At 39.0% G+C, this 72089-nt stretch overlaps 3 protein-coding genes across 6 annotated transcripts; 2 read left to right on the top strand and 1 right to left on the bottom strand.

Moving 5' to 3' along the window:
- Positions 1-22700: 22700 nt before the first annotated feature.
- Positions 22701-50013, bottom strand: nnt (nicotinamide nucleotide transhydrogenase). The gene is made up of 22 exons (XM_026297404.1): positions 49940-50013; positions 48740-48957; positions 46841-47070; positions 46189-46406; positions 45926-46013; positions 45699-45787; positions 45100-45287; positions 44569-44702; positions 44287-44478; positions 42700-42853; positions 41599-41760; positions 38706-38816; positions 36624-36769; positions 36159-36354; positions 35328-35561; positions 34553-34713; positions 33124-33303; positions 32620-32779; positions 29620-29701; positions 27963-28081; positions 26370-26485; positions 22701-25379 (listed from the first exon to the last, which is right to left on the bottom strand). The coding sequence occupies exons 2-22, from the start codon at positions 48891-48893 to the stop codon at positions 25230-25232; spliced, it is 3264 nt and encodes a 1087-aa protein (XP_026153189.1). The 5' UTR covers positions 48894-48957; positions 49940-50013; the 3' UTR covers positions 22701-25229.
- Positions 50014-52420: 2407 nt separating this feature from the next.
- Positions 52421-58284, top strand: ccdc80l2 (coiled-coil domain containing 80 like 2). The gene is made up of 12 exons (XM_026297937.1): positions 52421-53019; positions 53090-53178; positions 53295-53468; positions 53597-53748; positions 54065-54394; positions 54579-54819; positions 55005-55161; positions 56109-56245; positions 56536-56681; positions 56921-57024; positions 57427-57507; positions 57743-58284. The coding sequence occupies exons 1-12, from the start codon at positions 52740-52742 to the stop codon at positions 58069-58071; spliced, it is 2220 nt and encodes a 739-aa protein (XP_026153722.1). The 5' UTR covers positions 52421-52739; the 3' UTR covers positions 58072-58284.
- Positions 58285-59486: 1202 nt separating this feature from the next.
- Positions 59487-71798, top strand: fyb1b (FYN binding protein 1 b). 4 transcript variants are annotated; one of them, XM_026297500.2, is made up of 19 exons: positions 59487-59731; positions 62482-63487; positions 65377-65506; positions 65621-65694; positions 66050-66072; positions 66410-66462; positions 67402-67534; positions 67806-67965; positions 68272-68392; positions 69168-69187; positions 69319-69391; positions 69545-69631; positions 70108-70148; positions 70286-70367; positions 70468-70567; positions 70680-70842; positions 71015-71048; positions 71157-71188; positions 71321-71798. In XM_026297500.2, exons 1-19 carry the CDS (start codon positions 59729-59731, stop codon positions 71341-71343), a joined length of 2358 nt encoding a protein of 785 aa, XP_026153285.1. In that variant the 5' UTR covers positions 59487-59728; the 3' UTR covers positions 71344-71798. The 4 variants fall into 4 exon arrangements, 3 of the variants coding, with proteins under 3 accessions (XP_026153285.1, XP_026153284.1, XP_026153286.1); XM_026297499.2 differs by having other exon boundaries at positions 65377-65512; XM_026297501.2 differs by lacking the exon at positions 69545-69631 and having other exon boundaries at positions 59488-59731; positions 65377-65512.
- Positions 71799-72089: the final 291 nt, after the last annotated feature.

Genomic DNA, 72089 nt, shown 5'->3' with positions numbered 1-72089 from the left:
AAATTTAGAATGTCTGTCCAGAAATATCTGCTGTCTTTTTCCTGATCCGAGAGAGCAGTGCCAATATTAATACACCTCCTAGAACACAGAGGCAGTGTTATTTCATCTGGATATTGGGTATCTGTATGTGTGAGTGTTTGCGTGTGTGTGTGAAATTATATCTAGGAATAGCCAAAATGACCCCAAAAAACCAAGTTTTAAAAAGTGCGCACACAATGGAATCTGTGCTGCGTTTGTTTTACTTAATTCCAGACCCCCAGTACGAGGGCTGACAGAACAGTCAAACAGGAGCTGAACACGGGCCAGACACAGCCAGGAATCAGACCAGAAAGTACTCACTCACACCTTCCTAAGCCTCCGCCAAGGTGCACTTCATCTGTCATATTTACAACGATCTTGAAACCATCTCTCAACAGAACATTGAACGGGGGCTGGGTCTACACCAAAGAAGGGTTCACTTTAGGGTCCACTGCTGCTGCTTTGTACAGTAGAGGTGATAATGTTTACGTAAGACTAAGACTGGACTGTAAAATAAAAAAAGAAAAAAGAAATTACCACAATAATGATGACAATCTGATAATATATTTGTTTCGCATCCGAGTTAATCCTCAGCACATATCATGCCGCTAGGCCACAGCAACAGGGTCATGTAGTTGACACACGTGAGGGTAAAACAATAAAAACAGGTTAGAAAGGTAAAAACAAGAATTTGGACTAAAGTCGACACAAGATGAGAGAGATTACACCAGAGAGGTCCCACTACAGTGATGATTCTGAAATGGTTTGTTCAACTATTATTGATCTGAATTAAACGATTGCCTCGAACCATAACAAACCTTGTGCTTCATGTTGGATTCAATCAGAAACTAAATATACCACTTGAAATTCAAATTAAAAAGATCCTTTTGAGTTTTCCTGTAAACATTCAATATTTATTAATATCAATCGATATGAAAAATATATTGTGATTAAACATTATTTACCACATCACCATGCCTTACATGCCTTTGTCTCAACTAGTAGCCATTGCAGTGTAGTACCTATAGTATCATTTGCATTGTTTTAATAAATGTATTAAAACGTAATTGCTCAAATGCCAGAACCTCAAAAGAAATCAGCTAAGGAGTAAAGAGCATTATGTCTAATGCAATTATTTAATAACAGCTGAGCTTTTGGTAATCTAACCTTCTTTATTCCTTTAAATATTCACACTTGACATAATGTGAATAGATCACAATATTGTCTAGAAAAAAACCCTCAAAACTAAAATATATTTTCTTCAATTTTCTATTTTTCCTTAAGATGTAATTTGGGGGGGACTAGGTTAATAGACCTTTTTCACAGCAGACATTTTGGCAGTATGAAAGCACAGGTGTAGTTGATAATCAAAAAGGAACTGCATTCAATTTCTGTAAGCTAGTTCCAGTGTCCTAGCACTGCACGTACTGGCCCACCGTCATGGATTACTAGGACATTTAACTCATCGGAGCTAAGCCATCATTGATTTGTTTCATCTGTGCTTCTCTTGCTATGACAAATCAAAATGTCTGCCGTGAAAAGGGTCTGATAACCGTTAGCTTGTGGTCATAGTAATAGTAATGAGCAGAGCCGTATCATGGGTTTGGTGTGGGTGTGGGTGTGGGTGTGGGTGCGTGCGTGTGCGTGCGTGCGTGTGTGTGCGTGTGAGTGTGTAGGCAGCAAAATACTTTATTTCAATTACCAAAACGGCACTGCTCCATTTTGACTTCTAGCAGCATGCATGCCGATAAACGATGACTCAGTTCAGTTAAAGGATCTCAGTAAGGCACAGCATGTGATGATGAGTCAGCATGTGCAACCCCAAGGTCTATTGTGACGTGTCAAAACGTCTCACACCGCACATCACTGATTTTATGAAACAGTAACCTTTCCAGCATACTAAAAATGTCAGTCCTTATAGCCCTTAAGTTTCCTCACCGGGCCTCCATTTTGGTCGAGTTAATGCAAAACGACTGATGTAATTTCAGGAAACAACCCCAGGAAAGGCCTTGTGTACAGAGCTATACAAACAATGCTGATTTTAAGTTTATTTAAACAACAACAACCATGGTCACTGATGGGAGAGCAGAAATCATCTGTGCTTCTCCACATCCAAACAGACAGACAGGTAATTTTAGACCCCGGGAGAACAAATTGGCCTGCTTCACCCACTCAAGTCAATCAAAAGAGTGAGGGGGAAGGGAGAGAGAGAGAGAGAGAGAGATGGAGGGTACAACTGTGAATAAGTCATAAAGAAGAGGATGACACAGACAGAAAAGATGACTGTTAAAGAGAAAATTATAGAAAATGGGTAATCACAGGCAAAAAAAAAAAAAAGCAGGGGATGAAAAATGTAAAAAGATATAATCTCTCCAACCTCCCACTGGTGGCCCATGTTCCCACCGTTGCCTCTCTTGATTTACTTCCATAGGTAGGAGTGAGATCAGAGCGGCAGTTCATCACTAGGCTTCTCTCTGACTTGACAAACAATAACAAATAAGAAATCAAACAAATGAGAGAGGAAGAAAAAACAAGACGATAAAAGAAAAAGCATGAAACCAGTGAAGTATGACGGCACATAAAAGCATCAATTTAGAGCACAGGGAGAAAAACTGAACGCCAAGATGTGAGCACAAGAAAGGGAGAGACGAAGGAGAAGCAGAAACAAGCTGGTGGTCCATTTCCTTGTTTTCAGCGATATTTAATTGCCCAAGTAGGAGTAAGTTCAGTAGATCAGTAGATCACTAGTAGGAGTAGCAGGCCTTCATCAAAGCAGCAGTCACTGCTTATTAGAATATTATTACAGAACAGCAGCAGCCAGCCAGTGGGCTGATTACTGACTGGGTCCAATGGGAGGCCTCATTTGACTGGAATGTATGGAGGCTGAAATGGAGAACAGGGATAAACACAGAAATACCATTTATAGACTAGACATTTTGATATGCTTTTATAAAACTTGTGTCCTCTGGAGAGAGACTAAAACAGCAGGCATACTTTTTCATTGTGCAATGACTTTACTGGTCTCTGAGCTCCTTGAAGCTTTTAAAATATCTTGTGAAAAAAAAAACAAAAAAAAACAAAACAAAAAAAAAAAATCACATATTATAAAAACTACCAATATTATCAGTTACTGTCAGCAACAGCCTGAGTTCTCTACAGCTAATAAATTAACCGAATAAAAAAAATTCCTCGAGGCGATTTCGCAGATACTTAAAAGAATAGAAAGAATAGTGTGAATTGTTAAGACACACTTATCGCAACATTTTCAAATGGATCAAATCCAGAAATACATTAAAAAGAAAAAACTGCAACTATGCTTGCAGCATTACCACAGCTTTGTAATTCATTCACTATGGAAGTTGTAGAAGTTATGATGACTATATGGCAGTTTATATAGAGGAACATTTAACCATATGAGCAGTATGGTCCAAGATGCCCATACAGTCTGTACAGACAGTAATGGGCTGTATTTACTCAGCCATCATCTAAACCAACAGCTAAAAGCTCAAAGTCATGGACAAGTCAAATATTTTCAACTTTAGTCAGACAGTGGAGAATAAACACAAAAGAAGTGAACATAATACAGACCCGATCTAGGATTAGCAATTCTAGGAGCACATGCAGAACAGCATGGTGGGTAATTAGCATTACCTACAGGAATAAAGATCACATCTCCTCCACCAATCAGGACAGACACTGAACCCAGGTTGACTGGTTGGTTGGTTGGGTGAAATTAAGCAAAGCATTGCCTGATATTTATCCTCAGATTTGAGATGGCTGGTTGATGTGGTCCTCTACCTCACATCACACGCACACAAACACACAAGTAACCACGCAGACCGTATGCTTCTATGAGACCAACACATTACATCTCCCCAAACTCACGCGCACACACACACACAAATGTACACATATCTAGTGTGGTCCGACCGACGACCACCGTGACTGAACGAGACACAAACACACTAACCACAAGCATTCAGTCATTCCAGACTGAGAAAATATTCATGTAAAAGTTTGATTTGGTAGAAAGTTTAATGTGTGTGAGTAGACATTTGAAAAAGTGAATGTACTTCGGCATAGTAACACTTTGCTCTAGCGTTAATCATTTTTAATTTTTGGAAAACCTGTAACAAGAAGGTAGGTAACAAAGGTTATGTCTGTAAATTGTTACGTTCACCTTAAGGCTGACATTATCTTTTAAATTAATTTTAAAAAAAAATAAAAAATAGCTAGGAGATGAGTCAAAATATTCTAAATTACATGACAAACTGATGATGCAAGAAAAAAAAAAAAAAAACCCTAAATAAAACAACAGCAGCTCTTTCACTTTTCATTTGTTTCCCTTCCAGACATTTTGGAAATACAAGGTCTCTTTGGTCAGTCGAACAAACAACTGCCTTGCCGAGTTGGATATTCACTATTTGGCATTTTGCGCTAATATGACTTGGATCACAAGTTTAAGTTCCATCCCTGCCAAAAACCACAATGGTGTCAGCCGGGGTGGTGTGGAGGATTTCTAGAAAATTATGTCTGGGATCTCAGTTTGGGCAGTATCACTTCTGAGGTCCTGGGTTTAATCTTTGTCAAATAACAATGAAGCACAGATTTAAACATGGATTAAATTTAGGGCTCACAATGAACTGAATCAAAGGTCTCTTTACTCCTCGCCTACGTATTCCTTCTTTTTCCCTCTCTCACAGTGACATGAGTTGACTGTACCAAATATGAGGTGGCAGTGTGTGTGTGTGTGTGTGTAAAACGTACAGATGTAGAGCGAGTCAAGGTTGGCCTAATTGGAGGTTGTTTGTATGTCTGGGAGAATGTGTAAATGATGGAGGTAAGAACAAAATGAAGAAAAGGGAGGGAGCAGGTGGCCTCCTTCATCTGCACCACAGCTGTACACAGCATGACTCACATACTCCTACCTTGACCAAAAGATACACACACACACACATACGCACACACGCGCACACACGCACACACAAGCACACACACGCACACACACGCACGCACACACAAGCACACACACGCACACACAAGCACACACAAGCACACACAAGCGCTAAAAACCCTGGAGACATTTTGACTCAGACTACAAGGCCCGACAGTCACTGACTGACGCATGCTTTGATGTTGCGCACAACATGTTAATTTAATCCTTTCAGTTCAAATACAAATATTACGATGTCAGTTTTTACTTTTGTTGCATCATTGCTCATTATTCTAAAGAAAAGCTTTTGGTCCTGATCCGTGAGCTCTGGATTTTTGGAAGACTATCACAAATGATCTCCAGCTAAAGACTATAAGACAGCGCAACCTTCCTGAAGAAATTTACAATTTCACTGCAACTGACCTTTAATCTTATAATCTTATCACTAAATGGGAAAACAGAGAAAAACACCACAGCACATAAAACATTCAGTTGAGGCCTAATGGCCTTCATTTCTGTATAGGTTACCTTTACAGGTACAGTAGCTGGCAGCTCTGTTCTCTTTCAGGAGTTCACCTAACGCTTTTTGTTGTGTGTGTGTGTGTGTGTGTGTGTGTGTGTGTGTGTGTGTGTGTGTGTGTGTGAGAGAACATATGTGTGGAGGTGATACGGTGGTGTTGGCCTTCAGGGCATAGTTAAGGTCCTTTGGAGCGCGAGTTTTTTTCCCTCTCATTTCACTTTGATTCCTGGAACACTTAACATAGCACATGCACGAGCACGTGCACACAGACAAACACACACACACTTAAGACATGGACGTTTTAGTGACAGATCTGGGCAACAGCTCAAACCCTGTATTCAATTAAACTTATAAGTGACACACTGACTCACTCCCATCTCCATCTGAATCACTGTGAAAAACTTGAGTGTTCCTTTGATTTTAATCAAATTTGGAGCATGATAAAATCTAGACGACATATGAAATTCCTAATTTTATGGTGAAATAAATTATGCAACTAAGATTTCTTTGACAGGAACTTGGGCTGATGATTTGGAAGCCATGCCAAGAGTGTTTGCTTAAGAAACCATTAAGCTTCATTAATAAAAATCTAAATTGATCTAATTAAATACAATAAATGTTTCTTTTCTCTGATGCATGTATTATGTGGTACAAAACAGACATGAGAAATATTGAAAGGGACAAGCACAGACGTGTTCTAAAAAGCATAGTCTATAGATGCAATTAAGGTATTTTAAAACTCCTAATGTAAAAAATCAGCTTATTTAGTCAAATCTCCATATAATGTGGCTATTTCTGTATTTACTGCAGCCTACAATGGAATGCATTGCAAATAAAACATGTATAAATGAACCTAGAAATCACAGGAAAAAAAGAACACCCCTGAAAGGTCTGGCACTTGCATCAGAACCCTGTTTTTATGTTTTCAGACAAATTTTTCTTAAGATGTTTTCTGTACATCTACAGCACGGGAACATCTACAGTTTCCAAATATGCAACAATTACTGAGCAGTTGCCTTGTAGGCCTCGGTTGCCTAGATTTCCTCTAACGATGGACCACAGGGTCAGCTTAAAAACCGCTGCACACTAGTTGAGGTAAACATCAGGGTATTTCCCTAAAGTTTTCAAATATTACATAAGTCAGTGCAATTAATTCAAAAGTTTGCTAAACCAACGTGTGTTGAATTTTGTGTGTAAATAAAATTCCTTTGCTTCTGCTTGTAGACTTTTTGTCCACTTTTTTTGAACAGTCCTCTTACTTTTCTACATTCTTCATGGCATTTTGAAATTCCATGTCTTGGACTGTGGTTTCCCCTTTGTCATGATGGTTACTTAACTGAACCTCAGCATTGTTCATACTCTGAATTCCTAACATGCCCTTTTCATGGTTGGAGCATTGGAGAATAATTGCATTTTCCATTGTCACAGGGAGCCAATAAATGTTTGCTTTGAGCTTTGTCTGCCACTAAATCTGACCTAATATATTGTGTATTCTCCATTTTTTGGGGGTAAGGACAGGGTTTTGATCTAATTTTTAAAAAGTTCAGCTAATCAGTTGCATTTTAGACAATTTAGTTATTTACCGAATAATGTAACAGGCCAAGCTTGACGACCTTTGAATGTCACAATTGGCCTGATCGACATACGAAAATCAGGGATGCATCTTATTACTGATTAGCCATAAGATTTAAAGGAAGACAAGTTAACTTGTTGAACAAGATACAAATCATATGTATACACAAGGGTTTAAAGTGTAAAGTGCAAGAAAAAGTTAGAGATAAGAACAGCAAGGATTTGTATATAACAGTATAACATTGGCTTGACAGTTACTCTGTCCAGGCCTAGGTATAGTCAAGTTATGCTACAGTAGGATAATAAGGAACACAAAAAGACCAGAAGGGAAATGGCACCGTTAAGAATGGAAAGATGCAAAGTTTTCTGTTTGAAAACAACAAGGACAGTGTGATAAGTGCTGGGGGTCTGAAAAATAAATGACCAAGTACAAGATGACGGTATTATCTGGCTAAGTGACAGGGCGTATGGGGTTCAATGTGGAGTGTGTGCAACAGAAACAGATAAGCCTGTAAGATGCACTGTTGAGGAACTCACCCTGAAACCTGATTCTTGTACTAACTAATACGTTTCTTTTAACAAAGGCTGGTTCCATGAAAACACTGATGAAACCAACGTTGTGCAAAGGAACCAAAACAGACTTAGCTTAAAAGTACTGAAGAAATGATTTGTTTGAGTTTTACTTCATCTCGAGACAAACTTCTGATCTGACCTTTCTTTTGTTGATAGAAGTCATTGTAATCATTATCATTAAAAGTGTAAACACTGCCACATCTCTAACATACTAATCAATACAAAAAAAGACTACTGCTGTCCAAGAGACGGGCCTTATTCAGACTCAAATTGTGTATTAGATCGCAGCAGTGTTGTAATTTGCTTCTTAGAATAGGAAAGGTAATCTGCTGGAAATCAGTGTTACAGACAGTTTTATCAATATTGATATAATCTCAACCTAAACACCAGTGCTGGAATGGAAAGTTTTCCCCTTCCAGCCTCCTCCTACCTTTTCTCTTCTTCCTTTCTACTCATCAAAATAAAACTGTTGCGCACAATCAAAAGGCAAAACAAAGGCAGGAAAATGCAACAGAATAGACTGAACAAATTCTGTTTTATTCTACGTATAATATTTATGATTTTCTATAATGGACAGCTCCTTAATGCTATACTGCAGGGTATCATTTATCTGCCTGCCTACCTGTCTATGCCCTATCATCCCTTTTTTTTTTTTTTTTTTTTTTTAAATATTAAACAGTTTTTCTCCCTGGGTCATGTACTTATGGCACTCCTATCCCCTATCCCAACCCCTAACCCCCCTTTATTTCTGTACTCTTTGCCTTTACCACATTTCTGTCCTGCCCTTTATTCGCCTCATCTTCCTTCCAGTTTCTCTTCCACCCATCGTTTTCTCTGTCACTCCCACAAACCCATCAGTGCTTTTCTGAGCCCAGGCTTGTATATCCATTAGTCAATGTTATCTTCATGTCAACAGTCCCTCTCAAATATTTACAATAGTTCCTGGTGGAAAGACATCCAGCCAGGGGTGGGATGATTCAGCCTTTGTTAACACAATCACCCCAAATGCAACTCTGTACCACTCAGAAAACACATGCACATGAATAATGGGCCAAACGTGTCCCCAAACATGTTTGAAGCACTTGACCTTTATGGACAGGTTTTACAGTTTAAATCAAAGGAGAGCAGAAGCTGGGAACGGATGTGCACCTGTATCTATAATTAAACCAGCAGCAAATGCTTTTTTTTTCCTCCAGTCAACATCAAAATGTTAGAAGAAATTCACAAACCCACATGTTGATTTGTACCTCATGATTTACATCATCACCACTGTAAAAATCTTTATAATACCTATTGGTAAAAATCACTGGACTGTAGCTGAGTTGAACTAGTCAGAATTGGTATATTTGGGATCATCTGACCCAGATTAGATGATTAGGGATGTAAATTGCTATAACAACAGAGGTCACAAAATAAATCTGATGAGGTTCATAAGATGACTACAAATAGTAGAAGAAGTAGTGAAACTACTTTTATTCCAAGCTTTTCTTTTCTATCTCTTTATGTAATTATAGTATAGTATTTAAATAACAATAGGGGGAGAATATATTACTCTGGCTGAATTGACAGAGGTACAGACAGTGCTTTAGGTTTTACAAGTCAAAATTTGGCATAACAGACAAACCTAGTCTGAAAAATGGAATAACCTGACATTTAATAACATCTAGCAAATTCAGGAAGACATCTGCCATTCTGACCTAATTTAAACCTTGGTATTCTCCTTAGGCCATGGTCGGTAACTGTATTTACCCACAATCCATCAGTAACCCATTCTTTTTTTTTTTTTTTTAAACTACACATCAGGCAGCAACAGTAGCTGAAAGAACAAAACTAAACATACACTTTGAAATGTATGCCAGCAGTGGCAGATAGGCCACCCCAGGTTAACCACAGATATGTCGCATGTGTACACACTAACACTTCCATTTGGGGACACCCACTGACAACATACACAAAGGCATGAAAATAACCAAATACTGAAAATGTACATACAGATGTACACGTGTCGCAGAAGCAAATGTGAATTTGTGCTTATACAAACACAAACACATACCGACACTCTCGCAAGCAACGAAAAAAAATTCAGAGTGAGTCACAAGTAAACTGATAGATAAACAAGATGTTGGAGGCAGCGAGTTTATTTGACATTTCTCTTGCTGTCTCTCTCTCTCTCTCTCCCTGTGGCCTCCCTATTGGCTCATCTTTAACTGTAACCGCCTGTTGTACTCGTTTTAGAGTTGGGACTGTGTAGGGTTGTTCAGTGAAACATACGCAGATGAACACACTCCTATGTATTGACACATACACAGAATGTACTAATACAGGCTGATGTTTGTAAAACATAATTTTAAGAGTTTATTTCTTTGTATCATAAGATTCTAGGTATTAAATCAGCTGATGATTGAACTAGCAGGGCTTGCTGAAACTGTTAATTCAGTCAATATTGTTTGAATTTGTTGGATCCGAGTCTAAAGATTACAGAGATGGATCAGAAGCCAACCTTCAGCCAACTTTAGTTAAGAAAAAAAAAAAAAAAGGTAAAACGTAAAATTATTTAACTAAAATCTATCACAGATTACAGACAAATACCCTGATTCTATTTTAAACTGCTGTACTCTCTGTGTACTACTCCATGACCCTGGTTAGGAATAAGGCGGTATAGATAATGGATGGATGGATCACATTAGGAATGTGCTGCGATTCACCTACAAACAATTTACTTACATATGTCAGAAATTACAACGCTGCAAGTAGAATGTTATTATACTCCATATTGCAAGGAGGTCAGTGATACTATGAAAAAAATGACAGGATAGGGTAGGACACTACTTCAACTTGTTTAAGTGCCAAAAGCAACCACTAGACAATTTACATTACCATTAAAAAAAAGTGACAAGCAGAAACAGGAGAATAAAAGGAATGGGGATATATTACCAGTTCAAGATAGCTTTTCTAAAATGTAATTGGCAGACAAGAGTGTTCATTTAAAAAAGGACGGTGGTGGTGGTGTACCTTCAAGGTTAGTCCTTCCACAATGCTGCACTAGTAGTTAACCATATAAGTCCATAGCCAACAGGGTGATCAAGGAACACCCTCAGATCCATGTCTACATTCACCTGCCCACACACACAAAACACCCTCCCAGTCTGGGGATGAGCTGGCATGTGGAGCAATCCCTGTGCAACCCTGGGGTAACATTCCAAACCACCAGAAAGAAAGATGGCATTATCTTTCCAGCCTAGACACACATACATGTACACACAGTACTGTATGCTCACATGCCTCTATGCAAGAAGAAAAAATAAAAATATTCCAGGTGTGTGGAGAATTTGGAATAAATATCCTGAACTAAAATGAGTAAATGATGGGAAAAGTATTTGGCAGAAAATAATAAACATCAGTCTTTCCAATCAAATATTAGAGTTTATTGATAGCCCTAATAGTTACAAACAGTTGAACGCATCTGTTCAATGAGGACACTTTTGGAGAGCATGTTGGAGCATACATGTGAGCCAGTGTATAGTATGACAAAGAGCTTGTCTTCTATTTCACTCTTAATTTAGATTAAGAATTGTGTTTTTCAAAGGCTTGGAATTTGTACAATCTCCATGTTGCTTTGGCTCTGTCAGTCTACATACTGTACATCAGTTCTATGATCAGATACAATATCATATTCCTGTTTGTTAGGCAAGCTCAAAAATGTCTCTTAAAAATATTCCCAACAGTGTCATGCCTATCAAGTTTCTAGCTTTTGGAGAGACTTGCTCATTTTGACATATCTAGGCTGATCTGTCCAATTTCATAGCAATAACATGTTGATTCAGTTTGGAGGTAGATTTTCCTGCTAACAGACTCAGAACCTTCTTCTTGATCCATCACCTGTATTGTCAATTTGAGATCTGACAGTGACTTGAGTTTAGATTGCTATGCATTTATAGTTTGCCATAAAATGGCTGCATGTTTCATGTTTTCCTCATTGTGTCTTTGTATTGTTTGCTATGTGCATTGTGGGTGCTTTACATGCAGACTGTGTTGAACGCAAGTTTGACCACTGTCGTATCTGGTTTTAAAGATTCAATAGCTGTTTTTGCTAAATCTGATTTCCATGACTCCGAAAAAAATCATATTAAAAAGACAAGTGTAACTGTAGCTTTGGTCTTAGGAATTATCTCAAAACCAAAAAGAATTGATTGTGGTCTCTGGGTTCGGTCTATCACAGAAAAGACACTGCAGTGAATTCCATGATTCAGTGCATATTTTATTAGGCACTGGGACAAACCACACTCAAAATCAAACTCAAATGCACACCCATTGTACTAGAACAGTATTTCTCCTCTCAATAATCACAGGCTGGAAAATACTGAACAGACATTTCAGGCTTCTGGGTATAGTTAGGTGCAGGTTCTCAAGCGTTACTGTGTCAGGTTTCCTCAGCAATGACCAAAACACAGACGTTAAGGTTGCAATTTGATTAGGAAGCACCTATTCTAAGGGGCTTTCTCTAGAGTCAAAGCAAAGCTAAATTGTTTGAGCTTGACAAATTCAGGCAACTCCTGAGTGGCCATTGTAACTAACCCGTAAAGATGAAGACCATGAAGACAGACTTACTGTACAAAACGTGATGTGAAGGACACTCAATAGTACTCTGCCTCAAGCCTTCTGAAAGATCAAGCTATCACACTAACCAAAACACAGCTTCTAAACAGAACACTTCAAAATGAACAGACCTGTCTGTTTGTGTTTTGAACCTGCTGGATGAAGCACTTGCAATTAAACCAGACACATGGTTAAACGAGAAGGAGTTACCTGAAGAGTAGAAAGTCGGGTCCATACAGTAAGTAGGAAACTACTCTAGAATAAGCATAATTAAGCAAAATAGTATAAACAATCTCCCTTATGTCTTTGTACAGCTTAGTTCTCCACAGCTCATCTTGATTTTAACCTTTATGGTCCCACTGCAACAGCTGAGGAACATCTCACACTGATGCTGTAACATATCCGAACGCGACACACTTTCAAACAAGTCATATGCACAAACACACACAGGCAGTTCATGACCTTATATTAATATTTTCTATTCTGGAGTGTTCTCTTGGCAGACTGTGCTGTTGCTGCTGCTGTGTGTGGCCTGGCTGCACAAACACATGAGAGTTTCACAAAAACCTCTGTAAATTAAATTTTATTACCACTCCAAGAGTTGACTCATCCAACTGTCACACTACAGAGGGATTCCCATACTTCCACCCCATTTTCTCCCTCCCAGTATTTCTGTGTGTTGGACTTTGAGCCTCCCTTTCTCTTGGTCATCATTTTACTTTTTCAGACACATACAACAAAAAATTGAGGCGTTTCTAAAGCACAGGGTAATTCTGTCAGACTATCTTCATCAAAAGTGAAATACCATGGTAGCAAAGACAGATGTAGCGTGACGTTATACTGCTGCAAAACCTCTCAGAGGAGAGACTGGTGAAGCTACTGGAGCTCCCAAAATGCATTATGTTGCTCAAATTTGTGTAAGCACACACTCTTGGTAGACTATAATAAGATTATAATCATTTAAAATGGAGGATGAAATGATTTTGCCATGATAACCAGCATTCAAACACCAAAATATTGGTCAGACTGCATCGTATTTCTCTCATCGTAATTTTCTGTCAGATGTGTTGGTTTTGCATCAGTCTATTAGACTACTGAGTTTTATAGCTGGATAAACAACCAAGCATTATATCCTGTGAATATCCAGTGACCTGGTGGGAAACAAGCTTTTTAAGTATTTAAAAAAGTAATGCTGCTTTACCACTGTTTTGAAACAGTAATATATTGTGTTTAAAGTTTTGCCCTAACACATTCTGATACATTGGTTCAAACACAAAACAGTTGTGATGTATAGAAACAGAAACGATAACAACAAAAAAGGTTTTATCTTAATGTTTTGGGATTGATTAACCAACAGCTGTTCAAGAGAGAGTCTGACTTGTATTTGCTGCTGGGCCCATTTGAAAAGCAGTTCTGAAAACATCTGCAAGGCACAGCATGTCTCTTATCCGAGTGACTGATTTAAAATCAGTTTCTTCTTTAGTATCATGTGACCACAGCTATTTTTCTCTGACTGCAATTTGTTCATTGTTTCCAAGGCTGTCATATATTATTCATGTCTGCTTAGTTGGCAGGGCATTGATTGTTTTCTGATATTACTGTCTGTTTGCAGTCAGTCTAAACTGCCAAAGAAAATTTATTTATATGCAAATAAAAGAATCATCTGTTACCACCATGTACTGACGTAATTACAGTAACGGGGGCAACGTCACATCAAATGAAGTCTGGAAACCTAGCTCAAGCACTGTGCTTCAGAGAAGCCGATGTGCCAGCTGAACTTCTGTGTGGCATTCACCATCAAGGCTGCACCTCATTCTTTGTTGTCGCTGTGAACGCAGCTCTCCCCTTTGTGTAGCTTGCAACGACATGCTGCATCTTCATGGTTTCCATATGGAGGGTACAACTGCCTGTTTTGTACAGCATCACTCCCTGCAAAGTTTTATTTACATCCTGCAAGTGGACAACGTAAAGAGAGGCCATAATGCCAAAATAAAATCTCCTCAGCCTGTATGGAGTTCATCTCACAGTGGCATACTTCAGCACTTCCTAATATTCTCACTTAACAATAAATCCCAGATGGTTATTAAGTTTTTGCTGATTTAAATGTGTACTATTAAAATGGAAACAAGAGACTTAGACAAATTGAAGCACTTACCAACACAGTGACCAATGTTTTGTTAAAGCTATTATCTTCATGTGACTACTTTATAAATATAGAAATTAGTACAGTGTGTGTGTGTTGGTGTATTTAGTGTCCACCGGTCACACATGTACATGAAACACCCATAACCACAAGGATTTCTTTTGTGTGCTTTTAAAAAAAAACAAAAAAAACACCTGAGTGATACGGGTTCAATTTGCCACCGCTGCTGTCGTCAACATCAGCCACCCACACTAGAATACCACAGACATTACAGACACTCCCTCAACTTCTCCTTCAATGATATCATGCTGCTCCTTACACCTACTGCCAAAGTGCTTAATATAGTTTCTTTATAGAGGGGCAGATTAGCTGTCTAGAGTAGCAATGTACTGGGAGTGATCTATCTGTGATTGAAGACATGTTTATCTGGCAACACCAAAGGTATTGCTTGATTTCGCAGTACACTGGCTGATTGTGTCTGGGCGTGTGTACTGGTGTTATATCTTTATCACATTTCATGGGTCTTTTTCTCTTTATCTCCCAGCCAAGTTTACTCTGGAGCATCCCTAACAAATTATCATTATGCTGCCTTCAGGACCCAGATGAAAATACCAACATTACAACTTGTTCATGCATAAATACAAAAAGCTGTAGCTAATTAACTTTAATTCTCAGAGTCGAACAAACAAAGCTATTGTCTGATTAATATGTTTTCTACATGCTCGTGTCTACCATTTACTCTGTGAGCTGGTGCAAATAGAGCAGTGATCATACACATGTGCAGCTGGCTCTCTTCAGAGACTAGAAATTGATGACCATGTTTAGGAAAAAGATAGAACCTCATATTTTTCAGTAAAGAAGAGCAGCAGATCAGCTCTGGTGTTTCTAAACAGTTTCTGTACAACAACAGAGGTCTACAGCACAGACAACTGAGCTAAACCAGGGTCTGAACACACCATTTTACGCTGAGCATACAAACTTGTTGGTTTTAGTATCTGTATGGGACTGAGGGTGGTGAACAGCAACACACAGTAAATACAGCACTACACCACATCTACACATCTTTACTGCCACAACAGGCCTGGAATTGAAGGTCAATGTAAATGAAATGTTTTGATTATTAAGTCAAACTTATGATTTTTTTTTTTAAATAAGTATAATACTGATCAGGAAATTTACTGGTAAAACAGATGTTTAGATTTAGCCATTTAAAATGTTTTATTCTAAATGTGTTCATATCTGGATCAAACAAAAGATTTCAAAGGCTTCAAAAGCAAGCGTGACATAAACCTGATACAACCCATATACATACATTCTGCAGGTCTCATCAAGGGTGAGGGACATTATACAGTAGTAAAATTAAATATGTGACAGTTGCACGTTAGTGGCTGCCCTGTATCACTTTGTAAGTAAAACACCAATATTCTTTCCTGGCTAACATACAGGTTTCATCAGATACCCATTCAGACTGTGATCAAACACTTCATGCAAGCTGCTATTCTCTGAATGGGCCACCATACAGCTGGGCAGCGTTCAAAGGCTCCCAGGTAGGTAGACAAGTGAGGTATGCTGGCTGCTGCTGCTGCCCTCCCATCCAAATACCCAGACATGCAGATACACCTGAAAAACACGCACAACCTCATAAAAATGGCACATTTCTACTATGACACAGTGCTGCCCAAATAAGGGGCTCAGGTGTTTCTGCCTTTGTAGTTGTGCAAACACTAAGAGGCACAAAGTGAGTGAGACAGAAAGAGAAAGGGAGGGGAAAGATACGGTGTTTCTTTTTTCTGCCTCAGCTGTGAAACCCCATCTCTCTTTCACTGTCACCTGCTCTTTTGTGTGCGATTCTGATGAGGCCCCCCGGCCACTGAAGTGGTCAGCCAGTTGATACCCGATTCTCATTGAAGACACTTTCTCTCAAACACACTTACATGCATTCACTATGCTACTGAATTTTCATTCAGGCACTAACACACAAGCCTCTGTCTCTCAATTTCTTCCTTTCTTCTTTGTTCCCTCAGTTTTTTTTTGTCATCTTAACGCACCACAAAAAGACACCAAAGAAGTAGTGTCAGAAAACGCTTACATCATTGTGAGAAAAGAAAGGGAGGGGAAGGAAGAGTGGGAGTCTGGAGAGAGAGACATCCTCTCTCTTCTCCCATCTGCACATCCTTTCACCCTTCACTACCTTTTTTTGCACCATTCATTCCTTCACCCTTGAGTGATACTGTGGTATTGGGGGGGGGGGGGGGGGGGGGGAAGACGACTGAAGACAAACTGGTACAAACAACTCTAGTCCACGTTCATATAGAATTAGTAGTAATTAACAGTGCAACAGAAGCAGGCTGTGGTTGTAATAGTAGTGACTGTAGTTTCCAGAAAAAGGTCTGAGGTTATCAGTTTCATTTTAACAAAGCCCTAAAGGAGTTTCCAGGAATCTTTTCATTTTTAGGGTGCACTGTTCTGAACTGCCCTGCAGCAAATGTAAAAACAGTCTGTTGCCAAGTCCATATACTAAACCTGTAGGATTAGACTTAATCCACATCCAGCAAGAAAGGCCATAAAAGGCCTGGAAGTAAACAGTAAGTGAACCTTCTCAAAGGTTTGAGGTCATTTCTGGCTGAGTCCGTAAGACACTCATATCTGAATTGAAAATACTGCCTCTGACTGCTGGAACAGTGTATACATAGGTCTGTATAAGCAGGTATATAATAAATCTTACAGCTATGATACAGTATGTGAATGCAGTGACTTGGTCTCAGATCACCCAGGATCAACAAACATTCAAACCACAGAGAAAGATTGTTTAAAAGTATAGATGATCCATTTTAAGAGCGGCCCAGAGGATGGCAAAATAAGGTTCGACCCCAAATTCAGACTAAGCTGTGGGCATCTGTGTGTTGCCTTGTGGGTAACCTAACTATAAAAGCCTTATACCATGAATATAAACGAAGAGACAAAACATGGGAAGCAGTCTGACAAATATGCAGTAAGCACATTTGATATTGTTTTACTTCTTGGTTACATAATACAAGTAATTACCTTTAATTTGTCAGCATATACTGTAGGATCTACCAACTCCACATACACAGTACAGCAGCTAGTACAACAAACAGCTACTTCTCACTGCACAGACCCATGTAGTCCACACTAACTGTGTCTATCAAGACATTTTCTTCAAAAGTCAGTGCATGAAGTCAGTGCTTCATGTTTGACGAGACAAAGGCCACACCAAATAGTACAGACTATTAAAGAATAAAAATAATACTAAAAGACCATGACCATTACCCTGTCAATTAATATACATTAGGTAAAGTCCTGAAGCATAAAGAAATATACAATATAAAATATAAAACAGTGACAACCTATGAGCAACAAACAAATATAATAGAAGTCACCACAGTGGCATTGCAGACATGTTTAAGGATTTCCTTACCAGTGTTTGGTACTGACAGCCGCAGGGAGATGACAGTTTCAAAGCCTTGTCACATGAATCCCCCCTCTTAATTTGCATAGGCTGGGTTTCCTAACCATTCAGTGTAAATACAATGTGTTTCTTTTCAACTACAACTCTCACCTAGCCACAAGACAATAACAAGCTGATTCTAAGTGGTCTCAGAAGATGGCTCAATAAACATTTTGTTTCTCTGCTATAATGACACATATGTGAAAATGCAGACATACACATAGAAATCAATCTAAATGACTCCCTGCCTTACTTCAGAGAAAATCCCGCCCCTCACTTCTAATGACTACATTAACCACCCCCGCCTTATTCCTCTCTTCCCCCTCCATCCCAACAATTTACATCCAGAGATTGAGAAGCAGCTGGACAATAAAAGCAGCTTAAAAGGACACACTCCCACAATGTTTACATTAGCCAGCCATGAGCAGCAATGAAATTGAACAGTAAAGAGGCCAGTTGTGTTGCTCCCTGGCCAGGTTAGTGTGTCTACATTTATCTCTGCTGTCACAGTCAAAACAACTTAAGGACAGTCTGAGGCAGACACTGTGTACGTTTGTGTGAGACCACGGGACCATGTATCCTAAGGCCTGGGCCTGGAGGCTTTTAAGACACCACTCTATAGAACAGTTTCTCCAAACAAGCTGTTAGGCTGATCAGATTAGACGTTAAGGGAGGGAACATGCCCAAGATTAAGGATGAAAGAGATTCCTCTCTTGAAGAGGTCTACCACTTCTACCACTCCTCTGATGATGCACCATCACTCCACCTGTAGATACAAGACCAGCGCTGCAATCTACATTTACAATTGACTAGGATCTTACATTAAAATCTAGGATCTAGAAAGCAAAACAATATTTCAAAAGCCAGCACTTTTGGGTCATACCACTGCCACATTTAAGTTAATGATAGCATGTGATATTTAATAAATTAATAAAATGAAGGGTATTACTGAACATGATGCTTTTTTAAAAACAAAAAAAAACAACCCACTGCCAGGAGGTAATGAGAACAGATTGTTGTGCACATCTGCATAGAAGAGTACAAGGTACAGCATGTAGCTCATGTTTAGCGCAACAGCTGGTTGAAGAGCTGCGGGAGACATCTCTCCAGATCTCTCTCACAGAAACACACACCACAGATTTACAGCTGTGGTGGAAGGGCCATCTACAAATCTCTCCAATTACACACAGTTTCATCTGCATGCCTTTCAACAAGGATTACTTCATGTACAACAGACCATGCACAATATTCTCTTTCTCTCATACACACACACACACTTACACTGACCTAACTACAGTCTGTGAGGTCGTTGCAAAGAAAGTTGAAAGTACATGGCCCAAACTCAACCCTGTCAATGTAGCACTGTTAAAATGCCCCTGCTGAACTAACAGTGCAGAAAAAACAGTGGTTCCTATAGTGGTGAGTGAGGGAGAAGAGGAAATGATGCTATGACATCAAAACATTGTTTGCCGTTGTTTTGGGACATTAATAATACATTCTGACAGCCAAGTCTGAAAGAATTTATTTAATGTGAACTCATGTACAGAGTTGATATGTGGGGTCTAGGCACTGACCTCACCAACCCCCACAAACATGTGCCAAGCTGAGCTCAACAAAAAAACCTGGGGAGTGACAACAGTAAAATATACCCCTGCTCTCAGCCCGTTCCCCAAAAAAAAAAGCACCTCAAACACTTGCGGGGAATATAGTCCAGTGATTTGAGATGGAAACCTTTTAAAACCAACAATCCCCACTGTCCATGTGCCAGATTCTTTCCCTAAATAATTATTAAAACGTAAGCATGATAAAGTCTCAAAAACCGTCGCTTAGAGCAGACAACCACTACATTATATGTAGCAAATCAAGCAACAGATTGCCCACAGATCACCGTGGATAAAGGTTAGAAATGTGTGCACTTGATGTTGGCAGTAGCAGAAACCACAAACAAGATGGCAGCGCATTATGAAGAACAAACAGTATGCTCAGGGAAACATTATTATTCGTATCCTTCATACAAAAACATCAGGGAGGTTCCTCAATAGTGTCAAATTGATTATGCTACATGACAACAACCCCAAACATGCAGTCAGGGTCATAAAGAACTACTTTCAAAGACTTGGAGAACAAAGAGTCGTGCAACAGATGGTAGGCCATGGGCCCCACAGAGCCCTAATCTCAACATCCTGGTGTCAGTCTGGGATTACATGAAGGAAGAGAAAGGCAGTGATACATCTTAAATCCACTGTGAACTGTGACAAGTTCTGCAAGATGTTTGGAACAACTCCTGGCCAAGTACCTTGAAAACTGTACATAAGTCTATGTAGAAAAATTTAGGGTAGCCACACCTGATTTTTTGCATTATTACTGAAACCCACACTATTTCAAAATGAGCACTCGTTCATGGATTTCAGACATCATAATAGACACCTCAAGCACAACAACAGCATTGGCACATAAAGCAAACAATGGGAGAAGCGGTGCTTACCTTGGCGACGTGAAGCAGGCACATCTCAAGCTCACCGGGCAAACAAATCCCTGAGGAAGAACAGCAGCAGCCCCACACTGGGAAAAAACAATTAACTCCATTCGGGCTTGAAGTTTCGTCTGAGGCCCGATCCTGAAGAAACACGTTACTCCACGAAACTATGACACTGCGACAAAAATTAATGACAAACCCCGAAATCGCCTTTTAGATTGGTCATGAAACACTAGGTTACATATTACACAAACAACGCGTCCACAGGTTTAGTTCATTTAGGACGCAATTAACAACACCTGGCGCAGATAAGAATGGGCGGGGCGAGGAGGGTTTATATCGCATCCAGGTTAGGGTGCGTTCAATAGCTGCACCCTGGAGCACACAGTGTGTCACAGTGTGTCTTTTAATGACATCACATAGGTTTGTTTGTTTGTTTGTTTGTTTTGGTGGGAAAACACTTCACTTTAGCAGAGGGGAAGAAAAACTAAGCAGTTTGAAAAATATATTGAACAACATTAGAAACTCTGTGTGTTGCATCAAAAGCTACAGTTGATCTAATGTTAAAATTATAGACAGGCCCATCCCTCACTGTGACCCTGAGGTGGACTATGGTATAGAGAATGAATGGATGTATAGACCTTCACCATGAGTATATTTACTGATACTTTAGTGCTTCGATATTAACACGTCTGTACGTTCACTTCATTCAACTCTTGAAGATTTTTATATTTAGATATTTCTACTTTTAATGAAATATGTTATCCACAACTGTATGTTTCCCTCTCTCACATGCACATGCATGCTCACTGACCTTATCAAACATGGGATCCACATAGTATGTCTCACCATCAAACAGACTCAAAAGTATTTTCTTACCAAAACATACTCTCATCACAAATAATTAAACACCATCCTCGAATCGCATGCAAGGACAGGCAAAACAAACTGTGTGTATGTGTGTGTGTGTTTTCTTTTTAAGGGAGGACAGTGTATCCCTGTAGGGAGGAAGGATGGAGGCTTATTGTGGCTGGAACATGCTGGCTATCCTTCATTGCTGGATAAATACTGGCAGTGTGACAATAGACCAGCTTGAGCTGAGGAGGCTGTCACCTCAGCCTTTATCAGATCATGGATCTTCATGCTCTCTCTCTCTCTCTCTCTCACACACACACACATACACACACCATAACACACATGGCCTTTGTCGGGACCTTAGACCATCCAGATGCATTTTCCACTATCAAATATTTGCAGGAGGTAAATTAGATGAAGATAAACTGGGACATCACTTTGACTCACTTTTATGAAGATAAGGATTTTGAATGGATCACACACACACACGCCCAATCCCTGACAATAATTTCTCAGCCCATTCTTTTATCACTATCGTTGCATCTCGCCTCAGCTGTGGGAGTGACAGGCCTCTTCTGATCTTCTCCAGCCTGAGAGCAGATAACAGTCTGTCTGAGTGCTACTTGTTACAGGATGAAACTACCCTCATCACACACACATGCAATCCCCATTTCCATAAATCTATCTATGGCCTAATCTACTCTCACTCTGTAGGCACCACTCCCCTTCTAAGTACCTCCAGTTCACTCTCCGCTGATGAAAAGCAATCAAGTGCTGCTTGTAGGTGAAAATGTCACACAAACTGATATTTACATTTCGTTCATTATCCCAGCCCTCATGACAGACTCATGCGATCTCTTTCTGTTGCACAGGGACACTTTGAGGTTACAGAGGTGGCTAAAGAGCATGTGTATACTCCCCACTACCCCTCATCAAGGCAGAGCTATTGTAATCATTTTGTATCGTCATTATTTTGTTTAGCGGAGATGCTCGTTGCATGACACTTGCTTGAATTGAAGAAAAAAAAAAGAACCACCTTCATTCAGCTGCATTCAGTTTCCATTTTATTGGGACACCAATTTGGAAACATCCACATTACTAGATTTACATGCCCTTTTATTTTTATTTTCTTACATAATTCAAACTATTTTGTAGCTTTTCAGGCCAATGAACGTCCAGTTTTGGTGGTGAGTTGCTTAATTTTTGGAAACTCAACTATCAAAGAGCTGATTTAGAGTATAGCTAAAATTCTCTGGCCCAAAATACCAACATTATTTGATCTACACTTTGCTGATATACAGCACAGGGCATGAAGTATGTGTGTGAGTGTGGATACAACTTTTTCCACCTCATGATCCTTCACCCAGGTAATTGCAGTAAATATTTGACTTTTCAACCCCACCGTACAAAATTGCCCAGGTAAAATTACTATCAAAGTTGTGGTTGACCTCAGGGAAAACTTTGCAGATCAACTTGTTTACTATTAAAGAGCTCAGCTGCGCCTTTAAGAGTGCATCAGGGAAAAAATGAAACCTTCAAGCAACATCTAGTGTAAATACAGATTTATTAAGGATGAAAATGTTCCATGATAAACAAAAGAGGGGAAAAACACATTCACAGTACATTTCATTTCCCTAACCTGGTACACTGAAACACTGTACAACTTCAAAACCCTGTTGTTGCTCTGCACAAATATGATGGTGCTATACAAAAATGCTCTGTTGGATATAACAGGGGGTACGTTGGTAAAATTATCATGGTTTTCCATTTTCCTTAGTTTTATTTATACCTCAACAATGGCAACAAGCTACAAATATTAAGCAAACATCTCAATCTAATAGTCCATTAAGCCTGGATTTGCTTGTGTAAATTGAAATGTAAGAACAATAAACTCCCACCTTACATTAAATGACATCTGTAGATCTATACTTGCACAACAACCAGTAAACTTGCCAGCAGCAAACTGAGGTCTGATGGTTAAAAATGCAATGCGAACACAAAACAGAAGGCAGTTGGTCGGGTTTTGGATATATGAGAGCTGAATTAGTTGAATTTAAGGAGTGTGTGTGGATGGAAATGATTTAAGGAGTGTGTGGATGGAAAATCCCTGGTGCATTTGAGATCCTGGTGGATTTATTCAAAGATGACTGGTCAGATAAAGCTCCTATGAAAAGCTATTGGTCATTTTTTAATGGAGAGGTAGGACAGTTGTCATGGTCAACATGTCAGGTCCCAGGATGAATCTATGACAACTAACTTCTAACAGTACTTGCACAGATTTAAAGTGACTGAGACTGCTGACCTGTTCTGAGCTATTGTATGTCGAACCATGTATCAAGATAAAAATCAAACTATTTCATCTACTGTACTTATTGACCATAAAAACCTAGAGAACAACCTGAGCCAGAAAATAGAATGGACTAAGTTTCTGGTGATGTTAGTTCAGTTGGCTCAGCTGTGCAAGGACAGGCACAGAGCAACAGCTACTGTCATTTTGTCACTGATCTTTCTTGGGTTAGTCACATGGATATAGAGCAGCCAAATCATCTACACTTGTGCCACAGAATCTATTGAAATTAAGTGTAAAAAGGCAAAGGCTTGGCACAATCTTGTCTATGAATAATTCTGGACTTTAACAAAACAAAGGGGAGAAAAAAGACAAAGTTTTCAATTTAGAAATTCTCAATAATAAACCATTCATGAATTCAGAAATGTAGCATCGAATTAAATAAGTGCATATGTTTTAGACTTTAAAATCAGGCCTTAACTGGTTAAAATCTGACCTCTGCAAACAGCGATCCTTCATTTCCCTCTAAAGTAATAATGAGGAAACATGTATCGGAGTGAGTGAGCAACAGTCCCTTAAAAACAAACAAACCTTTACCTCAACAGGTTAGCATGTCACATGTACTGTAATATGTAAAACACTCAGGGTGATGGAGCAGACTTCAGAACAATTCAGAAACATCATAAAACCCATTAAGCTATCACAAGAGAATTTGTTTGTAGGAGTGTTTTGTTTGCTGTCCAGTATCACTACTGTGGTGTCACACTTCAAGGTCAGCTCTTTTATTGCAATAGATGCTCGACAGATGAGGTTTGAATGGATTTTTAACCGTTTCTGGATCCATGTGTTATTGCTGCATTGGAGGCATTGGTGAAGTTCACAAGACACACTCAAGTGAAAAGAAGAAAAGCCAACAGCATGACGAGATTTCAATAACTGGCTATGGCTTCTAAAACCTGACCCCACAGACATGTTTATTTCTAGGTTTCTGATAATTACTGGAATACAAAAATCTCTCAATACAGTATAAAACTTGAACTGAAAGAATCATAGAAAAATGTTGTTGCTATTCTGCTTTTTTCTTTTCACTTGTTCAGAAAAAGAAGGTCGTGAGAGGACAATACACTGTGACATCTGAATTTGAGCAAATAAATCAATGGGATCATCAAATGATCTTGCTATAACAAAACCAAACTGGAGAAAAGAGAAGCAAACTCCTTACAGTGTGGAAAGTCTTAGTGCTCAAATCTGTAGTACGTCTCTCCCTGGTGGTTCACCCTTATAGCTCCACTTCTGTTCTTTGTTCATTCCAACTCATCTAAAATGTTCTACTGTCTATTTCCTAAACATCTTAAGAGTAAAATTTAACATATCTAACATTTTAATTCATCTACATCTCTGATTGTATTTTTTTACATTAATATTTGCATCTAAAATTAAGATGACACTGCCAGGTATTCATTGTTGATGTACCCTTCCTTTCTTATCTAGAAATAAAAGAAAAATCAAAGAGAAACAAATCTGTATAACTGCTTTACAGCAGTGGGAGCAATCCTACTGCACAAACACATTTACAACTGACTTTCTTTTATTTGTAGATCACAGGAAGGGTTTGCCAAAGACACTTTTTCTAAATGATCATCTTTGCTCAATTGATTGTTTCCCAGTTGGACACAACAATGGTCTGAATGCTGAAATACTTTTGTACAAACTGGACTTCATCAACATCTTCCTCCTTTACTTCATGTGTGCTCTAAGTGGTGATGTCTGTCTGAGGCAGAGCACCCTTACAGGGCCAGGGACTCGCGGACCTTGGCTTGCAGGGCATCACAAGTCTTCTTGGCGTCGCCTAGTAACATTGCAGTGTTGGGCTTGTAGAAGATGGGGTTATCGACAGCTGCATATCCCACACCCAGGGAACGTTTCATCACAACAACCTAGACGGAGGGGAAGAGATGGAGTCACACATGATTAGCTCCTATTAGGATGACAAACAAAATTTGGTACAAACTATCCCAACTTTTCTAAATAAAGCCAGAAATTTTCTGTCTCCTTAATGAACTCTGTCTAGCCCCTTGAATACAGAAATTAAGTGAACAGATTTTTTTCCCTTACAGCTGGGATGTTTGAAATTTAAAAAGTCACTCTTGTAAGAGGGCCTGATTTCCATCTTGGCTCAAACTGTTAAGCCAAGTTGCTGTATTAACATATTTACCAAACCTGCTTTCACTAAAACTACTGTGTGTAAGGCTAAAATAGACATATCTGAATTATAACCTAAAATGCTTCATAGTTTGCTTTGGACAGTAGGAATGCCTATTGTTTAGCATGAACAAAAGTCTAAAAAAGTGCTGTATTTCAAAACTGTTTATTGTTGGTGTATTTACTCACATGCATCACTGGCACTTAGTAATATCTATTGTATTTAAAAATGATTGTGTGAATTTTTGTGTGACCGTATTTCTGTGCTTAAATCTGTGCACCTGTATGCATGTCTCAGTTTGCATGTGTAGGAGTGTGTGTGGTTAGCTAGAACGTCCTCTTTGATTTCCCCAGGGGAAAGTGTGTGGAAAGTAGTGGGAGCGCTATATAGATCCCAGATCTCGGAGTGGTGCCAGTGTGATGCTCTGAATGTCGTCATTCCACGACGAAACAGTCACCGCTAATGGGATCAGGATGGGACTGCACCTGGCACTGTAACTATCCGTGTACATGTGTGTGAGTGAGTGTATGTGTATGTGAATCCACATTTCTTCAGGTTTGTGTTTGTCTTTAACTGGGGGCCCCTCTACGGGTGTGGACCAGCATTCAGTTGTGGCAATAAAAAGCAGTCAGGTTGTAAAATCCTCCATTCCTCTTTATCTTTTTGGGGCTTCAGGACAATCTGAAAACCTCATTATCACACATGCATGTGCCAGATGTCTCACCTGCTTAGACTTCCAGACCTCCAGCACAGGCATACCAGCAATGATAGAGTTGGGGTCTTCCTGGGCGGCTGAGTTCACTGTGTCATTGGCACCGATCACCATAACCAGGTCAGTCTCTGTTTGGACACATCAAATCCAAAATTTAAAAATTACATTACTACCCCTTTATCTGGAGTTTTTTGTTGTTTTCTTTTCTTTATCGGGTGCAACATTCAAAATCCCAGTGTGTTTTTAATCAGGCAATATCCTTTCCATCTCATCAAGGTTTTTTGCTGCATTACTATACTTGCAAGTTTTGATTTAACTTTTGAAATAGACTTTAGTCACTTTAGTTTTCTAGACATGACACAAAACAGCACACTATTAGGCATTTGGATACATAGCCCATCTGGACAATTTAAAAACTACTTAAATGAGTTCATCTTTAAATGCAATAATGTCAAGGCTTCGTGAACAATGACACATTTTGTCAAATATGTCATGTGTACAAATACCAGTGCCAATAATGATTTGAGCACTGTTATGGCAGAGTGTCCACCCATCCATTATCTGTACTGCTTACTCCTATCAAGGGTCATGGTGAGGCTGGCCTCATCACAGCAAGAGACAAACACTCACATTCACAGCTACAGACAATTTCGATTCAATAATTATCCTAACCCACATGTGTTTGAACTATGGGGGGTACCTGGAGTACTCGGGGGGGGGGGGGGGGGGGGGGGGGGGACGACACACGAGGAAAATATGCCAACTCTACACAGAAAGGCCCCAGGGTCAAACAGCACTTAAACACAGCACCTTCTTGCTGTGAGGTGTCAGGGCTAACCACACCAGCACTTGTGCCAAAGTCCTGAGCTTTGTCTAATGGAAGACTGTGTATCCTGTTTTGGATTTTGAATTGCTGATATGGCTTTTAAGAAATGGCTCATTTACTCAGAGACCGTGCCTGAAACACTTAAAGATGATGGGATCAACACTGAGGATAAAACTGGTTTCTTGAGAAGAATGTGAATGTCAGAAAATCCAATATGATGGAAATGAATGTGACCATGAATGTGCAAGAGATTTGGCTTTCACCAGGAAATCAATGGAAATATTAATCACTATGTTGCTGCAACAAATTGTTTCCATGATACTGGCTACAACAAAAGGTATCTCTTCGGCTCATTGATTTTTATTAATAGCGGGTGAGATTAAAAACCTACAGTATCTGACAAATATGGCTACTAGTGGTCCTATGTCATGGCGGGGGAGGTCAAGAAAAGTTTGTTGTAATGCTGACAAGAGGTCTGTCAGCAAGTACGTCACATATTTTATTCTTTAACCTGAAACTAATCTTCATTTTGACATTTTGAGAAAAAAATTTTTTTCTGTCTTGCCCAGAATTACATGAGAACATCAACAGCAGCCAAAGCAAGTGAGTCAATCTCCAACAATGTCAAACTTAACTCCATGTTTTCAAATGCCAGCTGCCTTTGTTGCAAACTATTTAAAAAGGCCCAACACAAACATATCGGGTCAAAGTAATTTGAATCAGTTAGCAGAATTATGGCAGGTGCTTAGGCACTAAAAAAAAAAAAAGAGAGATCTTACCTGCAAAGTCCTCGTTAATCTCATCCATTTCCAAGACAATGTCATATGGGACACCAGCTTCAGCCAACAGCACGTTGAGCTGACCGGGCATACGGCCAGCCACCGGATGAATACCAAACCTGTGGGAACAAAAGACTGGCTTTAATGACTACTTGAACGCTGTCACTCTTTTATAAACTTGGTTATTAACAATTAATACCTTAATTAATCTTAACGTTAATAAATTAATCAATCTCTCTTGAATCTGAGAAGAATACATGAGAAAGGAAGAGGAGATGTCAAAGGTGGTTAAATTAAACCCAAAATGTTGGACAAGCCTTGAACTTCTCTCAAGCTGAGAGAAGTTCAAGGTGATAGTCCAGGCACACATACAAGCCTGTTTCCATTCCTCGTGGGGACTTACTCTGATGTATATTCATTTCCTACAGACTTACCCCAACCTTAACCATAGCCACTACCTGCCTAATCCTAATCTATACCCTAACCTTAACCTAATCCTAACTTTAAACCAAGTCGTCTCTTTTAAATGCAGTGATTTAAATGTTGGGGACCTGGATTTTATCCCCACGAGGAACCCAGGTCACCACATGTCACTGCATGAAGAGGTTTTAGTCCCCACAAAGTTGCAAAAACATGGTGTACACACACACACACACACACACACCTCCATGTATTATTTGTTGAGCACGTATAACAAGGTATACATAGCTCTCAAACTCAATTAGCCATGTCATGTAATCAGAGGGTAGGAAATTAACACCAGCCACTGAATTCTGGTAGCTGTCTCTCTCTCTCCCTCCCTCCCAGCTGCATCACCATGTTACTGACCGTCATTTGGAGATTTATTTTATTTATTGGGCGAGGTTAGGTGGATACAAAGTGCAGATGGCCTGTCAGTTCTGGGATCTATTAAGAACTGAGGCTACTGACTGAAAAAGTCAGTTTCTGCACTCCATGTGATTCCATACAATCAGACTTCAAACTGTTAATGTACTGTAGTGTCTGAGGAAGACATCCAAAAACAGCATGTAGTTCATTAAGACTGAAAAAGGTTATGGTAGGATTACAAAGACAAATATGAAGAACGCAAGTGACAAATCAAGAGAGTGCATCAGAAAACAGAACAAAGAAAACAGAAGGGAAACATCAAGAGATTTGGGTGAAGGAGGTTTTTCCTTTTGCTCTGACCACCCACTTTCCTCTAATCAAGTACAAATGCTCTAAGTAGCAGCAGCTGCAACAGCCAGGATCAAACGAATGAGGCAGTACAATTACACAAGCTTCCGCTGTACCTTGTCCTTCCTCTCCTCTCTTTTGCATTTCCTTTTTCTTAGTCTTTCTTTGCACACAGGTCTCTTACTATCGGTTCTATCAATGTTGCATTCATGTCCAGGCCAAAACCTCAGCATTTCTCTTCTCTCCTTCATGGTACACTTTACAGCTTGTATTGGATAAATATGTAATTTCATTTCCCTTCCTCCTTAAACTGAATGTGCATCCATCTATAATGTCTATATCTGGCATTCATCCATCCATCTATACCTTGAAACTGTTTCTGAGATGTTTTCCTGAGAGACATTAACTATTGTAGTTTCTTTTGATGAATTAAATTCATTTACATTTATTTTAAATGGATCAGCTTTATCACCCCTTTTACCTGACTTTCTTGCCAGCAGTTGTAAGTAGCTTCACCAGCTCGGCAATGGGGTACTGGGCCTTAGCAGCGCAGAGCCCATAACCTGAAAGACAAAACAACAGGTAGAAATGAGCTAATATTGTTTTCTGTGACAAACACACTGTGTTGACATGCAGCCTGCAGTGATTGACAGGTGATGTGGGTAGAAGTCAACCTTCAGCTGCAAAACAGAAGACATCAAGCACTGGGAGACCCCCCCTCGCGTTCTTTCACTTCCCAACACAGCTTTAAAACGGTATAATGATTATGCTCATTGCTACTGTGAGAGTGGAGAAGGATAGCATGTGTATGTTTGAGCACTTAAATATTAAACACATGACACAGCTGGCTTCAAAAGGATTCCATAACAGTGACCACAAGTTAGGAAATAAGCAATGAATGTCTGTTTCCTTGATGTTGACTCTGTGCTGAGGTCTGTGTTTAACTAATCAGATTCAACACATATAGGTCAGATATAAAGGTGAGTGGTTATCTAAAAGGCTCACGAGCTTTTAATAGAAAGTTACAGATGTTTGACAAAAAGTCTTCTAAACTATGTGATTATGTCACTTTATCATTTTCTCTTTGTAACCCTGCTTATAAGAGGCTATCTTCATGCTTTAAATATCTAATTTTTAATATAACACTTATACACAACACATATAAAATCAATTTATCTGTATTTTAAGTCGGTGAGTTACATCAAATTCTGTTTCTCTTTCATTTTTTTCATGTTTAATAACACCGATTAGTGGGTACTTGATTTTTATCACACCACGACACATACACAAATGTCAGTAGTGTTTACTAGCTTTGTCAAAACAACTAGTCAAAAACTGTCTTGTTACAACACAGCAATCAAATTGACACGCTTTCAAACCCAGCATAGGAGAAGAATGAAAACTCTAAGGAACAAGCAACTCAACAATTTAATGGTTTTCACTTGTTCCCTCCCCATCACAATTCTTTCATTCCTTGTGCTTCCAATATTCTTCTTGGTGTTTCTCCTGTAAGAAAAACAAGTGGACCCAGACCATGCAGAGATGGGCCAGACGAAGCCAGGAAAACACTTATGTTTATCAGACAGAGTCTTAACCGTTTCCACAGATGTCAATCAGGCAAAATGACTGTGACGGTTCCAATTAGGGAGAATGGTCAGAATGGAAACGAGGGCCTGATGGGAGGCAGTGCTCAGTCTGCCTACTGACTACTAGAGTAGAGAAAAGAATTAAGTGTTTGGATGGTATGTGTACTAACACTGATGTCATTAGCAAAACACTGCCTACAAACCCTGGCTGGTCTGAGGTTTGAATATTTAATGCATATGCTTTAGTGTAATTTTATTGCTATCTGTACAAAAGCATAAAAACGTTCCAGCTTCAGAGCATAGAAACAACATCCTAATTAAGTTATGCTTTAAATCTAAAGGTTTAAGATCATATGTGGTTGAAGCTTGTCTATGTCCATGTTTAGAGGCTTTTGTTACATCCTGACTGGTCATCCCAACCAGTTTCTATTATGATTTGATTTTTCCAATCCTCATATTTCTATGGGTATATGATTTTCAATTATCAACTGGTACTTTTATATTTTTCTCATCTTTGTCTCATCTCATTCATTCATCTGTGTTACGTAAGTAACAAATGTGCCAATGTTAGGGAGAAGGTGAAGCGGCGTGTCTGCCTCCTCTCTTGGGTTGCCCGAATGCCGACACTCGCTCCAAACTGCATACTTTACAGCTGCACACTTGAAGTTTGCAGTATAGCTATTTCTTTTATATTCAGTATTTTCACTTGTGTTACCCTAGGAGTTAGAGTTCAGCGTAACCATGAGCGTTTTTACTTTTTTGTCGGTACAATAATATTTTCAATTGAATCAAGAGTGTATTCTAATGTTGGTGACTACTTGACAAAATGAAAGTAAATTAACAACAAAATCGCTTCTCTATATAAGTAACACTACAAACCAGAGTAGTGATAAAAGTAAAAGTAAAAAGTAAAATAAAAATACAGTAAATAACTAAATAAAATTTAAATAAGCCACCATAAATAATAATAAATGAACTTTTTCAAAGTTTCTTTAGTTTGTTTTTGGCTGCAGGCGTTAAGATGCTTTCCTCTGTCTTCTATTAGTCTCACAAAAGTAAAACTAAATATTTTCATCTACATCCTCCTCCATGAATCAATTCTATTTCGCTTACATTCCCTTCTCGACCATGTGACTACTTTAATTTTACAATTCTTGTAAATTGCAGTGGTTTCCTCTGAAGAGTTAGTTTTGTATATAAAGCACTAGGTGCTGTGGCTGGAATTACCAGTTTGCAGGCTGGATGCCTTTGGTCTGTGTTTACATGTGCCCACGTGAGTAAAACAACTCCTTCGAACAGTGACTCGTTCACAACTGTCTGGTGAGAGGAGTGAGATGTCAGGAGGCCACACAATGATGATTTTTAGGACACTAGTTCCAAGGAGCATAATCCAGTGGGAGGTTCAGACACATATTTGGAGTCTATTATTGAAAACATGTGAGATGAAGAAAACCTGTGGGGCTGGAACAAAGGCTGGATCGCATGTTCTAACCACAAAAAAGAAACTAGAGGCCAATTTTGGACGTAGCATTTGAATTGTCTACAAAAACCCAACGTACCCTCATTCCATCTAATTTTCCCTTCACCTTGAATGTATATGCTGCACTGTAGAATATTTACCATGGACTGACGACCACACAGAAACCGGAGTGTGTGTGCATGTGTGGCCAGTCTACCATAACCTGTCAATTAGCCTAGCTAAATGGTGATGTAAGCGGGGTCATGAAAAGGTTGAATAAACAGAACACACACTTTGCTAATGCTGGAAAAAAAAAAAAGTGACTGGCAAAATCAAAAAGTACCATGTTTTTCCACTAGACACAGAAGATCTCCAAAGTGTGTAGGGGGATGTGTGTGTTCTTGTTTTTGTGTATGTGTGCTTGTGTGTTTCTTACCTGGAGTGATGATTATTGTCTGGGCCTCTTTAATCATGTCGACAGTCTGATCCACATTAACCTCTGTGTGTGTCCCAGTGATCTCCATGGGCTTTCCTCTACCGGTGGAAGATGTACCGTAACCTCCCAGGATCACATTAGCAAGTGAACGATTCATGGCCTGGAAAGGGAGCAAACATTTTCTATTTCAATTTTTATGATTATCCCTAACATTTGCTTCAGTGATTGTTTAATGTGGCAACAGAAGAAATCCAAAAGGGAAATTGTCTCAGAAAACGCACATTTGTGACTTGACATTTTATTCAGAACAGGGACTCTCCTGTGCTGTTACAATGGTAAAGTTAGAGTCCCTCCTGGTGGACAGGAGTGGAACAACCACCCAAAACAGTTGGGGCAGATTTAAAAATGCAGTGTTATGCTATAGAAATTCAAACAGAAGTGCTGAGACTCATAGCAGTAACATTTCTGTGAATGTTCTTGAAACTATGACTGTGCGCCACTCACCACACACATAATATATGAGAGAATGGCTCCAGATGACCCAATGAGAGCTCCAACGATGGTCAGCAGGTTGTTGTTCAGCAGGAAGCCCTCGGCACACAGAGCCCAGCCTGAGTAACTGTTCAGTACGGTGATCACCACCGGCATGTCAGCGCCTCCAATAGCTGCTGTTAAGGTGACACCCTGAAGTATAGAAAAAAAACAAGACTTTATGTAACCTGCCCAGCACTGCCCTGAACCATCTATGAAATATAGTGATATATAACACAATGAGAATATGGTACAACATGAAGCAATGTTCCTACATCTGGACCAAACCAGCTTTGCAATGTAGTAATTGGATCTCACTATGATGCCCAAACATTTCTCTTCTACAGGAGAGAAAAACCTTCAACTCAGGGAAACATTTTTCACAATCAAATCCGCTTCAACTTCTCTGTCCATCTATCTTTTGTACAGCTTTTGTTTAACAAGGGCCAACTCTAGGAACAAAAGAAGCTGCGAGATCCAAGAGTGTGTGCTAAACCTTTTCAATTTGCATGTGCAAGTCACAGATTTTTAGGTAGGTTTATTTTTTAGGAACTTGTGCAAGTGAAGAAGCATGCACGTACAGCAGATGATGCATTACACTGTACTTTAAAGGCTGTTTAGAAATCAGACATAGTTCATCCAAAATCACTAGAGATGCACAGATCATTTCTTTTCTGGAAATCCTGTTGCTGATTTTGCCAGAAATACACAGATATGCAAAGTAAGCAAAAAACCTGAAATGGCAACACATCTGTTCAAATCTAAAAGCTCCTTATCAACCATGCAATGTACACAACTGCCTCTAGAGGCTAAAAGCTGAAGTTGCTGCTTAAACATTTTTCAACTTATACAAGAGGATGATTTGCCACAAACAGTTAAACTTACTTACTACTAGTAAAAAATATCTCCACCATAGAGATATTTATTTCTGACAAACTCCGTGGCACATTTTCAAAAGTTAGGCATGACTTAATGGTGAAGTTCACAGAGGTGAATACCAGGACTCTGGCAGTTTTACAAAGTCAAGCCTGTTTGCCACTAGGGCTGCCAGACTATTAAAAACTTTAAGCTCAACGCTGAATAAATTTCTGGGCAGCTACTGTTTCCTGTGCAAGGAGCCCCTTATTTGACTTTTTTTCAGTAAATTACTTCTGTCATCTCTTTTCTCACATGGTACATTCTAGTTGGTTTCCAGCAGGGTCTCCAGAGTCTTTAATGCCTTTTCCCTTTCCCTCTGTTTACTGAAGTCTTTTAACAACATCCTTACATGTTCAGTCTGTCAGCATGTAAGAAAATTCCAACATGCAATATTTTAAAACCAGATTTCTCTCTTCAAGGCCTTCACTCACTCTCACTCTCTCTCTCTCTCACACACACACACACACACACACACAGATTGTACCATGACAGCAGAGAGAGCAGAGACAGATCCAAGACAGGTGAGGCCTGTGGTATAGCTGGGATCCATCATGTAGGGAATCATCCCACCAACACTAGCTGCCATAAGACTGGCATTCAAAGCATGACGAGCAGGGAGCATGAGAGGAGCACTGTTCAGCAAGCCTGCAAGGAAAGAAGAAAGAAGATGATGATCAGAAAACAAGGAAAAAAAGACACATCTCTAATACACATATATAAACACATTTATCATGTGGCTGTGAACTTCTCATAGACGAGAAAATTCTAAACAATAGACATGTCGTAATTATCATTATGTTCTCCTTCAGCAGCCAACACTTGAGACCTGTCATTAGCTGAATGTCACGTTTTTGCATAATTTGTTATTATGAAACACCAAAAGCAGCCAAACTGGAAATAACAGGGCGGCTGCCAGGTCTGGTGCCAGCGCATGAACCTGATGAACTCTTATTTTCTTTTCCCTCCATAGCAGGCAGTAGTGGGCATGAAGCATCAGATATTCCTTTTTTGAGAACTACAGTACAGTATGGCTAAGCTGACACATCATCTGCCCACAGCAACCTTAAAAAATAATCAATAAATAAAACAGTACAGTAATATTTATATAATAAACATATAATGTCTTGTCTACTTGTGTCATCATTAATACTGTTATACAAGAACAACGTTAATGCAAGTTCTTTCTAAAGATCAGCACACTCAAAGCACATGTTTGCCCTCCAAGGAGTTTGAAAAATATGTGACTGTGCTTCGCTAACCTTGCAGTTTGCCGTACGCCACCAAAGAACCACTGAAAGTGATTCCACCGATGTAGGTGCCAAGGTATGCGACAATTTTGGTGAGGTTGGCTGCAGGGTCTGTGGCAAAGTGGGGGTACTCGATCATGTATTCGGCCACACAGGTGAGCACAGCAGCCAGCCCCACCAAGCTGTGGAAGGCAGCCACTAGCTGGGGCAAGTCGGTGATCTGGATCTTTTTAGCAATGGCCAGACCTAAAGAGAAAGAGAGATAACAAATAATGAAGTGCAGTGGCAATGACAGACCCAAACATAAATAACATGCAAAACACAAGCATGTGTGCACACACAGATGAATGCTGGGAAACGGGTCCATCTGATGTACCAGGTGTTGCACATGAGGCCTGCTTGGGGAAATTCCACGTTCACGTGTGTGTGTATTATGCAGGAAGCCTTGCAATGTTGCTGTATCTGGAGCATTATTGTCTGTGTGGATAGTTTAGTCTCTGCTTCAGCTTTGTTACTGGAACAATTCGCATTTAAATGATTTTCCCAAAAGGGAGAGAGAAAGTGAGTAATCCATGATGCTAACCATTTTGACAGACCTCCTCAGTCTGGCATAGAGTTAGTCATGTTGTGTTTGATGTAAACATCACAGAGTCTCTGTGCTGAGCACACCTGCTGCTTAATCTGGCCAAGACTGGAATACATGCACACATAAACACAAACCAAGCAGAACTGTGTCCACTAATTTAGAGACTTTCCATCTGCTGAAACACAATTCTGCAAGTATTAGCATTTGCCTGCAAATCTGCCTTCTCATTCTTTTGACATGAATACACAAAGACTCACCAGCAGTGCCACCCACGGCCATGGCTGCGCTCATCTGTGTCAGGAGCTCAGGGCTTGGTTTGAGGGCACCCAGAGTTGCAGCGATTCCCCCTGCAACTCCCATCATACCCAAAGCATTACCCAGACGAGCTGTGGTCTGGTTGGAAAGGCCAGCCAGGGCTCCGACACAGCACAGACCTGAGCCCAAGTACATCATCTGATGAGAGAGACAGAATGGAAAAAAAAGATTACTGACAAGGATTGAGAGACCACATGATGAGAAAAAGCCCAATGATTTACTTTAAGTTCCTGTACAACATCTGGCCAACCAAAGAAGACCTTTGAAGGATGACTGGCTGACTGTTACATGGTCAAGGACTGTTTTACACCAGTTCTAAGAGACTAAGAAAAATGGTTTAGGACAAATACAGTCTGATCACAACCTTAAACTAAATAGATGTACGTGGCATAAACATTCTCCCACACCTGTTCGATGTTGTACCCAGAATGTAGAGCAGCAGCATAGCCTCCAACGAAGACACCACCGGGGAGCAGATAGAGGTAGTTATGCTCTGGAGGATCAGTGGGACGCTTGAACATGTCCAACATCTTCTGAGTTACCAGGAAACCCCCTGGTAGAGACAGAGAGAGAGTGAACACCTCTGATTTTACAGTGGCCAAATCAGGTTGAAAAGCTATTTTACAAAATCCATCCTTAATGATAAAAAAGTAAGTGGTGTTGACACCACAGTGTAATGACAGGGAGTAGAGGCACAGGAAAAATATCTATTTTTAGGCAACAGGTGTTTAAAAGCCAATAGCTGGACACTTTTGCCAAGCCCAATAACCAATGTCAGAAGTTTAATGAGTCTACTTTATGTCAGTGTAAATATTGCATGTAGAAAACCTCAAAAGTGTCAAACTGGGACCAGACACAGTCTGACTGGTTTACAGGCAGAGATCACATTACCGTTTTTCCCTCTGGCATAATTTTGTAGAAAAATGCACAGACATGCACCCATACAGTATATAGAGGGGTGAATCAGAGGGTACCACCTGTTTCTGTCCACTACATGTAATTTTAGTCTTAGACAGTCCTAGTTAAACATGGAATAATAATCTCACAACTATTATAGCAGACCAAGCTGAGGCAATGTATTAAAATGGAAGAATGCTCTAATATTTAAACAATGCAAAGCCAGTATCCGCTCTTCTTTTCTGGTTATTTTTCCAATGAAAGGGCCTGCTGGCACTATATTTAGAAAGCTTGTAAGAATAGAAGAAAATTAGCTACACTGACCAAGTCACAAGGCCTAATAAAATCCATCTGAAAGCACAATTGGTCATCCATTTCTGTGAAAATCATTTTTGAATTCATCAAATATTGGTTATTGGTAAGATATTGGAAATGTTCATTTAGGTTTAAGCTATTGCCCCTGCAAACCAACCAGTGGATCTTTGGTTGCAGTTAAAAAGTTTCAAATGAACTGACACTCGGCATGTTGACTTGAACTATCTTGTAGTTATTTTCCAAGAAATATTTGCCTTTAAGGCCCTGAGTGGTCAAAAAGTGTGGCCCAGTGCAATAACAGGAAAGTATGGACTTGCAGCTTGGGAGAGACATTTAGTTTAAGATATTCCACAGACCCAGGTGTTTTCCAATGCATTCCCACATATTAGAATAACGGAGGAAACAAGAGGCTACAGCCAGGGACCTGTTCCTCAAAACAGACACACACAAGTCGAAAAATTTCAGGACCTGTTTTATTAGAGCAAAATTTCCCTATTGTGTTTCATCCCTTTCCATGGAACACTTTTTCTCTGCACCCATGGTTTATGGGTAATGTGGTAAACCACTTAGAGATGTACGTGTGAAGTCGAACCCATGGAGAGCATCAAAAATTAAGTTAAACAACGGATAAGAAACTAGGCCTTTCTAGAAAGGCTGAGGTATTTCAGAATGTTTTCATTAAAGGATTAAGTTAAGGGTTTACAAAGTGGTTTAAACAGCAATGCCACAGAGCCTAAAGAGCTCCCGATTTGTGGCAGGATTCACGGCCTTGCCTTGAACCCAAAACCTTGTGGTGCATCTCTCACATGCAAAACTCTTAATATTTCTGTTTAGACTTGATGCAAACATGGGGCTAGACTGATCTAACTAACTAAGCTAACTATTCATTTGCTTGCATCACAGTCTCCCTGGATGTCTAGCTGTGATCTAATAGATGAAATTAAAAATAATTCATGGCTCAGTCCTGAAAGCACACAGTGTTTCCCAGGACTATTAGAGAGTGATGAGTATTATAATGACGCCAGGAACACTTTGTCATTATAATGGGAATTATTAAGGATAATAGCAGGAATGAATGTGTGTGGTCTTAGACAGAGCCACTGGCTCTGGTCTGAGCAGGTGGGCAAAAAGGGCAGCTGCAAAACTTGGTTGAAGGCATATTATTGTACAATCAATATAAAACACTTCAATCTTCAACCGAGGTTGATATTTTATTGGCTAAAGGTTGCTATAACTGGCAGGGATCACTGCGATGTGTCTATGTGCGGGTGACTCACCAGCAATGTTGACCGAGGAGATGAAGGCAGCGAGCACAGCCAGTGTCTCAGCAGTAGTTGTTGGGGTGTAGCCCCCTCCCATCAGGGACAGACCACCCACAGCCGTCAGACCTGCAGAACACGTTATTTTAGTATTCATGAGGCTCCAGTTTCATAATACATTACACAGGACATTTAAACACTTTGAAGATGTTACAAGAACAACACACAATCTCAACAGAACATGAATTCAATCAACAAGTTCGCCAAAATTGTTTAAAATCAGTACATCCACTGACAATTTAGAGTTGTCTCCTTAAGCTCATACTCTGTTTGCTTTCCAGATTGGAAAAAGAACGAAATAGGAGGAAGATTTAGAGATAAAAAGAGATGGAAAAAGAAAGAGAGGGTGTGTGTGTGTTTACCAAAAGAGGCTCAGGAAAGCCTGATAACATCGGTCGTGTAATGACTTACAGGCAGTACGATGCAATACACAGCATGGTCTGCACTCACACCAGCTTGTTTGTGTACAAGGTAAGGTGAACAGCGAAAAGACAGTGTGTGTACATGCACACTTGTTTTTAAAAGTCAGTAGTGTTTGGATGGATTTTCAAATGAGACAAATGTTAAGTTTCTCACTACCCTCCCTTTTTACAAAAAGTCAGCTTTGTAATCTTGTGTGTATATCAGCTCCTAAACAAAGAAAGTTTCTAAAAGCTGCCAAACATCATTTCTCAACAGCTACTATGTAAACACAGCTAATTTGAAATTTCCACTCTTACAAAAGAGACGACTGAAACTAGAGACTTGCCACATTGTTGTGATGACCATACTCAGGAGAGAATTCACTGGTTTCCAAACATTTCTAGTTTGTTTTTTTTTTTTGTTGTTTTTTTTTAGCACAAACTCACCTGAAAGTGTCGGGATTCCACTGTTCAGCATTTCCACTATGCTAATGTTTGGCATGTTTTCCTAACAAACAGTCTCAAAATTCACATTTGTATATCTACCCATACACACCGATATACTCAAATATTGAGCTAAAAGGTCAATACATTTGTTTTCTATTCATTTATTAATCTAATAGCAACCAATAATAAACAAATAACTTAGAATGAATCAGAAATAAATGGGTTTATGAACAATACGACTGGAAAACACTGTACATTCCCACCCATCAACAGGATAATACTGTATTGTGGTCAGTCAGAAAGATCAGTCTGGTCATTTACAGTTGACAAAGGGGCACAGGTAAAGCCAAGCTAGTATCAAAGAATTTTAGAAGAAGAAGAAGAAGAAAAAAAAAAGGTACAGTTACAGCATTTAGGAAGAGATCAAAGGTATGTTTGGCCACCACAAGTAACAGATTAGCCAGACAGAAAGCCAATAGGCCTGACTGGTTACACACACACACACATATATATACTGGGTGGGCCAGTGTCCTGTAGGTGCCTCTCTGTGACAAACATCAGGTACCAGGCTAGAGGCAGAGTGTAACAGTGAATCAGTGCTCTCAAGTAGATTAAAGCATTGCTATCAGACACCAGATATAAAGATGTTCTTCAGTGAGTCTGAATTTAAGAAGATCCACCGGTCATAGTCACTACTGGTTGTAACATTATAATCTCTCCATGAAGAATATAACTGTTCCGTGCTCAAACCCTGAATTCCAACACAATTCCCTAATGTCTGTGTGTGTGACTTTATGATGCCTGGCACAACAACAACAGGACTCTGCTGGTCTCACCGTTTCCATAACCGCAGTCAGTCAGTGACAGAAATAATAATAAAAAAAGGTAAAAAGGCCATGCCAAATATGAAGGGAAAAATACCTGGATGGAGAAAAAAGGGAGGGAAAAGGAGAAGACGTACGAAATGCGGAAAACATGAAGAGAGGATCCCATCCAACTAAACAAATCTCTTTCATTTGTAGCCTCACATTCTACTGATATTTAGTAATGATCTTGTGAACTTATGTCTCTTAGAGGAATCATGTGTCCTAAAGTGTAAAACCCACATTCATGGTGACATTTGACAAACCTTACAGAGCTGCAGCTTATGAGATTCCTCAAACGGAAAATAATTTAAAGTCGGAAAAACACACAAGATTGTGCAGGTATCAGAAACGAAGTTTTAAACTGCTACACTGCTGAGGTCTGATGGGGTCTGATTGACACACACACAAACACACACACACACACACACAAAGTACTTCCCTGACCCTCAAAGATTCCCGATGGTGTGTTACTTCCTACCCCACTGTGGGTCCTAAGAGTGATCAAAGCCATGAGGACAGATATATGCACTTACTTCTCTAACCTCTTAACCCCTCTGTGTTAAGCAGCAGCCAACACTAAGGACACAATCTTTAAAATTTTTATTTGGACTGAAAGAAAAACCTAGAAAATCAACAGTACGGCTGCAGAGACCTGATGGACAGACCTGTTTGATCTTTGAGCTGGGTCTGTTTACATTTTTTATTCTGGGTTTTAAAACATTTTACTTTTGTTAATTAATACTTTTGAACTATATTTGTTTTAGATTTTATGTTCTGTACATTTTCATTCACATTTGCCTCTGTGACACTATTTTTGCATTTTATCTTTTTTTTTTTTTTGCCTATTGGTCTCATTTGCTGAAACAGGTTTCAAACTTCAAGATTAGAATTATGACTAAACAAAACAAATGTATTGAATTATGGATGGAATTTATTACATTTTAATTAATCTATATGACTGTACTGTATTTAAATTAAGCAAGCACAAGAAAAATGTTTCCAAGTACTCATATAGTCACCTATATATTATTGCATTTTGTTGTTTCATGTATGTGACACATTAACTCATATGTATAGATTTTAAGATCATTGTGAGGACAGCTTTTCACTGTGCGAAACACACTAAACACAGCTAACCTGAGATGGCATTGGTGACAGACATCAGCGGAGAGTGCAGAGCAGGAGTGACTCCCCACACCGTGTGGTATCCCACGATGCCTGCCAGACCAAAGGTGGTGACGATCTGTGTGAAGGCGGCATTAGGAGCAGACAAACCCAGACCCAGCAGAGTGGCAAGACCTGTTCACAATAGAGACAAGGTTTAGAAACAAAAGAGGAGTCCCTGTTCCTTACAACTACAGGCAACCCTTTAACAGTTTAAATAACGTTACTAGGATGAACACTGGACATCATGTAAGAATCACTCAGATACACAGCAAACTTATTTTTAAGAAGCATGTACAACTGATTGGTAGCATTCAGCAGTTTGTATTGTTGGTTTTGTATTGTTGGTTGCAAGTGATCCAGATCTGTGTAGTCTGCCAAGTCCATAATGGGAAAACGATAAAAGATAAATATATTTAACAGTTTAATCTGAATGAATTTGGAGTTTAAGTATGAGACTGAAATTACCTAAAAAGTCTTTATTCAACAAACTGTTCACCAAATCATCAAAATCATAACATTTGAATTTATTGAGAGGGTTTTCTATTATTTTTAGGCAAATTATAGGCAAACCTTACAGAAAAAATTAAGAAAGCTAAGGGATAAACTTGACTTTATCTCTATAACCAGACATCATTATTGGTGATCAGGTTGAACACCTGGTGGTGTTAAGTAGGAAACTCCAGAACCTGAACATTGTGTGAACCACATTAACTACATGTGGTGCATTTACACTGAGCGCTTTGTGGCACCAAAGGAACCACTCACTACAGCGCTACATCAAACAAACACTCAGCATGACACAGATTTTACAACGCACATTTCCTGACACTAACGGGGTGTCAGTGTGTGTCCATGCTTGTAACCTGCCTCTGTCACCTCTTGTCTCCTGTGCACATTCCAGCAGAGACATCTAAAGCTTCTTATTAACCTTTCCTTCACCTTATGACAGACCTTAACCTTCTGAACGCTCAGTGAGGACAGTAAACAGATTAAGCATTGTACATGAGTGTTTCATCCTTGATCAGAAAATCGAAACTTATAGCACATTCAGTTTTAAACGCAACAACGAACCTCCAGTGTACATGCTAGCGGAGGTGAGTGTAGCCCTGAAGGGGGTGATTTGTGCAGCCTTCTCCGCCTCCAGTTGCTGGACACTCTTGGGTTTAGGAGGAGCTGCAGTGGGCAAATTGTTAGGTTGAGGAGCAGGGAACAGGTTCTTTCCATTCTGAAAATGACAGTAAACAGAGAATGGTACTATGTGAAAGTCATGACGAGGACTCCTAATCATCCTATTAATGGGTCAAATTGGAGTATTGTTCATTTTACACAGAAGAGAGAAATGGTCACAGAAAGTGGTGGAAATGAGGGCGGAATTGTTAGTTATATCAACAATATCAAATAATATTTCTTAAGATCTGAGTTGAACTTTGCTTTTATTCCCTGATCTTATTACCTGACTGTCTACAATGTCCTCCGCTGCACCAGCAAATCTGTGAAACATTAGACTATGCTGTCGAGATCAAAGTAAGCAAACAAATAGTCCACAGATATAGTAAGTAATATCTGCATTTATAACATGTGCGATCATTACTGTGATCAGATATGGGTCAGAAAATATCTGAAATCTAGTTTGTGACTTCCCTTAAATTTGGTTATTGCAGAACTGTGACCAGAATCTATACTGAAGATATTTTACAGATGAAAATGGAACTGAAGTAAAGCACACAGGAAAAAAGGAAAGGAGCTGTTTATGCAGAAAAGTTAGAAAATGTAATCAGCCATACTTAAAAAAAGGTACAAACACATAAAGTAATGGACTGCAGTGTGTTTCAAGCACACTGGCCGACAAATACACTATAACCAGCATACACGTGGCAGCATTGGAAAATATTCAGGCCGCTTCACTTTGTGCACACTGTACTCTAATCAATGTACACTTAATAGCCCACTATGCCCAAGTGAAAAAATGTTTTTTGAAATTTATTACAATTTGAGAACTCATTTACAAATTGGAGTTCTGACCAAATAGTTCATTTTTTGGAAAAATTTCTAAAAACACGTTTTTACTTTGCTGTTATGTGTTGCCAAGTGTAAATTAGTGAGCAAAAACTACACTTTTATTGATAATACAATACACAATAAAATTAATGTCTGCGAAAAGATAGTGGACTAAAATGTTTCTGAAGTCGTGGTATCTGTGACAAACTAATGGCGATACCTGATATCAACAGACTGAGTTGACAATTCAACAATTTTAAAGTTAAATGTTTTGGGGTTCAGACTACGTGGTATAAATAAATGAACACACATTTAAGGAATCACTACATTGCATAAATTTAACAAATAAAATATACACGTAAATTAGTTAATATCATTATAATGCCAAGTATTTTTTAAAGCATAAATTAATTTCAGTTCATATTGAGGGGTATATTTAGGTATATTGATCCATAGGCAACTGAAAAGATGCGTAACCAGTGAAAGATGAGATTAGAGTGACATCTAGTGACTGTGGCAAAGACCTACAAGGCATTTTGAAAAAAATCTATACATACCTGCATGGATCCTGGTTCTGTACTATGCTGCGACCTGTTTATCAGCAGAGGAATTTGTGACATTTGTAAGTTTATTCGCTGTGGGCCACATGAGACCTCATACCTGCATGACAATTGATCCTCTAACAACGTGATCCATGGTCCCATAGTCAAAAACATCTTTGACATCGAGGTAAAAGTTGTTCTTGTCAGGGCTGATTGCACGTAACAACTTTGTGATGTTGTTGGAGTACAGAGTGCTGGACTGTGTTGGCAAACGGCTGGGCAGGTCTGTGTAGCCGATATGGGTCACTCCCTTAAAAATAAATAAATAAATGAACAGTTATGAGATATTTCTCTATATATTGGGTATGGATGTGAGAATGTGCAAACACCATGCACTGACCCTGTGTAGTGACAGCTCTCCAGGTACTGTGGTCTCAATGTTTCCTCCAGCCTCAGCAGCCAGGTCCACCACAACTGACCCATCCTTCATGCTCTCTACCATTGGTTTGGTGATCAGGATAGGTGCCCGCCTGCCTACAGTGTTAAAATGGAAACACACACATTAACAAATAATCGGTGAGCTGAGAACTTTATGAATTTTGCTTGCCACATTTAAATCATGCCATGGATCCGTTTATGCCCCAATAAATGACTAATTGAGTACAGCTGAATTTGCTGTGTATATGTGGCTACATTAAGTACAGAAACTACTGAACCCAAATGGAACAAATGTACTAAATTCTGCTCTGGTACATTATGGTAACGTCATTTTCAACGTTCAGTAAGTATCCCGTGACTTGTCCTTTGTTATTTCTAAATTATTCCATGGCTAGAGGAATGTTGTTTACAGGACTTAATTTAGAGGATCCTTCACTTTTCATATTTATAGTTGGTGTTTATGTTGAGTATCTATCTGTGCTCCTGTGCATACCAGGGATAAGAGCAGTGCTGATGACAATGTCCACTTCCTGACATTGTTTAGCAAACAGCTTCATCTCTGCCTCTATGAACTCCTTTGACATCTCCTTGGCGTAGCCTCCTTGGCCCTCTCCTGACTCCTTAATGTCCACCTCCAGTGGCTCTGCGCCCAAAGATTTAAATTGCTCCAAAGCTGCAGCTCTGTGAGGGGAGAGGAGATGTGTTTTTTTTTAGTCAGGCAGGTAGGAAATATAACTGAAAGTAAGAATGCAAGCTGCATATGAAAAAAATCATATTCCTAGATTCCTATAATCATGTTCCTAGATTGGTAATGCATGAGTAACGCTGTTGTTAAAACTGCATACAAGTGTACTGTATAATAGCAAACCTTAAATGATAGGGCCGGAAAGTTTCTATGTTTGTGTTATAGATAGTTGCTTAGCTTAGTTGCTATGGTTGTGCATGCATGCAATCCAACATAGCAGCCTGGCTGTTTAATGTTCACTCTCTTTACAATTTATTATGTTACAGCTAATGCAAAGTGAATAATTAAATACAATCTTTGATAATCCATATTCATTTTATTTGCACTTCAGGCATATCATAACAGACCTGGTATCAAATCCTCTGACAATGGCTCCCATGGCCCGGGCAGTACCAGCTGCAGCCAAACCAGCCACACCACCTCCAATGATCAGAACCTATTCAAAAGCACACACATGTGGGAAGGACAACACAGTCACATAGCCTGCAATGCTGAATAAAATTAAAGGTAGGCACATTCACACTGATATGAAATAAACGCTCACAACAGGAACACACATGCTCATTTTACACACCTTTGCAGGTGGCACTTTCCCAGCTGCTGTGATTTGTCCAGTGAAAAAGCGACCGAAGCTGTTAGCTGCCAGGACAACTGCCTTGTACCTTTAATGACAGAGTACAACGACATAAAAAAATAAGAGAGAAAGTCAAGCAGTAAGAGTCTAAGTATGAACTTTACTCTTATGTGTTTAAACATATTCAATTACAACAACTGTTCAATATTCAAGCAACTTTTTGTCTGTGATCTTGTGAAATTGCACACTCAGCATGTACATACCCTGCAATGTTTGCCATGGAGCTCAGTGCATCATAGCCCTGGGCGATGGTGACTCGGGGAACCTGGTCCATAGCCAAGACAGTGGTTTTCTTCTGGGACAACATGTCCATCAGCTCAGGGTTCTGAGCTGGGTAGATGAAGCTGATTAAAGTGGCCGCATCCTTCATCATCTCCACCTCATGGACACCGACAGCAGGGTTGAAAACGGGAGCACGGACCTGGAAGCAGAAACATTCAGTCAGAGAACATAAGTAGATAGAGGAAATCCAAACTATAAAAGATCTTTGCTTCTACACCAACACCAACATCTTAAACCTTATTACATACTGCAGTACACCAATCTCTACCATTCATCAAACCTGCACTTCTTTCTATATGCATTTACACATACTTTACCATACATTTTCTTCAGTTCTCTTCCCACTCCATTGTTATACCTTGACCACTATTGTCTGAAGTGAGAATATAGTTTCAGTATTAATTGTCATTTGTCCTAGGAACATCGCTTGTCTTACCTTAAATTAGTGTACACTTACCCCCAAATTAGAGTACACTTTATTTCCCTAAAACCTCTACTCCCTTTCTAAACCCTTGTTATTGATTAGATAATTAACCTCCCATCCTCTTGCCCTGCTCTTCACTTTAATCATACCTTAACCAGCAAGTCAGATGCCAAGACATCTTTAGTGCCTTTAATTGTTGCTCCAGCCTGGGTGTACTGTTCATCGGGGAACTTAGAAGGCTCTCCGGCACCGGATTCCACGACGACATTGAAGCCCTGTTTGATGAGTGCCTGGACACCAGCAGGAGACAGTGCCACACGACGCTCGTTTTGAAAAATTTCTTTGGGAACGCCAACTGTGAGTTGTTTGTATGGAATGCCTGGTCAACAGAAGCAAAGAGAATAGAGACTCATCTAAGTGCCAAGTGTTTTAATATTACGTCAGTAATTCACTTTTTATGCTTTAATGATGACAGACTCATTCATTCTGAAAAACTGTTGCCTCTGGCCTTTGTCAAAGCTACAGAAACTAAAGCTCTGTCATTAATATTTTAAAACAGTGGTACCCAAAGAGGGGGCCAGGACCCCTAGGGAGGGGGCACAGAGCTATTGTGCTGTGCATGAGACAGGCATGTTGTGTTGGCTCCTATAGAAAATTCCACTGCAGTTTCCCACCGTCTCCTCACATATACACAAAAACCAACAACTTTACATGTACCTGTAATACTAACATTAGACAATCAACTTCAGCACCATGTGAAAAAACATCTCCTCGTTCACTTCTGTGAGGAAACAGACCTAAGCTGACACAACAGCATCACACTGTATTATATTTCCATAATTGCAGTATCTTCCTTTACAGTATTTTAAGCTGTGTTCAGGGTTTTTGGGTCTGGATTTATGACTCAAACCTGTCTTCCTGGAATATATTACTCTGTCTTTTCACAGTGCACCACTAGTGTGCTGACTAGTTTCCCTGGTTTCAGTCTGAATGCCCGACAAAGAGTGCTGTGTCAACATTTTTGACACAATGTGAAAACATGCCTGTAAAGTATGAAAGCATCTGCAGAAGCATAACTATCATATTCATTTCATAACACTAATCACACCAACATCTCCAGCACATCTAGCACTGTGTATAATGCCACAAGGCTGCATTATCCTTAATGTGACCTTGGAGCTGACAGTAAATAAAGGTAGAAACACTGACCTTCACAATAAATGTTGAAGAATAAAGTATTCCATAGGGTTAAATGATGTCCAAAGCTTGGCTTTCTTTTATCTATATTTTGTCTAAACAGTGGATTAACTTATTCATGACAAAAACAATGTATTGCCCTTAAAAAGGAATAAAGATGCAAAGAAAAGAATGAATGAATGGGCAGCACTATACAGTGTAATTATACCACAATGACAGATTTGTTTGTGCAGTTGCTAAGTGCAACCACGCAACTAAAGCAAATGGTACAAACAGCAGCGTAAGCGTATGAGTACTGATGCTGACTAGTACCATGTCACTGAAAACAAATCCTCTGGCAGTGTTTGTGTAATAACTTGTTGACACCTACTGCTGATACACAAGTGCATGAGAAAGTACACAGAAACAACTGCTGTTCCTTTCAGTAGTACACAGGTAGTGACAAACCTCAACAGTTTGGTTACAAGTGTTTTAAATTTAGGTTAAACTAGAGGAAGAGACTAACTGGAATCCATTAATTTAATCTATTCTATTATGATCCCATTTTCCAAAATAAACACTGTGAACTCCAAATGCTAATTATCTGTATTTGCCAGATAAGTATACAATTAATAGCAATACTCCAGCACAAAACCACATACATCTAGGTTAGAAAGGCTCAAGGCTAACACTATTTAGCCTCACATGTTAATGTAAACACTTTAGAAGTTCTTGCATTGGCTGTCAAGGTGCTAACAAACCAGAAAGGTGATTAAGGATGTAACTAACAATTATTTGCATTATCAATTGCTCAACAAATTATTATTCTCAAGTACTTCAGTAATCATTTGGTCATTTAGTGAGCCATTTACCTGGACTGGCACATCTTCCGAGAGCTTGATGGGTCCTGAAAAAGCGTATGTATGATGATTTGACAGAACAGCCGCCCTGCAGCTTCGCACAGGAAACTTTGCTGAGCACAGGGGCCGAACAGCTGGCCGCCACAACGCGTAGGAGGCTCGCCATGGTGTACACACACACTCGACACTCGCACACCAGGAGGAGCTCAAAGGGACAGACAGCACCCCTCCTGGGAAAGAGACATGACAGGGACACCCTCAGATTGATACCTAATAAAAAACAGTTCATTGCTTGTAAGGGTCACTGTAAAAGTAATATAATAAGTCAACTGTGTCCCGCCCACCCATCTAAGAGGGGTCTGTAAATTAACAATGAAACAAAACTGACTTTAACTTTAATATAGTTGAGTCTAGAGTTGAAATGATTAGATTTCATCACTTAGTTGAGAAAATTGTTTAAACTATAAACAAAAAGCAAAAAACATCCCATCAAAACTACCACAGATTTTAAATATATTCCATTACATGATAATAAGCAATCAAAAGTGTCTCTTGAGGACTTGTTTGCATATAAACCAAAGTGTCATTAGACCAGACAGGATTAACACTGGTATTTCTCACATAAAGGCCTGGGTGTGCTGCAGTTATTTCATGTCAGACCTGTTATTAAAAACACCACGTCACCAAAAAAGTGCTGCTCTACAAAATAAAACGACTCACTCACATTGAGCTAACATTTAGTAACGTTGGCTCATTGAATAATATCATTGTTAAATTCACTCTCATAAACCTTTGACTCTGTCAACTGCGCCACTGACGCTTATGACCCAATATTTCGCCTATAATTCATTTTTGTTTTAATCAATAGCTTCCACACATTTGTTGTTATTGAGAAAACCTGAATGGTACGAACGTGGATTGATTTCTTTTATTTCCAGTGCCGTCTCTCTGAGGCAGAGGTCAACATGATTACTATCTATGCGGCCAGCACTTCTCTTTTTGTCTGCACACACCGCAGACCCTGCGCGCTAACGCCAGCTAGCTGAGCGCGTTAGCCGGCGGCTCATTCATGTCGGTTTCGTTTGACGTGTGAAGGTGAAGTATGACTCAACCAGCCCCGTGCTCTCTCACACACACACACACACTCAAAGCCAAACATCTGCACAGTCAAACCTGAGAGTAGGAAGGTTAGCGGCGGATAACTCGACTGACCTTTGCAGACAGTCCTGGATCTGTGCAGCACAGGCGAACTTTCCGTCGACCCGGAAGTGGTTTGGCCAAGTGAATATCATTGGTCCATGTGCGATGCATCATGACTGTGAAAGAGTTTTGATATGCTGCCACTGACGGGACAAGAAAAACTACAGATGTTTGCATCAACATCTAATTAACTGGGAATAACATTTATGTTCTTATTTTAAATATAAAGGCTTAAAAATATTCAGAAATAATAAATATATCACATATATTGTACTGTATCAGTATTAACGTACTAAAACTGAATCATAGTGAAGATGCTCTTTACATTTCCACTGAGAGGCGCCCTTTCACTTATTACTATCGCACTAAAAATAAAATCTGTCCATCTGTATACAGTTAGACCCTCCTTTTCTGTGTGTGTCTGTTTTTTGTTTCAGTTTTACTGTACAAACTTAAGAGAGGAAAACTGCATGGTCCTACATGTATGTCAGGAATGAGCTGAGTTGACTGCCTCTTTTCACCCTAATAGCACTATTATAATGGGGGTTTTTTACATTGCATAATAAATTGATTTTCATCACTTTTGTGTTTTGTTTTTTTTTTTTTTAGATCCATTGTCTTGAAAATGAAAAACTGATCATCTAGTCTGATGATGTGTCTTTATTAAAACCGAATTATTGTTGTGGTTTTAGTTTAGCAGCGACATTTTTCTCAACACTGCTTAACTTACCATTTAAGTACCATCACTGACTTGAAGCACAGTGAATTCTCTTCCCTCCAGTTCCATGATGCTTTTGCACAGCTACTGCACAACAGATTCCCTTATCCCTCCAATGCAAAGTACTACAAATGTATTGTTTATGAGTGACTAATTGCATTACTGTGTTTCTGTGCTGTACAATGTAGCTGGTTTCCTCTTGACTGTAGATCTTTGTTATTGAAAAAAACAATGGGACACAGCCCTTGTTGACAATAGCAACCTTAACTCATCTGTCTGTTTATCTTCAGCAAATCTGTGCACTCTGCACACATGTCCATTTGCTTACAGTGCTGTATATGTACTGCAGAGTTTATATACTCCTTCGCTCACACAATGATCATCTGTTTTTCTTTCTCTAGCTCAGAGTTGAATGCTTGTTACGCCTGTTTCTCATTTCAACATTTCACACTAAAGACAGCTCTCCTAATGTCGCTGGCTTTCCTTGCACTCTGATTTTATTTTTTCCTACGTTCTTCCGTTTCTTTTTCTTAGACAAACATTTTAGTTTTTGTAAATAAAATGTTATTTATTTATTTTTAATAGTATATTTATATCTTTGTGTATTTAGTGGTTACAAGTGTAATCTTTATTGAGTAGTTTTAATGGTTGTTCTTGACAATCTTGGAATCTACTCATTCTCCTTTGACAGCAACACAAATGATATGTCAATGTTAGATCCATATCCACATCTCATGATGATAAAGTGCAATGCTCAGTGGACTGCAGATTAATTCAAATAAATTCAAGTGATTTAAATTCAACATAATTCAAAATGCACTGTTAATACAGACATTTGATATGAAGACTTTTTATTACCTTTATAACATCTTTGTGTTTTATAGACATACAAAACACCAACATTTGGACATTTCAGTGTTTTAAAGATAAAGAACGTGGAAACATTTCTGCTTAAAATTATTTCCATTGTAACTATATCTAAAACTAACCCAGTGCTTCATAAGAAATTAAAGGTATTGTGTTAATTGTGGGTATTTGGAGTGACAATTACAAATAATTACTCGTAGGATGAAATAGTCTACGCTCAGTCTAACTTGCCAATGGACACATTTGCCCCAGTTTCACAGCTTTGAACTGGCATGAACTTTTCAAGACCGCAGCGCCTGTCGGTTTTATTTATGGCTGCTGCCATTCCTCTTCATTTAAAAGCTTTAACCCCACTGAACAAATGGCTTTAGGCTCTAACACTAAGCTGCCATTTTTACTCCCTCATTCTCTCAGCGCTCTTTTTTCTAAGCTATTTTCATTGTTTTTTTCTACTCCTGTGGGTGTGTGTGTGTGTGTGACAGCCTGTGGTAGTTTGTAATTAAGAACACTCAGGTCAACATCAGTCTCTGATTGTTCATGGATACTCAAATCAGTCAGTTGCCCTCATACAACCTTACTGGGTGCAACAGTGAATGTTGTTGTTTTTTTTTTTTGAGGGTAAACATGAATGCATACATGTGGGTGCATTAACGTCTGTGTGCACAAAATATCTGCCGTTCTGTATAGGATTCATTTGTTTTCAATTAATGTAGAACAGCCATCTGTTGGACAAAACCACAACACACACATATACGTAGAAAATGTGTGTGTAGAGAGAGCGAGAGAGGGACAGAGAGGTGGAGAGAGGGAGATTTTTCAGCAAGAAAATGCTTTGAAGTCAGAAAATTCCAGGAGTTTCCTGTTAACAGGCCTGGGGTATAATGTGAACCAGGAGTTTGTGTCTGTGTAGAAGGAGAGAGTCAGTCTTTTCTGCTGGAGAGAGGGGTTAACATCATTGTAGCCTTCGCTTTTCCATTTGAGATTTATTTGTTCTACTTGTTTCGTTAAGCACACAGAATGCTTCAGCCTTTCCTGGTTTTGTGAGCTTTGTAAACTCTCAATGCCTTTTGACGGCTAGTGAATCCATCCTGTCTATTACAGATGACACACTGCTGCCTAGGACTATTGGAGCAGTGGTGAAAACAGCACTACACATGTATTTTTTTCCCCAGGAGGATCTCTGAGCTGCTAACTAGTTCCAGCCAACCACTCAATGTATCAGTAAGGATGTTTCAATTCTATACCTCACACTTGCATCTGTTGTTTTTTGCCGCTCTCTGGAGCCTCAGCTACCCGGGTTTGCTTACTGCAAGGCCAGGCATTGGTCAAGGCAAGCACAAAGACCAGTTGGACCCTAACGTAAGGGACTGGGGAGACTATTCTGATCTCCCACCAGGAATTGAGCAGGGACTGGGGCTGGATGAAGATGGAGAACATGGAGAAATCAGAGAAACTGGAGCTGGAGAGTCATCGGCTCCAGAGCTGGATTTCTTGGCTGACTTTTCAGGCAAGAGAAATGAACTAATCAGATGTGTCTCTGTTTGTATATCTACTTAAAACCCCTTTATCCCCTCTAGGTAAAAAGCGGCTATGGGTGATAACAGCCCCATCACACAATGACCACTACCTTCGTATGATGGAGAAACAGCTGGTAGACATGGAACAGGTATGGTGCTAAGATTAGTTTAGTTTAATTTAGGAAAACACTGCATGGGAATTTCACTCTCTTCTTCCTTCTACAGAATTTTTCATTTTTCTTTTGTCACTTTCTGATTTTCTCAGAAAGGGCTGAACTGTCTTTTAGCAGAAAGAGACACTTTCATCATCACTATCATCCAGAACGCCATGATGGAAGGTCGCATCCAGAAAACAACTATTCAAGGAGATGCCACAGTAGAAAACCTGGACCCTGACACAGTTACCAAACTGCTGCACTACCTGGAACTTATAAACCAGGTAACCTTTTTAATTAACTTCAGCTATTTGATAAGCTATAAATAAGGTACTGCTTCTATCTGAAAATATTAATTTTTCCCTTTTGATATATCTGCTCTTGACTTTTTACTAAACACTAATTATTTCAGGATCAAGGGTTTACCATGCTACTTCTAAGGAAGAACCTTCGGGTCAGTGAGCGGTTCCCCTATCCAGTGCGTGTCGAGGCAATTTTGGAGCTCATCGACCAGTTACCCATGAGGAAACTGGAGAAGATGACCAGAAAAGGCTCCAACCTGAGGTCCCATTTTACCACTGTACCAAAACTACACTTCCACTTCACTTCACTCAGAAACTGTTTAATCATTTAAAATAAATAATTTGCAATTGATTTATCAGACACTGTGTAAAATCTTACATAATGCACCTTTTTGAAATTTCTTGTACTTTTTTAAAACATTACTTCTAATACTTAGCACTTTTTGCTGTACCATGTGCAAACAATATGTTAAAGTGTTATTGCATATGTGTTTCTTTTTTTGGCGATCATTTTGGTAGACATTACGTTTTTTAAAATCTACGTAAATCCTCTGACACTGTGTGATATTTTTATTCAGGTGTAAAACCACTAAAAAGAAGACTGTGGTGAAAAGAATAAAGACAAAGAAGAAGACAGTCCTGAGCCCCCACAGACGAGGAAATGAGACATCTATTGTCGCATTACAGAGAAAACCTTCGCTGGACAAAAAAGCTGCCCTGAAGAGTAAAGTCCAGGACATACTGAGCGGACGGTCGAGGTTTGTTATCCGTAAGATGCCTGGGATGGGGTCCACCCGGGGAAAGGCCTCAAGTAGCAGGGTCCGGACCACTTCAAATGGACAGGAAAAAGAGAAAGTGCACAGTTCCCCATCAGTGTCAAGGAGCAACGAAGAAGTAAAGGAAGACAGGTTTTCCATATTTTTGTGATTTTTAGCCAGAATAAAGGAGCGGGTGTGACTGTGAATGATTTGATTTGTTCCCATCTGGTACAGTGTGTCACGCATCCTCATCCATTCACAGCAGACAGAGATGATGATTTTTTTTTTTTAGTGCTGGATGAACATTAAAGCCATTTTTTGCATTATATTGCAGGCCTGAATCCACTGTAAAAGAAGAAAATAAAAGACATGGAGGGGGAAAAAGTGAAGATAAAAAAGAGCAGAAAGAAAAAGATGATCAACAGGAAAAGCAGAGCTCTAAGAAAAAGGGCAAAGGGAAGAAGGGAAAGAAGGGGAAAGGAAGAGGGAAAAAGTCCAGTAGAGAAGCAAGTGAGAAGGATTTACTAGCCTTGAAGGAGTTTTTGGACCGTTTTAAGGGGACAAGACGGTTAATGGTGAGAACTTTATCTTTGTTCATTTATCTACTTCTTTCTTTCTGTGTTTAACCTTATTCCTGTAGCGTATCGACATAAATATTAAAAATACATGCAAACATTGGACTTTTAAGGTGTATATATACTTAGCCAGCATGTTCCTACTACACAGTTTAAGTAATGAATCTATTTTGTTCTGCGACCAGTTGATCTCAACACCCAGCAGAGATGCAACACTATACATTCAGCAGAAAGAGGAAGAAGAAAAGCATCACTGTGAATTCGCTATCAGGAAGATCACCGTGGCAACCATTGTGGGGGAAGGCAGTGACGTGAAGCTCACGCTGCAGCACCACCAACTCGGTATAAACCCTTTGTTCACTTCTGTGTGTTTATGTTTCGTGTTTGAATATCTGCATCTAAAACATTTAGTGGGTTTTCAAGATAACTGGAAATTCTTGTGTGGATACTCTCAGCCAAATATATTTCAAGTGCCACAAGTAAAAGTCCTCAATGGCACACCTTACATTATTGTATTTTATATTATTGGATCATATTTATTGATGCATTATTGTGTTCATTAGTTTAATGTTGCAGCTGGTAAAGGTGGAGTTAATCTTAACTAACATACATACTTAGAATTTGAGTTGCTTTACATACTGCTGGGTAGCTTGAGAATGTCCTTAAGATCAACGACGTTTTATTACTTTACTCTATTTTGTATTATATGTGTGAGTCCAACTATATATCTTACTATACATTTACTATAGAAAATGCAAATATAGATACCTCATAATTGTACTTAAGTAGTATCTAGTGATGTCACAGTTTTAGGAGCAGGGGTTTAATTCACAGTCTGGAACAATGTATTTCTTCATTCTTGCTTTTGTTTCATGTTTTATCCTCTTCAATTTACTTCAATTTGTTGAACTTTGTGCTGTGGTGTGTGTATATGCAGTGGGTACTGTCAGTTTAAGTTTAATGCATAGCATGTGAGCCTATGTCTTTGTTCATTTTCTAGTGCACAGAAAATAACATCTCAATTGTTTGTGTTCTTTTGCTGATTTTGTGCTATACAAGGAAGTAACTCTGCCTTTTTCAAACTGCCGTGGCATGAAGTAAGCAAATATTTAATCCTCCCTCATTTGCCAACACTGTCCTGGTAGAGTAGTTTAATTTCAACACATGTCACTGTAGCCCTTAACTAATAACAAAGTTACTGTCTTTGATGGTTCTAACATAATCAGTCAGTGTAGTTGTATTTGTACATGCACTATAAAGTTTTCCTGTTTTTTTTGTCTGTGTTTCAGATTCAGAACCTCCACTCAGTGGTCTAACAGATCAGGTCTCCAATTCGGGCCTGATCCCCCTGTTGAGATCAGAGCTTGGCCTGTCGTCCTCTGACCTCTTTTCCATGACAGTCACAGACTACGACATCAAGCCCAATGTATGAAAATGTTTCTGGTTTAAAGGTCATGTGCATGTTCTCGTGTGCTTGCTACCTTTTTTGAGCAGAGTTCACATCTGAAATCAGTCGTGTTTACAGTTCAAATTAAAGAGAACAATATATACTGTTTCTGCCAAGCTTTTCCAAGCCTGTGCAAGAATGAAACAGCAAAATTACCAAGAAACTCTTGTGCCAAAGACAGTGCCATCCTTCCAAAGAAATATAATTGATAACTGACTGTAGTGTGAGTAAAACCCACTTTGCCTAATTATTTTTTGTCTTTCTCACAGCAAGTCTTCGAGGCTCCTCCATCAAGGTCTGCTCTGTTTGAGTATATTGATAACTTTCCCTCGAGGCGCTCAGAGAAAGAAAAAGAAACAAAGTCTCCCCCAGTCTGCTCTAAAGAAAAGAAGCAGTCTGAGAATTCACTACTCAGGTGGAGTGATTCACTACCACAGTTTTTACTACACAGAACAATCAGGGTCTGGAGGTTGTGATACATATATACAAATATATGATATGAAAATCAAATGAGCCTTTTACCTCAAAATGAGGATTTATGTTCAGGGTTTGTCTCTATAAATATGCCATAATCAAACAAAATGTGTCACAATAAGCTGTACTGGCCAACACTACAACGTCCTATTCGTAAGCAGCCTTTATATTGACTTTTAGGTTCATGTCTAAGAGGAGACTACTGATCATCTCTGCTCCGTCTGAGGATGACTACTCTTTCCAACAGCAGCTCTCTGCTCTCAGTGGACAGGAGTGTCAGCTGGGTCAGGACAACACCATACTTACATCTGCTTAAACAATACGCTGTCTGTCTGCTCAGTCGTTTTTGGTGGTAAAATATGCAAAGCCTTTAAACAGAGTCTAGATGCCCATTTGACCTCCAGTGGTGGGAAGAGGCAAACCACACCAACACTGTGCTTTGTCTTAATGGGCAGAAATATGTAATGAATATAAAAAAAGACCTATATGTACAGCTAAACTAGTTATTGCAAATAGTAAACCACAGCTAGATATGCAGTGAGCTAGAAAGACCTGTCACTCAAACCCGAAGTATTGTAGTATATAAGTATAGAATATGAAACATACAATGTATTGGTATTAGTCATGGTTTTTGTTTTCTTATTTGCTCTTAATACTAAAATACACATTTGTGGATTTTTCTTCAGGCATTCGTCACTTTGCCATGTTAAAACTGACTGGAACAGGAGCTAAAGCTTCAGGAACCGTTGAGCTGTTTCCTCTGAATGGTGAGTCACAGTAATGTCGTACAGCTCAATTACATAGGTCAGTACTAGGAACAGTACCAGAATTTATTATCAATATATCAATTTCAATATATTTGTCAATATATCGATATCAATATATTAAACTACATATTAGCACAAAACATATTTGTCATTATGCCTTTTCTTTCAATTATGTGAAAAAAAGCTCAGTTGTTTAGGATTTCTAATAGTTTTTACCTTGTTGTTGTCCTTCCAGGTCGCAGTCAAAGTACGGTTGAGCCGTTATCCCGTGACATGGTCAACAATATGAGAGACCAGCTGATGATCAGCAAGGACTATTTCAGCATACTGGTTGTGGAGAAGGATGGCAATGTCAAGGTGTCGTTCTCGTCACCCATGTGGTCCTTGGATAACATCTATGACCTGGTGGACTCCATGGAGCTTCGCCTCCAGGAGGAGAAGCTGCAGAAGAGGCTGGGGATCCACTGCCCCGGGGACAGAAGAGTAGGAGGCACTGAGGCGGGACATTATCGCAACTATGATGAAGATAGGGTAGAGGAGGCATACTTGTATCACCCATTGTAGGAATGACGAATTAAAAGACGGAAGGAGAGGTAGTGTATGAAGAAGAGCTACCTAAATCCCTGAGATGACACAGAAAATACACAAATGACTGTTAAAGTCTTCAGGACTCAATAGCTAAACTCTGAATAGATGATGATGCATTAATAAGCTGGGTATTGTATGTTTGCACGTAATAGACCTGAAAATGGAGCAGAAAAAAGTGGAATGGCTTCATTCAAGAAAGTCTTAATGATAGCATATCTTTGTTTGTTTGTTTTTTTTAAATATTGATACTATATTGTTATTTGCTGTTCATAGCAACAGTAAAACAGGAGGAAAGTCCATTCAAGGCTGATCAGACACAACATATTGCATTCACTGTGTTAGGTATGCAAATAGAAACGTCTCCTGTTCAATTAATGTAATGCTGAAATAGAAACTGCATTTAAATGAAACTAAATGTCCTTTTCTTTAACTCTCAGATATTCATATATTTTTTTTCAAGATCTGCAGACACCTTAGGGTCAGGAAAACATAGGGTAACTGCCGATGAACTCTTTGCATTGGCTCAGGGCACGGTTTTATAAAATTTCTTAAAGCAGCATAATTTATCTTGTATGAATAGTTTTTCAGTTGTCAAAAAAAAAAATGAATACAAACAAGCATGATACCAGAATGTCCATGGTTATTTTAATTCGAATGTCCTACCAGGGAATGCTGACAAGTGTTCACGGCACAAATATCATAAGGGAAATGAAGAGACTGACGATCTGATGATCTGTATTGAATGTGGGAATTATTTAAGATATGTAAGTGCTGTAAGTGAAAACGTGACCTAGAACAGAAGCAGTAAGTGAAACAACCAGAGGAGGCAAAGGAATGTTTGGGATGTAAAGGTGGAATATGGCAGAGTAAAAGGCTTCAAATACAAAAGAAAGACAAAAATAATATATCTTTGAAATCATTTAGTGCCTCAGCATAAGTGGCTCTACTTGACTTGACCTTTGCCCTCACCCTATGTCTGAGGGTGTTAGGCTGCTAAAACTATTAAGTTAAAAGTTACTACCACCCAATATGGGGATTTTTACAGTGTGTTTTTGTCATGCACAGAGTAGGACGCCCAGGACATCCACCAGGGGGACTGCTTAGTTCTCTTTAGTTTTAATGATGAACTATAAGTAAAGCCAATCAACCCATGTGGCCACAGTGTGGCTGGTCACATCGATGCCACTTCCTATATTCAGTGCTGTATGCAGTCACCAAATAAAAATTCTCACTGTCGTTTTTTGGTTGATCTGCTACTGAGTGAGTAAGCATCAATTGTTAAGGACCGGGGAAAGTGTGGGAAGTTTGCCAGGTATAGGCAAATCCACAAGCTCAACACAGAGAGATAAAAAGAGGGCGTGAGAGCCACACTCACACAAAACATATTCTACATGTACTAAGAGAGGAAGTAGTCAGTTGTAGATAGATGCTTAAGTCACAGATAGAAGTCGAATGTACATCCTCCCACATCTAAACACGTGGACTCCCACACTGAATGCTGTATCACACTCTTTGTCCCTCAGTAACTCTCTTCAGCAGAAACAGAAACTTACACTGAACAAACTACTCATTACCACTTTATCCACCAACTATTTGGACAGAGCAGATTCCCCCGGGGATTTCCCTCCTCAATATGGTGAGTACAACTTATTAATCAACCACAAGTATTTAAAAAGAGTTTATAAAAACCTAAATATGTATATCAGAATTAGCCTGGAGTGGTAGTGTGCAGTGCTATTTGAAATCTTTGTTACAAATATTTTTAAATACTTCTTATAACTTCTTATGAATTGATGTTATAAACAATTCTACATATGAACACAGTCGCTTCATTCCTGTGCACGATTCAGTGCCATTTCTAATACAACTAGTGAGGGAAAGCAGTTTATTTTATGTTCTATTTGTTTATATATTAATTAATTAATTATTAATACTTTGCATTCAGCAGAACTTGGGCTACAAAGTCAAGCTGCATGATGGGCTTTTTGTTATTCTAATATTTTATTTAAGACTCATGGGACTGTATTCAATAGCTCTCTATTTAATATTTCTATTTCTATTTCTTCACATGCAAAAACAGGAGAAGTCTGCATTTAGGGCACTAGTTTTTTTTTTTTTTTGTCAACCAAATTGAGCAAGATAACTTTTCTCCACTTGTCATAATACTGGAAACATGGTTCCTCTTTGCTTTAACCATAAGCGCTTATTCTCCCCACCATCCAGCTGCTGCAGTCTCTGTGACCAGCAATGCTGTGGTTCTCATTTCTTCCCATGAATTTCTACATGTTGTTTATGAATAATAAAATTGACTGTGCCCAACTATAGTAGGTTGTATTCAAGTTAAATCCATCCAAACCCTTAGTAGTAGAACTTAGTAGTATAGTTTCACTCAGTTGCCAGTTCATTAGATTTATTAGGAACATTTGTGTAATAAATAAATACTGGATTGTATTATCTTACACTGAAAGGGTTTTCCTGGATTTAGCATACTACATTGTAGGGTTTTACAAAATTGCAACTGCACAGATATTTGGAGAAGCAGTAATAGCAAATGGAACAGAACATAAGCTATTGGGCAATATTTAGGTTATTGTGGTTAAAAAAAACAGAAGTACAGTGAGGGAACCCTGTCTTTTCCTCTAATTTAATAAAGTGGATTATGCTGCCGAATTAGCTGACAGAAAATGATACCACATCTTACCATGTGATATTTTTGAAATTTTTAAATTCGGGCTGAGAGAAGCAACCATACTAATTTAAATATGTTTTAAAGAAGCACGATTTTGGCAGGAACTCAAAGCACTTGGTGAAGGTTACTAAATTATCAACATTTTCATTAAATAGACTATTGAAAAAGTGACACCAAGATCAAATCCAAAACTTCAATGTGGTACAAAAGGATTTTGTATTTCAAGTACCTTAAAAACAAGCAGTACTTCATAAAATCTATCTGTCTCTTTGTTGCAGCTGCTATTACAGAGATTAACAACATGTAGCCATTTTGCACATGCACTTTCTATGACTAATCCCTAAGGAAAAATTCAGGTGCCTTTCTGATGTTTATAGTATTACTTTTGTTAGTTATTTAATCACTTCTTAAAACAGACCTAAAACATACCGATACTGCAGTCTTGGAGCACCATTACTTCTTAACATGATCTCAATATTTACCTGTTGCTGTCATGTTGTGTTATGTTTGTCATCTCGCTGCAAAACAAACTCATTTATGAATACAAATAAAGGAATCTAGAAAGATTTCATAGGTTTGGTACACAATAAGATATTACGCAATATTACAATATTCAACTTCAGTTTGTTTATTCTTATTTGAAGGCACACTGAGCAAGTCTATCTAATATACAAATGAGCATGACTTGGTGGTTTCACCACAGACAAATACCACACTGAAAATATCCTAATAACAACAACACACACTAGTTTCATTTGTACTGGCATTTGAATGATGTGACAGAAGTGACGCTGTTTCCAGGTGGGCATTCCTGTGCCCCAACATACAATCGATCTGATATTTACTGTGGTTTGACTTCCCACTTAGTTCCACAGAGTACAGCTGTACTTTCTGTGAGATAGTTTCCCCTTGCTTCTACTGCTCTGCTGTGAGAATAGCAGTGACACTATGTCCTCATGCTCTTATCTCAACTTCCTGGTATCTCTGGTGTCTCTAACTCCAGGCCAACCAGTCTACATTAAAATAGATCTGGCTACTACTCGGTCAAGCCACACTGTGAAATTAGGTAATAAACACTATAAAACATTTTGCAGCTAAGCTTCATTCACCTCAAGAAAAGCATATTGTTAACATGGATCCCAGTCTTCTTCCACAATAAATAATATATTTTGTTTACCTTTGTGACATTTGCATACAATACGTATCATTTTTATGATGAAGATATGCCACAAAGTCTGTATGAACTGTGATAACATGAGCAATAAAGCTCTTCATACATCTTTTACCTGCAACAAAATCATATGTTAGTCAATAACTGATCTGTAGTAAATGTTTTCCCTCCTACGTTTATAAGATTAGGTACTGTACTCTATATTTGACAAATTAAATTTGCCTTAGTTTTATTGTCACTTGTATCTGCATGCTTTGTAGCAAACTCCTGGTTTATCAAACACACTGTTGAACAAGTATGATGACTTGTCAAATAAAGACCCAGACAGAGAACAGTATTTTTGTTCCTATCTTATTATTTATTCCTCTTTTTTCTTTCACTAGCAGTTTATATTTCTGTTTCAGCATTTATGTTTGCTGAAGAGATTGTATAATCTAGCATGCACTACACATCCTCATTTTACTTAGTTTCATTTTGAATATTGCAGTGATGACCTCTCCTATGGTTTGTCTTCCATTCATTCTAGGCAAACAAGGCTGATGTAAAGGCCATCATGGCTCGCTTCCAAGCCACTGGGTCAAGCGTTGATGACTCTTCCTCTACACCAGCAGGACGTGCCAAACAACCCCTGCACCCCACGCTCTCCTCTGGCCCAAACATACAGCCAAAGAAACCCGTCTTGGAGAGTCTCTCGGGCAGCACGACAAACATTCCCTCTAAACCTTCTTTCCCAAAAAATACAGTATCTAATAAAAGTGACACAGAGGCACAAGAACCAAACAAAACTAAGGCCCTGGCTAACAGGTTTGCCAATACCCTGGAAGAGACCAACACCATCAACAAACCTGGCATTGCTCATAAACAGCACACGCCCTTAAAGTCACCTCTTTCACAGGGTCCTGAAGCTAAAGCCCCCATACAAAAGCCTCCTCTCAACAAGCCCTCTCTCAGTTCCACCCTGTCTGACCCTAAACCTGTCTTTCCTAAACCATCTCCACCAGTCAGCTCCAAGCCCAACAAGGCAAAAGAAGACAGTGGTGGGGGGACACCATCCACTACTGGTGCCACACCACCCAAAATGCCTACATTGCAACAAAAACCTAGCAGCGGCGTCCTAAAATTACGGCAGCAAACTGAAGAAGTGGCAGGAGTGAACACGGATACTGCCAACAAACCTTCACCTCTGCTAAGCTCCACTTCTAAGCCCATCTCCAACTTTAGGACTGCTCAGAATCTGTTCAACAAGGAGGACAAGAATGGGCAGTCAGACAGTGGTGGAGTAAATAAACCGGCCCCCGCTGGTACAAACTCCGTCCCTCCTCCCAAACCTCCAACTAATAAAAAACCTAGCTTGAAGAAGCCCTCCAAGCCCTCTCCTCAGACCAGCAGTGTTAATGATGATACCACTTCAGTCCCCAAGCGTAACCCCCTAGTCAACAGTTTAGCTTTAGGCCCTCCTCCTGCTAAGCCTAACCGACCCCCTGTAGTCAACCTGGAGAACTTTAAAAGAGGCTCTGAGGCTTCAGATGATGGTAAGTTGGATTAACATGTTTGTCTGTTTAATAATAACGCCACTGAAATATCCTGAACAAAGGTACTGCTGAGGAGACGATTAAGACCACCTCAGTTAATTGTCACTGTACGCTGGAATCATACAGACTTGTATCTTAAGGTGTAGCTCAACTAAAATAATTATAGCATGCAAAAGGACGTATGATTGAGCTGATGGAAGCATTCTTTATTTAGCTTCAGTGGTAAGTTCTCAGCCTGTAACATGCTGCTGACAATGACAGTTTCAATCTTGATGGCATTGCATCAGTTTCTACCATTGAGGCACTAGCAGGTCATCAGTGTAGTTTATGGGAAATTCTGGAGCCCAAATTTAACACGGTGGTGGACATACATGTTTTTGGACTGTGGGAGGAAACCAGAGTACCCAGAGTAAACCCACACAAGCACAGGGAGAACATACAAACTCCACACAGAAAGGTCCCCGACAGGTTGCAAACCCAGGCCCTTCTTGCTGTGAGGCAACAGTGCTAACCACTAATCCACCATGCTGCCCTCTTTATAGCTAGAAAATGTAATTTCATAAGTGAATATCTAAAATGAGGTAAACAGATATAGACTTTTTGAATAAATAGAACTTAACTAGCTTTTTACTATAAATCTTTTTCCTATTTCACTTATACCCACAAAGAATTGAACAATGACTTAAATTTAATTTCTGCAAAAAAACTAAAAAATCGAGGGTGAGCCAGAGAAGGGCTGTGTTTGAGCATTGAAATGTTGAGGATAGAAATGTCTGTCAGAAAGCAGAAATATACACGTGGCCCTCAAAGAAACCTATCTTGCTGCGACAAATTGTTGGCAAGTCTCATGACAAGAAATAAAATTGTTGTCTTTAGTACATTTCCTCTTTGTCAGTCTCAGTGCCACATTTGACAGATGTGAACACATTTCAGAGGTGTGATAAAAGACCTACTTGAAGCCTGTGTGGTTTCAGTGACATTAGCCATGTGTATAGCCTGCAGCTAATGAGTACACTTTGGGTTGCATGGCCAAAATGTTAATGCCATCCGTCCATGCATCATAACATTAAAAAAATAAGCTATTATTTAGATTTCTACATGGAAGCGGTTCGATCGTTGCTCACAGCATCGCATAACAGAAATACAGCTGGTTCCTCTATTTACTCTGGTCAACTTCCCTTTCCAGTTTCTCTTTTGTCAATACCCCCTCCCCACTCTCTCCTCTGACAGCCAAGTTTATTTCATCACATGGGGAAGTAAGGTCTAGCACAAAGGCACAGTTTCGAGAGCAAAGCTTTGTTTTTAGACCCACACATTGTCTGAATTTATCTGCAGTTAGGTGAAGTAAGAATGTTGACTGATAATCATCAAGAAACATAAGGGAAATACGAGAGGATAAAAATAACTAAATAATTCTGATATGCTGTCTGCTTCAAATGAATATTTGATTTGGTGGATTTATTTCTCATATAACCTGTTGGACTTTGTGACTTGCCTGGCTCTATACTTTCACAAGCTATGAATGCACTCACAAATTTAGTTTTCCGTTATTTGTGCACTCCCACTCATCTTTACAATGTCATCCTTTCTCTTAATATTACTCTGAAAATTACTGCATTAGTGTGAAATGTAATATTTATGGAATGTATATTTAGAAAAAGGTACATATGAAGTAGTTCTACTTGAGTATTTCCATTTTATGCTACTTAATATGTGCTTACTACACTTCAGAGGCAAATATTCCAGTTGTTACTTTAATTATCTAACATGAGTTACATTAGTTATCAGCCCAGCAGTTTATCTACATGTATGGTACACATGGGAAACAGTCACTGAGAAAGGACAATTTAATGTCTTCATGCTCTTAACACCGTGTGTTTTTGTTGCAGGACATGGCGCCTTTAAGAAACCCACCATCCCACCACCTCCGGCTTCTCACCCCAGTAACCATAGCAACTCTGTAACTCCTACTCAACCCCCTCAGCCCGCAGTCCCCAGCCTGCCTCCGCGACACCCTGGGTCCATGTAACTCACACAGTCCTGCACACACAAACGCACTTAAAAATGAGAGATCGTACATACGGTATGTTCTGGATGGAGCTAATTCAGCTAATGTCTGACTGTCCTTTGCAGGGCCCAGCAAGAGGATTTCTATGATGATGTTGATGAAGTGAAGAGCTGTCCTCCACCTCTACCACCAACCACAGGTTCAGTAATGGTCACCATTTGATCAAACCTAAGGCATCGACTAGATATTTATATATTTCTATGTAGCACACATCCCACATCAAAGGAAATGTATTTGTTGGAGAATATAGTGCCTGTAGAGATTTGGCTGCTACCACATTCTTAGCTGTTTTTGGATGTTTATTTGCACATGATATCTGGCTAAAAACTGTGGCGCCTGTAGTTGTGTAGTCCTTCTTGTATTAAACGTTAGTACAGAAGTGTTGTTTTGCAAACTGTATTTCCAAAAAATTCAGCAGGTCATGGTACTAGAACATATTTCAAAAGAGTCAAATTCCCTTGTAATGTTGATTCATTTTTTTTCCTCCTCTGCAGGTCACCCGAGTCAGAGGGCAAAGGTGGGTCACACTGAATAAGTTCAACTTGATGGCACATGTGCAGATGCAGACACATACACACACTGGGATGAGGGCAGTCACTTAGGGGAAATTAAAGTGTATGTATGTGAGTTTACATTATATTAGATTGACCTCAGAACACAGTAACAGGGATGTGTGAATAAGAGAATGAAAAATGTACAAATTACATTTGGAAATAAATCGGCACCTTTGCCAACAAAGAATGTGAAACATTTATGTATGAAGTAAAATACAGATAGAATGAGAGCTGTGTAAGACGTACGATATGTGAAAGATAAACAGTGACCTCATTTCAAGTTTTTACTTCTCGGCCCAGGAGGAAACTGATGATGACGATGGAGAGATGTATGAGGATCTTGATGAACGATGGTAAGAGAATAATCGACATGAACCTTTGTCCTCGTTATCACACACACTTCACAGCTACACTGATATTTTTAAATCCAGGATTATTTGGCTGTGTATGCACAGTCCAGTTAAGCTCCTGTTTAATGAGCCGAGTTGGTGACTTTTTGTGGCTGAGATGTTTTTAGATTCAAACTGAAAAACTTGGCACAAACTAATTTTGTCTCTACAATGTACTTTTCACTGCTTTTGACTTCGTTAACATACGTTTAAAAATGCATCACTTTAATATTAGTTTCAGTCCCATTTCAGCTGTGCGAAGCTTACTAAGGTTACTGTGGTGGATCCTCTTTTACTTTCGGCTGCTCCCTTCAGGGGTCACCACAGCGAATCATCTTCCTCCATTTAACCCTATCCTCTGTATCCTCCTCACCCACACCAACTATCCTCATGTCCTCCTTCACTGGACCCAAGAGCCTCCTCTTTGGTCTTCCTCTAGGCCTCCTTCCTGGCAGTGGTGGATGCCTTGCATTAATTAACACTCTTATTATATAACACTCTATGACTGAAAATAGAGAAGATACACTTTATTTTTAAATTGCTGTCGCTTCATGACCATTAATGTTTTCATCTCAAGCTAAAACCCAGTTGGTTAGTCATGGTTGATTATGTTTGTTGTCTTACATTATTTTGCTGTTTTAAAGAGAGGAAGTTTAGTATTAACCATTTATATAGAGACATCCATGGGCTATAATGCCAGTGCATGTGGCATTAATAAAATAAACAATGTACATAAACCAATAAACTGTATATTCCTATGCTAGTACTATACAGGTAAACTGTATGTAGTTTGACCTATGAGCTGCATCAACATTTACTTGAAAGAAAAAAATCTCATCTTAAAATCGTCCAACTCACAGGTGCATTTCTTTATCATCTCTCTCTCTCTCTCTCTCTTATAAGGGAAGCCGCTGAACAAAAACAAGAAAAGAAGAAAGAGAAAGAAGAGAAAGAGGAGAAAAAACGGCTAGAGGCTGAGAAGAAGGAGCAGAAGGAACGTGAGAAGAAGGAACAAGATGCCAGAAAGAAATTCAAAGTGAGTGAAACAAGGCTGTAAGTTTCAATTAAAGGTGCTGCAACGATTTTAAGAATTGGCTTTAAAAATAAACTCATTTGAGTTAGAAGAGAATGTCCACTGAATATCTAATATGTAGTGTACATGTGCACGTGCAAACACAGAGATCTGCCCTTTTTAATTATATACATCGTCAAAAACATGTCATAAATACATTTGATTATCTACTGTGTTGTTTTCTGACTATGTTTCAATATATATTTCTGTGTGTGTGTGTGTGTGTGTGTGTTAGCTGGTTGGGCCCCTGGAAGTCATCCAGCAAGGGAAAGCTCGTGTCGACTGCAAAGGCAGTAAAACTGACCTTGCTCTGAAGCAGGGAGACTGCCTGGACATCATCCGTGTACAGGGCAACCCAGAGGGGAAATGGCTGGGACGGACTCAAGATGGATCCAGTATGTTCCCACATTTATCCCTCATCTGTCTCATTTTCTTAAAAATGTTTGCTTTGACTTATCCTCTTTCACCTGTCCTCTTTGGTATGACCTCTGTTTCTGAATCACCTGGGGGGAAAAACATAAACAGGAAAAGATAATCAGTTACAGCTATTTTACATACTTCAACTCTCACGTTTCTTTTTTGCAGCTATAAACCTGCAACCAATCACAAGAATACTGATTAAGAACAATAAATCAGTTCAAGATTTTGTTTTGCTTCTAACAACATGATTTATTCATTTAAATATATTTTTTTTCCAACAGTTGGTTATGTAAAGACCACCTCAGTAGAAATTGACTTTAATTCACTGAAGAATCGTCAAGCTCCGCAGGCGTACGAGCCTGAGGTGTATGATGACATCGATGTGGTCTCTTCTGATAACAGGTACCACAAATATGAAATATGCTCTTATCCACATCTGTTAGCTGCACTGGCAAGTTAATACAACTTACTGTATAAATGGACTGGACATATTTTAAACTGTGAACGAGAAAACCTGTGTTATTTAACACAGAAACATAGACATTAGTTTCAATTAGTTTTTTTAATTTCACTTTTGAATTTGACAAATCACTTGTTTTGTCAGTGTGGAATATTAAATGGTTTTAAATACAGTCCCCATACCCGAGAGTTCTAACATGTTCAGTGCACTGTAATGTCTTAACGCAAAGGTTTAACACTTTGAGAACTGTGATTATCTGCTTCGCCAAACGTTAACTCAAAGCAGTGGTACATGCCGCTCATATTTCTCCAGTGTAAAATATTAAGCTACATATGACAGTGGCATTCATCTTATCATATAACTCAAGCAAATAAGCATATTTCCTAAAATTTTAAACTATTCCTGCCTTTCTTTCTTCATTAGGATCCCAGTTAGCCCTACCTTAACACTGGCTTTTTCCTGGGATCCAACTTTAAATTGTAGAATTAATCCAACAAGTCCACAATTTGAAGTGTCATAATGAAGCACAACTCTTTTAGACCAATTTTAAAAAATGTTCAGACCTTTTCTATCTTGTTTTTGCTGATGTTTCAAACAACTTGCACAATGTTATTCTCCACCTAGCAGAAATGTTCAGTCAGCCATTCATGTAACACTTCTCAAATCAACTGTGAGATATATAACAAATGTTTCTGCAATTTCCTTCTCTCTTTACAGTGGGACCAAAGGACCAGGAAGTATGCTTTAAATTTACAGTCATATCATTCATCATATCCATTTACAATCTTTGCATTTAATTTATGTCAAGCTTTTTTACCAAAATAAGACATGTGACCAATTACATTATGTATTTGCTAATGTCCTGTAGTTGTCCTACCCCCACTACCAGGAGAGGGAGGAGAAATATATGATGATGTTGTTGATCCAAACCTGGAAATCAGGTAGAAGCCGATCTATTAAATTACTGTAGAACACACTTGCACTCTTCCATAAACAGCAAACTTTGACTACTAAGAGAGGGATACACAGAAAAGGTTCAAAAATGAAATATACAAAAAAGGAACAGGTCTTTTCATCTTTGGTTGGCTCTTTAGTCCTTTCGACTCCAGGTTATCTCTCACAATGTCCCGTGGCTTCCTACGGATGTTTGAGCGAAGCAGACGTCTTGCCAACACTAAAGTGTAAACTGAACTCCGTAGTAAGACCGATCGCAAATCTACTACCCCTAATTTCTCACTTCTCTTTTAATATCTGAACAATTCCTCTGGGATCAGCATCAGATCAACAACCTAACCATTGTCTGAATAACACTGGTTGCCTTTAATTTGAAATTTGACTATTGCATGAAAAATATCAGCGGCTGAAATCTCAGTGCTATTTCTGTGACCATAGGTGGTGGTGATTATTTATAATTTTACTGATTATTTTAAGTTATTTGCATGTCTGTAATTGATGTATAACTATTGTTATTAATAAGACAATCAAAACATTATCTGCTAACACTTTGAAAAGCATGCTTTATCATGTATACTAATTAAAATATCATATAAATATTAATTTGGGCTGATTTGAAACATATTAACCTATTTTTAACTCATGACATTAAAATGATATAAATATGATGATAAAAAATGATATTTTTTTTCTGTTGTCCCAGAGTGCCACCACCTAGCCAGTTTACTACAGAGGGAAAAACAGGTATCACTGACTACTACAATATTCTGGATGGATATATGATAAAAAAGTATCCCTGTATATTTTTCCTTTGTGGTGTCAAAATATCAATTGTCTAAAAAATGTTTTATCACACACACTTTTTACATATATAACTACAGATAAGCCACAAGCAGCAACTGATGAAGAGATATATGATGATGTTGACTCTCAAGGTTTTCCTCCACCACCCCCGATCAGCAGGTACATCTGGCTCAGAAAACATACGTACAAAGCACATTAAATATTTCACTCGTTTTTAACATTTTGTTTTCATCCTCTCATGTATTATGCTTCTGTCCAGTCTTCCATCTATGAAAGGCAAAAACAAAACTGAAGAGATGGATCCAAGGAAGCAGAAGAAATTTGAGAGAGAGGAGAAGGACTTCAGGAAAAAGTTCAAAGTCTGTCTTTCAAGTCTTCTAACTGTCAGCCCAATTGTGCAGCTGAGAATGAAAAAGTGTATGTGCCACCACAGACTGAAGAAATGAGAATGCATTGTTCAATCTCTTTCAGTATGATGGCGAAATACAGGTCCTGTACCAGGTAACTGTCATCCAGACACTTACTAATAAGAAGTGGGGTAATAAAGACCTGCCAGTCAAAGCTGGGGAGACCCTTGACGTCATTGTTAAAGCCGTGGATGACAAACTGATCTGTCGGAATGAGGAGGGCAAGTGTGAGTATCTGATGTTTGTTTCTTTGTGCTTGATACCACAAAAATAATTCATCAACACCATATATTCACAATTTATACACTTCTACACTTCTGCACCTGTACTGTATCTAGCATTCTTCATATCAAAAAATGGGACTTTGTGAGTCTAAACTCTAAAATGTGTGTTTTACAGTTGGTTATGTTTCGACCAGCCACATTGTAATGGAGTAAGTACCACAAACATTCACACATCAACACACTAAGAGACTAAGAAAGACACACTTAGTAACATGCTGTCTATACTATGTGTAACATTACTTCATGTTTGTTTACAGTGATGGTGATATCTATGATGACATCGGAGATGGTATGTCAAGTTCATTTTTATTATTTCAGGGACAGATTTCAAAATCAGAGTTAATAAAATCAGAGAGTGATAAAATCCTTTATTAATCAATATAATTGATTGTCTGTTGTTTCTGTTTTGTTTTTTTTTCAGAATGTGTCTATGACAATGATTAAGGGACATCCTGCACTGAGTTTATTGTTTTACATCGATATTGTTCATGTTATTTATTGTTCTTATTGATTACATACACTGGGAGGTGGTACTAGCCAAACTAAATTGTCATTTCCTTTTCACTTCATTATTTATTAATTAATATTTGATTTTCTGAAAATATTGAGTGGAAGATCAGTGATCTGGTAACAGGCTAGAAGTCCTTTGATCAAGATGATCCTTTAAATTTGGTTTCTTCACAAAAAACAAAACAAAACATACAATATGTGGTTATGTTACTTGCTGCATCTCAACAAAGTGGGAAACATTTGTAAACAGTATTTGCATAATTTTGCGTTTATATTTCCTTTTTTGAGCTCTTGCACTGGCTTTAAAAAACGTCCACTGCCATGAATTTTATATATGCTTCTGTTGTGTTGTGCCATATTAAAAATGTTGTCATGTTTAATGAAAGTTATAAACATTTCTATTATGTCATTACTTAATCTCAATGATCGAATACTGACATAACTTCCTTTCCTTGGTCTAAGGTTTTAATATGTGAACAATAACAGTTTTTATGCCAACGTGACTCAAACCTGTACATAGAATTTTGGCATTCATGCATGATGAACAGGTATATGATGTCAGGTACAGGCATATGAGATCTAAACTTATTCCTAACCAGGGTCACACAGATCAGCTGGAGCCTATTCCAGCTCTCTTTGGGTGAAAGGCCAGTAGTCCATCACAGAGCCACATAGAGACA

The sequence above is a fragment of the Mastacembelus armatus genome, chromosome 12 (genome assembly GCF_900324485.2).
Source record: "Mastacembelus armatus chromosome 12, fMasArm1.2, whole genome shotgun sequence".
In the NCBI taxonomy this organism is placed as follows: domain Eukaryota; kingdom Metazoa; phylum Chordata; class Actinopteri; order Synbranchiformes; family Mastacembelidae; genus Mastacembelus; species Mastacembelus armatus.
Note: the sequence above shows the minus strand (reverse complement) of the source record. Positions and strands in the feature narration are given on the sequence as shown.

Excerpts from the sequence above, each read along its gene's own strand:
- nnt (XM_026297404.1), bottom strand. The coding sequence starts at position 48,893 with ATGGCGAGCCTCCTACGCGTTGTGGCGGCCAGCTGTTCGGCCCCTGTG. Across the intron at positions 33,304-34,552 it reads CTGCTCTCTCTGCTGTCATG|GGTGTCACCTTAACAGCAGC; the intron begins GTACAATCTGTG and ends TCTATACTTCAG. Across the intron at positions 25,380-26,369 it reads AGGTCTGGAAGTCTAAGCAG|GTTGTTGTGATGAAACGTTC; the intron begins GTGAGACATCTG and ends CCCTCCGTCTAG.
- ccdc80l2 (XM_026297937.1), top strand. The coding sequence starts at position 52,740 with ATGTTTCAATTCTATACCTCACACTTGCATCTGTTGTTTTTTGCCGCT. Across the intron at positions 55,162-56,108 it reads GCTGCAGCACCACCAACTCG|ATTCAGAACCTCCACTCAGT; the intron begins GTATAAACCCTT and ends TCTGTGTTTCAG. Across the intron at positions 56,246-56,535 it reads ACTACGACATCAAGCCCAAT|CAAGTCTTCGAGGCTCCTCC; the intron begins GTATGAAAATGT and ends TCTTTCTCACAG.
- fyb1b (XM_026297499.2), top strand. Across the intron at positions 68,393-69,167 it reads GTGGTCTCTTCTGATAACAG|TGGGACCAAAGGACCAGGAA; the intron begins GTACCACAAATA and ends CTCTCTTTACAG. Across the intron at positions 69,632-70,107 it reads CGTCTTGCCAACACTAAAGT|AGTGCCACCACCTAGCCAGT; the intron begins GTAAACTGAACT and ends CTGTTGTCCCAG.